The 54,607-nt window shown below is 37.0% G+C and overlaps 3 protein-coding genes and 1 long non-coding RNA gene across 4 annotated transcripts; 1 reads left to right on the top strand and 3 right to left on the bottom strand.

The window, feature by feature from the left end:
- Positions 1 to 451: 451 nt before the first annotated feature.
- LOC136266968 (uncharacterized) lies at positions 452 to 15,108 on the bottom strand. The gene is made up of 7 exons (XM_066062015.1): positions 14,985 to 15,108; positions 14,814 to 14,935; positions 9,095 to 9,362; positions 8,932 to 9,043; positions 6,048 to 6,145; positions 3,603 to 3,790; positions 452 to 1,029 (listed from the first exon to the last, which is right to left on the bottom strand). The coding sequence occupies exons 2-7, from the start codon at positions 14,911 to 14,913 to the stop codon at positions 608 to 610; spliced, it is 1,188 nt and encodes a 395-aa protein (XP_065918087.1). The 5' UTR covers positions 14,914 to 14,935; positions 14,985 to 15,108; the 3' UTR covers positions 452 to 607.
- Positions 15,109 to 18,055: 2,947 nt separating this feature from the next.
- Positions 18,056 to 33,618, bottom strand: LOC136266969 (uncharacterized). The gene is made up of 7 exons (XM_066062016.1): positions 33,504 to 33,618; positions 33,330 to 33,446; positions 25,648 to 25,921; positions 25,482 to 25,593; positions 19,033 to 19,130; positions 18,678 to 18,874; positions 18,056 to 18,571 (listed from the first exon to the last, which is right to left on the bottom strand). The coding sequence occupies exons 2-7, from the start codon at positions 33,427 to 33,429 to the stop codon at positions 18,198 to 18,200; spliced, it is 1,155 nt and encodes a 384-aa protein (XP_065918088.1). The 5' UTR covers positions 33,430 to 33,446; positions 33,504 to 33,618; the 3' UTR covers positions 18,056 to 18,197.
- A 7-nt stretch (positions 33,619 to 33,625) lies between these two features.
- LOC136266967 (uncharacterized) lies at positions 33,626 to 40,640 on the top strand. The gene is made up of 2 exons (XR_010706409.1): positions 33,626 to 33,778; positions 40,393 to 40,640. It is a non-coding gene; the product is annotated as an uncharacterized lncRNA (long non-coding RNA).
- Positions 36,863 to 45,273, bottom strand: LOC136266966 (uncharacterized). Its single transcript, XM_066062014.1, has 4 exons — positions 45,111 to 45,273; positions 44,946 to 45,065; positions 37,175 to 37,433; positions 36,863 to 37,122 (listed from the first exon to the last, which is right to left on the bottom strand). The coding sequence occupies exons 2-4, from the start codon at positions 45,043 to 45,045 to the stop codon at positions 36,969 to 36,971; spliced, it is 513 nt and encodes a 170-aa protein (XP_065918086.1). The 5' UTR covers positions 45,046 to 45,065; positions 45,111 to 45,273; the 3' UTR covers positions 36,863 to 36,968.
- Between the last annotated feature and the right edge of the window lie 9,334 nt (positions 45,274 to 54,607).

Genomic DNA, 54,607 nt, shown 5'->3' with positions numbered 1-54,607 from the left:
CTGCTAATGGCAATTCTGTTATTACAGTTAAAGCAGATCATTCATCTACCACAAATTGCTTTACTGAGAAAAAGACCAGGCCAGTAAAAATGGGCAAAGCAACTCAATACTAAATAATAGACACCAAACTAGTTCTAAGTATCTTCAATTAAAAATTTTAATATTTTATGCATTGTGTGTGACAGCATAGCATTGTGCATAACAGTTAAGGATCAAAGTCTGTGCTCACTCCCCATGTGGAAGTAATGCAATTCGATTACCACTACAAACATCAGGTATATTTCAGCAAATCCCTTGCAGCTACGTGGGTATAACTGTTACATTTACCTTACTATGACAGTGATGTACTCTTAATCTGATGCACTAATCATGTAACCCCTGTCAGAACCACCTCATGATCTCAATCAAAGCATTGAAAGAAATGATGGTGAGAAAAAATACTAAAGCAGTGTTATGTCTTTCATCTTTTTTATTTTTAAAGTAGTCACATATATTACATAATAATTTACCTTTTCATTATGTTGATATAATTACGCTATACAGTAAACCCATGAAGAAAATAAAACGTTCTACATATAAAACTATAACTACCTCTAATGTCTAAGCACTACAAAGTAGTGACAAAATTATCCACACGAAAAGTTTCCTTTGATATGGAAGATTGATTTCTCTTGTCAACATTTCCTGTAGTTTTCACAACACTACATTTAACAGCTGAACAGTAACTTTCTGACCCAACTTCTTTCCTTACATGTCCATTGACTCCATTCAATAACTGTAAGTGTTGTTTTTCATATAAACTATTAGTTCCATTCACTTGATTTCCAGTAACAGTGGAATATAAACTGTTTAGATTGGGCCAGACAAATGGTGGCATCCATATGGGGTTTGTAAATGTTTGTAGCTGAGCCAGTTGAATGGACCGAGCTTGCAAAGCAGCCAATTGTGCTGCAGCAGTGTAGTAGAGTGGAGAAGTGAATAATGGATTTGCAAAAAGTGATGACTGACTACCGTCAGTGGCAGCGTGTTCTAAACAAGGAGACATATTATTATAACATTAAAGCACAACCTGACAATACAAAACACGGTGATTCACATTGAGAACCCATTTTTAAAATAAAAACATTCTCCATACTTTCCCAATAGAGCCCCGGCCATGACACACAGAATACTTAGAAACTTTGAAAAATGTGCAGTCAGATGGAAGGAATTCACTAGTCCCTTACTGGATGCCATTTTAATAGTTTTGTAATGTGTATGTATATTGTCTTGTTTGTAATCATTGAACTTGTTAGCAGTACATATTTGTTGTCATATATTGTAGTTACTGCTGTCAAGTTTTGTACAGTGGGACCTCAGTTATCCGGACCCCACTTATCCGGATTCTTGGTTACCCAAACTACGGAAATGACTGCTCTATTAGGATAGTAAAAAATGCTGGTATTTAAAAAAAAAAATTATTTGTGCTATTTTAAGGTTATTGAACATAGTTTCAGAAATACGGACTTTTCAGACTTATGGACCACCCTGGTCCCAAGGGGTTCAGATAACTGAGGTTCCACTGTATGTTTGTGTGTTGCAATGTCTCTCGCAAGGAAGAACAGCTTTAGCTGATTGTATAGAGTAAAAAAAAAAACCCCAATCAATTAGTGTTTACTTTAAAGTGCATACCTACACAACAATTTTTTGATAGTTGTGTCACCAACTCAAAAGTATTAACCACTTCAAAGTCAGTAACATAACTGAACCACAACTTCACCCTAGGTACTGTTGCATCATCGTGACACCTCCAATTCAGTTGTTTGCCTTTACTTACTTAGGATAGCCACTTGCCTATAGGTATACACCATTGTATTGACAAGTGCATTAGGTGAAACATATTTGCTTGCCACAAAGCATACAAAGATGACTGAGATTCTAAAGTTACTCTCAGTACATGTACAAACTTGTAACTTGAAACATGTAACAGCAGATATCAGGTTACTAGATGACTTCCTAATTCAATTGTACCTTTCCCCCCTTTAAAATGTATAGGGAGTCCTGGAGAAGAAGTACCTTTTTCAGTTTCAAAGCAATGTGCATGCCAAAGTAGCCAATTCCAACCTAACAAACTATATGTTTCTCAGATAGGTAATCAGCACTCTATCATATAAGTAGAGCTGGGCGATATTACAATTACCGACAATATATTGTCACCTGAAACATCACGATATTACTAAATATCACGGTATCTACACTTAGGTGGTACAGCGAAAATAAAGCATTATATTTTTCCAAGAAATGTAAAACCAGCACTTCCTTGGAAAAAATGTGACTACCACTTTCATGAAAGAATTGCATAAATATGTGTACACAATTACACTAAATACAATATGACAATATTGCAATTTGAAGACGATACATAAGCAAATATCACAATATACGATAATATCGTGATAATGCCCAGCAATACATATAAGCAGAAAATATGGCAGGGAATTAAATTTGGCAGTTGGCAAATTTTCACTGAAATTGTCAAAATTAAATCCACCAAATGTCCGGCTAGCTAAAGAGATTGAAAACATGGAGAAATCCAATGGAAGACCATAGCTTATTCTGACGAAGATTTAGTCAACATTGAAAGATATTATTTACCATGTTTTACATCCAATACTGATATTTGATATTTATTGTCTATTTCCGATATAGGTTTTCTAATAAACCAATATCATATACACAGCCGATACTTCAAAGTCGAACCGATATGCATTACAGCATAATAGAGTATGTGTTAAATTCATATCTCGTTAAATTACTACAATTCATACAAATTGATGTAATCCTTTGTACTTACGAGTGGTCATTAACAAACTTGTCTGTTTTTGTCAGTGCAAATCACAGAACAAAAAAAAATCGACCACCAAAAAACCCAAAAAGTGGTACAAAAAACCTTGGGGAAAAATATAAATAATTTACCGACCTGGGATTCGAACCCATGCAGGCCAGCTCTTGCAAGGTAACAACTTTACCATTTGACAACTATGTCACTTAGGCCAGTGTAATATCTGTATTGTAGACTTGCGATACCAATACTGGTAATATTGGTATTGGTACAGACCAAATAAAGAGTCCATTTTATCAAAATTAAAAATCGGGCTTGAGTGCCTACCATATAGTAGGTCATTTTTGGAGCAGAATATTTCACAGAAGGGGCAAAATCTGAATTTTGGAGGCTTTAAGTTCCAAGAGTGCATATTTTGAAGTCCAGGTGGATTTGAAATTCGTGTCACAAATTCTGAAAGATACACGTGCTCCTTGCCAACAGCTGACTTACTTATTGAATTCTTGTGCGATGGAGAGAAGTCTTGAGCGGAGCAAATTCTAATCAGCCACCGCCTATGCCAACAATGGCAGTTCTGGATAAGCTGTTTACTGGCTATTGATGCAGTAATGATACTGTTTAACCATTACTACTGACAGAGCTAAAACACAATGTGTCCACGACAAAAATGTTTGATTGCATGAAGGTAAGTCACTTTCGAAGAGAAAAGTCTCTTTGAAATATCCGAAAATAAAAAAAATGACATGCTATACAGTACTAGAAACATTATGTATATGTATACCTGTGTTATTAGTGCTGCTTATATTGTTATCCTCTACTGACTGGTCTTGTTCAACATATTGCTCACTAGAATCATCTTCTGTAACATCTATCACAGAGTCACACTCCATTGATTGTTGTGGAGAAGTTTCATCATCTTCATAACTATTATCACTGTTGCCTTTTTCTTTTTCTTCTGGTAACTTCACTCTGTAATATACCAAAAGATCTGTTGCCAAAATGGTACAAAGTGATGGATATAAGATGAGGCTACTGAACATTTGTCCCTTCAAGTTTAGCTATAATAGTATCATACAGTACTGTATAGTAGAGATAATGAAGGTTTGAGGTTTCAGAGTAATCCCAAACTCTTTTGACAAATTTTTTTTTTTAATTAACAAAATTTTTGCTGATTAGCTAACTGATGCCTTCAGCCAAGCATAACTCGACTTCAGTTAATGTTATGAACTTGATTTCTTCACTTGTTTCAGCTCAAGACATACTTTTTTTTGTAAACTGCAGTAGCTACAATGCATGCATTATGGATTTACTTTTATCCTCCTTTGTATCTCATTTCTTTCTCCACTACCACATAGATATTGATTTGTGGTAACATTTCATGGCTTCAGTGCTATTAAACTATCACAAGAATTGTCCGTAATTTTCCACAGTGGCTGGATTGATTGCAGAGGTGTTTCTCATACTGTTTTTTTGTTTGTAACACCGTATAACAGGTGAAACATATTAATGAAGTGAGTAATTGATAATAGGGGCGTGCATTTGGTTGTAGTCACTGGATTGATTGCAAAGGTGCTTATTATAGTGTTCTTGCTGTATAATGGGTGGCCATTTCACTTTTCAGTAATTAAAATCAGGGCATGTGTTCAGTCACGCAATTAATTTTATGATATGTGTCCAGTGCCATTATTTCCTTTGATGTAGTATTGCTGAACAATGAAATGAGGGAAGTCATCTACACCTGTGACTATACTAGTGGACATTTAATCCTACTTCAGTCATGGCTATACTGTTTGCCAGGCTGTAGTAGAAATCTCCACTAGTATAACCACAAGTGTAGTGACCTCCCTTGTTTCATTGCTTTTTATTTCTATCATCCCTACCCAAATGTAAAATTTTCGTACACTTGTAGTATTAGAAGCATATCACGGGTCAGTATGCTCAGAAAATTACAGGACAGAACAAGTTTAACAGTTTTGAAATATATATATAAACTAGCACTGGTACCTGCCCTATGTGCAGGACTTTATTGCCCTGATTACACTATATTTCAGTATAGTTATACATGTAATGCTGAACAAAGTCTATAGCTCTGCCCTATAGGTGCAGGACTTTATTACCCTGCATGGAAACACTATATTTTAATACACTTATACATGTATGCATACAGTGTAACTTAATTAGTGCTGCAAAAAAACTAACATTTTCTCATTGGTTTTAAAGTAATATTTGTTGTGCTGGCTCTTTAAGAACACAGCATACTAACCCATGCAAACACACCCAACTGTATGTTACCAAAGTTGTGTAATGTACTGCAAGTACACCTATACTCCAGCTATATTTATCAGTTAATCAGGCCTGCCCTATACGTGCAGGATTTCATTGCCCTATATAACACTACTTCAGTTACTAACAATGGTAAGGATATTCATTCAATATTAAAACAAAGTCTACTCTATAAACATAAAAATAATAGTCTCATGTATTTCCAGCAATAGAATTACAATTATCCTTATTTCTATACAAAAGCATATATTATAAGTTGATGTCAAAGTGTTTCCACTGCACTCTAAAAATGAAGTTTGCTTTGTACACAAAAAGTGTGTCCTGTCACACCAAAGTGTGCCCCATGACATTGTTTTTGTGTGCAAAGCACACTTCATTTTTTTTATAATGTGAGAGTTAAAATAAAATGGCACACATTCAGAAAAGAATGTTGCACCAATAAGGTTCAGAATCAGAGAAAAAAAATTATATGAAAAGTTTCTTTTAACAGAAAAAAAGATTGCACTAAAAAGGTTGCCAGAGTGAAAAAAAAATCTAGCTGGATTCAAACTGGGGAACTTGTATTTATAAAGCGCGTGCCCTAGCTAACCACCAAGCCAATCGTCTAACATTACCAATCAACCTTAACCATATTATAAAGGCATGCATGAGTTGACTGGCATAGGGGTTTACTTGTGGTTTGCATACGGTTTACAGAAAGAATTCAAATTCTACACCCTTGCACTAAACACGCTGTAAACGACAAACAATGGCAGTTAGAAGCTTCATTTAAATGCTAGCTTATTCCTAGATGATGAGCACTTTGTTTGGTGCCAAAACCACTTTGATACATACAGCAACTGGTGATAAGAATGTGTGAACTTAAATGGAATGCAGACAGACAGCTTTTCAGCTTTATATATATATATATTAGTCATGTATTGAATTAAGTTAATATACTTACGATGATTTTAAGATGTCTAATCTTTTTGTAAGTAAGTTTCTTTCTTCTCTTAATGTGGATAAACAGCTTTCATTTTCTTCAGCAACACTTTTCAGTTTCTGAAGTATTATATGAAACTACATCACATTCAAATACACAGCACATAAAGAAATGCAAATAATATTCTGTCAGCCTTTACATTACTTTTCTTTTATTTCACTCAGTAGGATCAAAGGCAACTTGAAGCCATACTATATCCTAAAACTACAAACACAGCAAAAATTGAACCATACACACTTATTGTCTTTGACAAAATTGATAATAAACAAATAAATAAATACAACTTGGTTGTTTATCTAGCCTCATTGTTGATGTTGTTGTTGACCAGCACTGAAGGTCTGACAGCAACATGTGCTGCAGCCTTTGGATGAAGTCAAATGCTTCAAAGTGTGGGATAAAAGGTGTATCATAACATAATTAGTGTTGCTGTCAGACCTTCAGTGCTGGTCACTGTAAAGTGCTAATAATAAATAATAATAAATAATTATATGAAATCATTGTTATCAACACTTCGACTTCAGCAATTGTGAAATGCCAAGTGCTTTAAAGTGTGGGATAGAAGCTATAGCTATTAAACCACATCTGCACTTGTAGGATATCATTGTTATCAACCCGAGGCTGAGGCGAAATCTTTGTTATCAACAACTCGGCTTCGGGTTGATGACAATGATATCCTACTTGTAGTGGGGTACCATACCTCACACAGAACACTATGATGGCATCAGTGTACGTAAATTGTTTGGGTCACTGTTTATCCTAGCAACTGTGGCCTGGTGGTTTTGATTTGGACAGTATAATTAGATAATTATAAAATCTAGGATAATTAATGCTTTATGTAAAGACATAAAGTTGAGGAGTATATTGATATAGTCCCAACCCTTCACAAACTTGCATAATACAGGTCCCATATTATTTCAAAGGAATTCAATTAGACAGCATACATAACTGCTTGTTACGTCAGATGATTGCCCTCCAATTTGAATAAAAGCATTGCATTGCCAAGGCGATTTGTGTGTGAATATCACAATTGGCTAGTGCAGAATTTAGCCAATAGAAATGATATGGGATCTGTACTTCACCGGACCCTTACTCTTTCAAAGGGGTGGGAGATGCCAGACTATGGTATTGATCCATGTGTTCTCAAACTGTCTTATAACATGGCTTATAACATGGCTTGGGAGGGGGGCAGGGAAGTGTGTGCTGTATATTTACTGATCAGTAGGTATGACTCTCTTGAACCCCATAGAGAACATTTAAATTGTAAAGGTAGTATAGCTTGGTGAGTTTTGAGTTGACTCTTCAAGTGATCAATGAACAGTAATAATGAGTTGTATGCACCCAGACATTTATTTCTTATAATTTGTAAACCAGCTGAAAAATATTATTTCTCCTAGCAGCAGCTAAGCCTTGTTCTACAATTTAAGCTTTTGTAATCTTGTACTGTACAAGACTAAGTACAAAACCTTGTATTAAGGTAGCACCCCCTGGCCTTCATTTAGGACCCAGTGTTTATATCAGCCCAGCTTTTATAATATAGATAAATACATACGGTATTTAATGTCCCTTGTGTTTGGTGTACATGTAGTCAATGTGTCTGTCTATAATCAAAGTGCCTGCTAATTCAATCTACACACTGTTTGCACCCAATACAAATCATGATTCAGACTTTCCTGCACAAAATAGCATCCCAAAATCACTCATCAACTATAACTTTGGCTGTATTGCTTCCCTGAACACATAACACAAAGGTATCAACACCCAGCAGTATACAAATACAGTCATTCTGTTCTGTGCTTAATTTAATGAAAATTATAGAGCAGTGTGGTTGCTCCATGAATCACAATTGAGGAAATTTTACTAGGGATCACAGAAAAAAAGCAATGAAACAAGGGAGGTCATCTACACCTGTAGTTATATTTGCTGTCCTAATTCATCCTGTCAATATATAGCTGTAGGGATTAAATGTCAACTAGTATATAGCTGCAGGTGTAGATGACCTCTCTTGTTTCATCGCATTTTTTGTGATCCCTGCTCAAATTTCCTTTCACTTGTTTGTTTACTTTTTTTGCAGGAGCATAATTCATTACCTGCATCAAAGGAAAGAATGGCGCCAGACACATTAATTATGTGACTGAACACGTGCCCCAATTATCAATGACTGAAATGTAAAGTTGCCATTCTGCTTATTTTTCAGCTGTGTTCCACCCAATATATAGTGTTATAAATAAAGAACAGTATGACAAGTGCTTCTGCAATCAATCCAGCCACTACAGAAATTATGGTTGAATGCATGCCCCAACTATAGCGAAGTGGCCATTTTGCTTCAGTTCCAGCTATGTTCCACTGATACAAGAAATGCCTCTGCAATCAATCCAGTCACACTACAGAAATTAAAGTACTGAAGCCATGTCATGAGTTACCGCCCATCAACACCTACTCCAGGTGGTGGTGGAGAAAGAAATGGGACACAAAGGAGGACAAATGATGTGTGTATTGTAGTTGCTGTGGTTGACGAAAAGGTATGTCTCAGGCTGAAGCAATGTCAAACAGTGAAGAAATCAAACCTGTACCTTTATCCATAGTTGAGTTATGCTTGGCTAGAGGCATCAGTCAGGCATGCAAGTCAGTTAGCACAAAATTTATTAAAGACAAAACAACCCAAACCTCCATGATCCCTACTATATGGTACTATCGTACTGTACAATACTACCATTTCGTATGAGTCCATTAAACTTTATAACTAAAGTTTGTGTATCCATCATATCCTATGTATCTGTAGATATACTGCAGATATGTATAAATTAAAAATAACTTCACCCACTTCAATTCTGTGTTGTGGTCTAACCTTTATCTCATCTATTGCAGTACACAAGGTAGTTCTTAGAATTGGCTTTTTGTGTGTGTAGGGTTGGAGCTCCTGGTGAAGTGCTAGCTGTGCTTGTTTTAAACTCCTTCGTCTAATAATATAACAGCCTAACCACAGTTGCATGCAATCATAAATTACTTACCTTTTCTTTTCTTTGGCATTATGTACCATCTTAGCATGGGAAACAGATTTGGTACTGTGAAACTCAAGTTCAGGAAGGTGACCAGAAACATCATCATCTGAGTCTTCATCATCTTTAACAAATGGGTTTTCTACTCTCTTGATATCCACAGCATAAGCATCCACTTCCAATGACTCTACAGTAGTAGGAGCTTGGGCTTTATGTAATTTTCTTTTCTTATTGCCTTTTAACAGATTCAAGCCACTACAACCATTCAATGAGTTAGTACCTACAAAGAACAAACCACATATAATGCTATAGGTATCAGTACTTCCTCATGTGGTGTATTTTCTTATAATCAAATTTAAGCTAATATATACCAGAACTAATTATAATTTGACAGGACATATTATTTAGTTCTGACTTTTGGGAAAGTTTTCTAGTACAAAACTTGTAGTAGTTAATCATAACTGCCATACAATGTAATCAACTGTTAACCTCCATAGCATCGCACTGTAAGTGCTCTGTAACTATACTAATAACATGGGATTGGAAGCTCCGTTTACAGACTCAATATAATGTGTACATTCTGGGTACACTCCTTGTAGTTTTGCAGATTGTCTTTCAGTTGGTGAATCCCATTGATGGCTGAATTCCTGGCAATCACTGGCTGAATTGCTGAATCGTGCCATATTAACCTTACAATACACAGAACTACTTAGTAACCATATATCTAAACACAAAAGGAATTAAACTATGTGTTTATGTTTAATCCTAACTAACTCAGTGTTGCGCATGTGTATAAGTGTGAATGTGTATATTCCTCTGCATGTGTATATCTAAACACATATATAAACTAAGGAATTAAACTATGTTGTTTTTGTTTACATACTAATAACCACAATGAATTTATTAGACAACAAATCTTAACCAGCCTGATGTGGAATATCAGTGTTTCACATTATATGTATATCAGTGGCAAATACAGGGAGGTTGCAATGGTTTCAGCTGAAACCCCCTCTGAAAATAGCTCGCACCCCTAATTTATTGACGATTCATGTGGGTGACGATTCGCAATCGTGTGGGTGATAACATCATGAAGAGTTATACATAGTGTATTATATTAGGACTTTTTCTACTGGCCAAACTTCATACTTTTGCCTTTGAAATCAGCAGTACGTTGCTCAACTTTTTTTTTTTTTTTGTCTTTGACTTAAAGGCTAGGCTGAAATTGCAGTTCTAGAGTGGAGATCTGCCCCTGACAATTATTGAAAAACTTCCTCAACCTGAAACCCCCTTCGAAAATTTCTAGATCCACCACTGTATATGTACTGGTGTCCACCATCTCACATCCACGCTGATCTCCAGCTGTCTCCATCATTGTATAGTAATGTCAGACAAGTTTTAACTTGAGAACAATAATACAACTTTCCAGCTACACTTAATACATGATTACATAATAAACACACACTAGTCGAAATGAGTTGGCATGTCCATTTGAATAATAGCGCATCTTGCTATGAAACACAAAACAATTTAAAGAGAGACAAAAAAATTATTCCATGCGTAAGTTATAATGCCATGCCACTATACAGCCATCAGTGGGTTAATTAATTACATTAAATACCAATCAAAAGAATGTTCTAGCACTGATGACGTCTTAGTACATGGTAAAGTAGTCATAACAGTAATGACGTTGTGTTGTATTATAATAAGGAAAGTCGTCTCAACAGATGAGAGAGAAAACAGTAATATACCATTACTATTATTTAAATGATAGAGTCTCCTTCACCATGAAAAGCAATGGGCTGAGCAGTATAACTGAAACTTCGTAACAATTTAATACTTGTGGATGGATTCTTCAGAGGTTGCATTAAATTTGTTGTCATTGCTAACAGGTCCTCTGTGGGTTGTCATAATAGTGTGGTGCTTGGGTGGCTTAATTCTTAGCTCACTGTAATCCATCTGGTCTCTATTCACCTATATCTCATCGGATAATAGTCCCTGACCTGAAATTATTTATTAGGCTTATAAACACTTTATTAAATGTTAGATTTATTGGAAACTATCACACACCACAGAATATCTTCTGGCCACCACATCTGACACCAGTTATTTCAAAGAATGTGATAATTTCTATTAACACTAGAGCCATCTGGTTTAGTGACCTCTCAGAGGTGTAGGCATAATACAATTAAGTTGTGATGTCATAACAGCTGCAACCTCATAACACTTGATAATTAAAATTTCATGTGCCTTTGCAAGATTCCCATCAATGACACAACTACTAATACCAGTATAATATTTATATGACACATTGAGATTGCCCAGGGCTGTTTCAGTTTCAACTACAACTACAAAACCTCATACTACCCCACCCATTTTGTCTGCTACATTTTCCATCTAAAACAGTTTAACTAAAGCTAAAGTAGTACAGGGGCTTGTAACATTAGAGAGAATGAATACATAAAGCTTCTGATACCACTCAAATGCAATGTCGTCTTGCATGAGTGTGAGCAATTGAAAAACTGACTAATTAAAGGAAGTGGCACATGTTTCACTCACGAGTATTCATCCAATTTTGTTTGGGATGAATGCTCGTGAGCAAAACAGGTGCCACACCCTTTAATTTTAGAGTTTTTTTTAAATTGCTCGCACTAATGCGAGATGACGTTTCATTTGAGTGGTACGTACCGTAATTATTCACTGACAAAATGTTCACTTCTGGAAGTCACAGTTGTCTACTGTTCACACTTGTATTATGTACTATACCAACAACAACATTCAGTGTTCAGCTAAGGAAGCCACATTATGTTTTATAATAATTGTCTTTTGTGTCACAAGATGCAATAAACGTCTAACACTGCTGGGTATACACAGACATAATACTAAGGATCGTCAGGGTTAAAATATTGACCAGAAACCAGCATCACAATACCTTCATGGTGCCTTGGCAGTATTGGTTGGGTATAACCAAGCCCAAAAGTACCTTCAATGTGACCCAAAATGCTCACCAATAAGCTGCTTCAAAATTTAAAATTTTGTTTAGTGACTGACTGACAAACTAACTGATTGCCTTCAGACCAGTGTAATGTAGAGCTGAGCGATAGTGGCGATTAATCGGTTATTGTGATAGCTATTAACAATTGTGATCTTGATGGTATACTATCGTGCTATCGTGATTACTCATCCATATCTGTGCTTGGTCAAATATGGATAACAAAAGCAAAGATGATAATGTTGAAGTTCAGAAAACCAGTAGCTTGAGCACGGACAACAAAGATAACAACTGTAATACTGACACATAACAATTATTAGTGGAGTGTTAGAAAAGCAGATGTGTGGTGTGTACATAATTGGAGTATTCAAGTGTTTATATACGTGAGATTGAGTGTCTTTAATAACTGCTAGTAACTATCGTGATACTATCGTTATCGTGGTATAAAAGTTACTATCAAATCGTGATTATGATAGTTGTACTATTGCTCAGCTCTAGTGTAATGGCTAAAGCCATGGGCAGACGTTGCTTCAGCCCGACATGTAACCAGACTCTATGATATGTTACAAAAAGTTAACAAACAAGTGTAGGAATTTTACAAGCTAGCAGAGATCATCACAATAGAAAGTACTTAAACGAGAGAGAATTACCTGGAGCCAAGCTGGATATGGGCTAAAGTAGTGATTAAACGTGCACTTCAGATGATGACCCCCTTGTTTAAGCACTTTTATTGTAACAGTCCATATTAGCTTGTAAAATTCTTAATTTTTCCTTACACCTTTAAATTTTATTTGCAAGTTAGTGTAAACAACCAATTATCGACTGGTAAGTATTATCAACCTAATAGTTTTCTGCAAAAATAATGAATTCCTCTGCAGATTCATATTTGTTTGTTGGACTATTATAATGGTTTCTGTACTCTTTTAACCTATACATAGGTTTAACCCCCATCAGAGAAGGGTTTTACGATATACTAGACCAACTGCTTCCTGTTGCAACTTTGTGTTATAATACGAAGGCAAGTCGCAACATTTCAGTGGAGATGATAAATCACCCAAAAAGCCCAAGACCAACAGTATACCAGTACTATAGTGCTGTAAGCAATGAAAACATACAGCCTCAAGGTTTATACATCCTTACAACTGTGATGAAGCCTGAAACACGTCTGACTGATAAGCTGGACTGGTTGCTACTGACTGGCTGCTTGCTTAATGCACCCTTGTAAGTGGCAATAGCAGCCAGGTTATTCTTCAACAAGGTTAAAAACAAAGACCAATCTAGCGAAGAGTTGTATTGATATTTATGTGTTATTAAACTGGTTACAGTTATCTCTCACATTCCAATCATGCGATTGATCTGAAACTTGGTGAGAATGTACATTACATACTGAATTCTATCAGATAGGACAGAGTTGCCAGATGCAGTGATATTAGCAACTGGTTGATATGGTACCGCTCAAATGTAACATCATTTTGCAAGAGTGCGAGTGATTAAAAAACAAGCCAATTAAAGGGCGTGGCACCCGTTTTGCTCACAAGTATTCATCCCGGGATGAATACTTGTGAGTGAAATGGGTGCCACGCCCTTTAAATAGCTCATCTTTTAATCACTTGCACTCTTGCGAGATGACGTTGCATTTCAGCGGTACCATAATTTATATGTGGAAAATATGTTTGCATGGTTATAACAAGAACCAGTGGTCAATAATTCCTACATTACATGATCTCAGTCTACCGCACAGAGTATTAAAATGAATGGGTCTACAAAAAATGGGACCACAACAATTTTATAGCTGAATGACAGCCAATTAAAGCAGATGGTGAAAACTGGGAGGTTGTAGGATCTTTGTTCACTAAGTTAAAGGATAAATTAATCGGTTGCTTATGCTATCACTTTTCATGTGTTTTGCAGACAGTTTCATGTCCTTACATTAAACACCAGCGTATTGTATAACATATACACATTTTTCAAATATCACACATGAAACATTACCCATTCCTACATACTTTCTGAATGCAGCGATTTCAGTTATTCGTGTATGTCAAACAATACACAACTTTATAGCGTATACAAACAAGCTCATGTATTATTATTGTGTAGAACTCTAAATCTACACAGATATAACAACAGGGACAGTCATATATACACGCATGCATTACATGTCTGGTTGCATGATGTGAGCATCTAAAGAATATATCCATACACAACCATTGTAGCCTAGCCAAAGTGCCGTCTATGTATCAATGCACAGTATACAATCAGTTTAATCTCCATGTATTGTCTCTTACAACCACTAAGTCCTACAATGGGTAAGTTTATGAATGACGATTATGTACCATTACATCAGCACGCTCGTACATGGTTGCATAATCAGTCATGTCATGCAATTACTACCTCATAACAAGTCCTGTAATAAAATGGCAAAGCAGAACCTCCTAAGATTTTCACCACACCAGTTAATGGGGTCTGTATAGCCACATTCTGGCATGCAAACAATCCATGACACTAATTTCTTGGAACTCAGAACTTGCTGGCTGTGCCTCAAGTAAACAACGCTTACACTCCCATGGCAAGATTACATACCCTCTATTGACAAGTATGTCTGTAGTTCTGGATAACAAAGTCAACTTCACTGAATGACTTAGCTACTGAGTTTATGACAGCCTCAGTTGTAGTTGCTGGCAGTTCATCACGGTGTTTCTGTCTCACATGCACGTGTCTATAACAACATCATAGTCTTACCAGCGTCATTGGGTCTTGTTCTCTTTCCTTCCAAGATGTTTGAAGCTTCAACAATGAGCAACAAATTTCCTTCTTCTCTATTGCATCGACTATTGCTCATATCGTGACCAATTTCGGCTCAGCTGCGCGATGAGTGAAATACAAACGTCTTATATACTAAGTTGCACTTACAATTGTGATAGAAGGTTTTGATGTAGAATCGACGTTCACAGTGCAGATTCACTATAGACTATACAGGTAGCTAGTTCGTACCGCATTAAATATGTGACGCATGGCTATTAAGTAATTAGCATTGGCATGCGGACGTGATGGTGTAATTTACCAAATACGTGGGCGACCCGTACGTGGGCGAAGCAGAACCTGAAGTGGAGTTGAGCCAATTCGTTGAAAATCCATTAGCTAGTAATATCATCCCACCAAATGCAACTGAATTCATTTCTCAAACTCGTCTTCTATTGTTCTAGTCGCGTAGTTACGTGGTGCACCTAGCTATAGTCTATATAGCCATGTCTTTGTCAGACCTTCAGGGGCTAAAAAAAGGGGCTAGTTGTGGCCAAAAAGCTAGTTGTAAATGACTTTTGGCTAGTTGTAAATGATGATTTGGCTAGTTGTAAAAGTCAGACTAAATAGCAAGCTGCAACAGAGTCAAAAATTATGTACATGTGCTGTGCATGTTTACAGGGATTTGACTAAAAGTACCTTAAAGATCCAATCTTGGGATTGCCATGCTCAAAAAATTTTCCACTTGCGGTCCACTAAAATTGCAACTTATAGTTATGGTCATTTTCACAGTCCACTATTGATATAAAATAATTGCCTTAAAATCTTATAAAACAATAGTCTGATCTAAATAATTGGCTTGTTAGCCACATCGCTGTAAGTTTGTTTGCTATTTCCTAGTTCCAGGTCTCAGTCTCTTATCTCAAATTGCTTCCAGATTTAATCTTGCCACTATGTTTCAACTAGGTAAATATGATCCCATACTCCCCTGAAATCTCTTCAATCATTCCCTTCACTGACATTTTGCTACACAACAATCGTCACAATATAGAACACAAAATACAAACACAAAGAAAATTTTGTTTATATGTAGCTACTACCCCCCCCGTCCCAGGTTTGGGCTAGTTGTAAAAAATAGTTTTTTTAGCCACTGATCCGGCTAAGGCTGCAGCACAAGTTGCTGTCAGACCTTCAGTGCTGCTCACTGTAAAGCGCTAATAATAATGTGTTTACTCCACTAAAATCCTCCTATGTCTTTTATCTTGTTGTGGTCAAAAATAAAATTTAATTGTCTGACCCCAAATTATTTTGTAAACAAACTCCACTAATTGTTATGGTTCATATTTGTCAAGGGTGGGTCATCTGGAGATCATATAAGGCTTCAGTTGTTTCAGTGGTGAAAATCTCAAGAGTATTTTAATTGAAAAAAGGTGTATCAGTCCACCCTGAAACAACTTATCAAGTTGACATGACCTAAACAGATAACACAACGTCAGTAATGAAATGTGAATCACCACAGATGTGTGTATGCCAATATGGAATTTACTACTTGACCCATAATAATGGACTAGTGGGTGACAGGTTTTTTCTACATTTTAATGTTAATTGTGAAATGTGTAGTAATAGCTTTAGCACAATGAGTTGCAATACTCTGTATAGTTGATAATAAGGAATGGTTGAAATGTCAACTACACAACTGACCAGTCACCCACTAATGGCTACTATGTAATTGTTACAAAACCAAAACAATCCGGCACACAGAAGATGTGTATGTGTGACTACTAACACTATCAGAACATGCACCTTGTGTGAGTCAAATCTATAGTGCTGCCGATCATATGGGTGTATGGGATGTCTCTCTGTGTTATATGAAATGCTTTGGTGTCATTGCACGAATCATTTTTTGAGGAAATGATTACATAACATGTACATATTTGGTGGTGAGGATATCAAGTCAATAACTGACCACAATTGCTTGTGTCAGTCGCACAACTCCTTGTAGTGACTCTGTTGGGAAAATGACCTGCTTCTTGTAATAATCATTCTACTCCCACAGCAAAGTGTCTGCCAAAGAAGCTGTATTACAATCATAAAATATTTAGAACAATGTAGAGTAGTAGGTAGCTATGCTAGATAGGAGAATTAAAATCAACGTCTGATAATCAATGTTTGATAATCTGGCAGTGCAACAACCAGCTATAGGCCTGACCACCATACATAATATTGTGAAGTAAGCAATCCTCTACACCTGCTAATGGCAATTCTGTTATTATAGTTAAACTGTCATTATGTTATTCATCTACCACAAATTGCTTTACTGAGGAAAAGACCAGGCCTGTCAAAATGAGCAAGACAACTCAATACCAAGAAGCTATATAATGGACAATAACAAACTAGTTCCAAGAATCTTCAGCTTAGAATGAATTTTTATCACTTACCAAACTCCAATATAGAGCTGTGACTTGGACAAAGAGTCCATAACTGATTTTTGACTTGACTCTATAACCGATTGATTAGCTGATAAATTGATTTGACTTCATGCTATTTGCCATACAAGTTTGTATATTGACAGTGTTTTCATGACCAGACATACTGTTTGCAATAAAAAATAAGACTTCGTAATGTATATAATGCCTAGCACTAAAACCAACAATAATCAACTTCCTCTTACACTTTACTGTATCCATTATGATAAAAAATGTAAGCAATCTTGTGGTCTTGTGATCCAACCGATTAATTGGCTATTGCCCGCAAAGCCAATTATTTATCATCCTCAGCAATAACTGATTGATCATCCAATGATTAATCATAATCAATTCACAGCTATACAAGTCTGATACACTCAACCTGACGCACTATTTGTACAATCCTTGGTCAAGATATTCAGAACAACCTCACAATATCAAATCAAAGCACTGAAGGAAACATCTGGTGGCAGGAACAACTAATACATAACCATGCAGTGCTACGTCTTTCATCCTTCCCAAAGTAGTTAGCTACATTTGACCAAACTTTGCTTACCTAGCTACCAGCTAAGTTTTTACATTACCTCATTACAGAACTCAGTGACAATTCATATTTTAATAAAATTTTATCTTTGTTGTTGTGGGGTCCCTCAAGTCATTCTTCAATGTCACATTTCTTATCATGAGTGGTAGGTATAGCCTTTACCTGTTATGTTGACTGTTTATGTGCAAAATTGTCTACCATCAAGCTACTATCTGATAAGCCCAGTTTGCAATAAGAAAATAACGAAGTGTTCTGTACAAATAACTACCTCTAGTATATATATATATATATATATATATATGCACAATTAATACTATAAAGTCTCTACAAGATACCCACACAAAAAGTTGCCTTTGAGTTAAGTGATATTGAGGATTAGTTTCCAGTGTCAACATTTCCTGTAGTTTTCACAACACTACATTTAACAGCTGAACAGTAACTTTCTGACCCAACTTCTTTCCTTACATGTCCATTGACTCCATTCAATACCTGTAAGTGTTGTTTTTCATATAAACTATTAGTTCCATTCACTTGATTTCCAGTAACAGTGGAATATAAATTGTTTAGATTGGGCCAGACAAATGGTGGCAGCCATATAGGGTTTGTAAATGTTTGTAGTTGAGCCAGTTGAATGGACTGAGCCTGTAATGCAGCCAATTGTGTTGTAGTTGTACAGTAGAGTGGAGAAGTTAATAATGGATTTGCAAAATGTGATGACTGATCATGACTACCATCAGTGGAAACATATTCTAAACAAGGAGACATATTAACATAACATTAAGGTACTGAATGGTACAACCAGACATTACAAAATGCTATGAGTAACGTTGAGAACACTAGTACATAAATATTTACCTGTGTTACTTGTGCTGGTCATATTATTCTTATCCTCATATTCTTCTGACTGGTCTTGTTCATCTTTTTGCTCACTAGAATCATCTTCTGTAACATCTATCACAGAGTCACACTCCATTGATTGTTGTAGAGAAGTTTCATCACTTTCATAACTAATATCACTGCTGTCTCTTTCTTTGTCTCCTGGAAACTGCTCTCTGTAGTACATGACAAAATTATGTTACAAAGTGAAAATGAGTAAGACCCTCTTACATTTAAGTTTAAAATATATTATTAGAATATATCAAATGTCAGAGTGCTTGGAAAAATTACATGAGAGAAAACTATTACTACCAAATTCAGTTAATGTACTCACAATGATTTTAAGAACTCTAGTCTTTTTGTAAGCAAGTACTTCTCTTCTCTTAATGCAGCTAAACAGCTTTTATTTTCTTCAGCAACACTTTTCAGTTTCTAAGGAATTATATGCAACATAGCACATACAAGGAAATACCATATTGCTTCAAATTATGGTTGGTTCTGTGCAAACACTAGGCATGAGGCTATTATGCTCCAAAAATTGAGTATTATGCTTTTGAGCAGTGCTCGAAAATCTCCTATTATGCTTTTGAGAATTGCCCATTATTCCCAAAATTATGCCACCATAATTGACTAATAATGCCAGTTTATTGCTGTATCAGACCATTTTCATTGATGTTCAAGCTTCAAATGGTCTTGAATTCCTTATCTGGTTGCTGTATTAGAGTATTTCATTTCAATGTGACTGCTTTATTAGAGTAAATGATATTCACTGACTGTTCTATTAGAGTTTCTGACTGCTCTATTAGAGTATCTCGATCTTTTTAACGGAATTTTCCATTCCCGCAGATTTTCCCACTGTTAAAGCTTTATAATCACCTCAAAATGCTAGCATAATTCCTGATTCCCACACATACCTATTATGCCCAAAATTATGCCGGCATAATCACTGCACCCCTAGCAAACGGTATACGGCCCTGTATATACATAGCATTACAACAGAAATAAATTTCAGGTTTCGAATAAACACTAGGTCTCAAATAAATGCCTAGTGCAGTCATAATTCCATGTGGTATCATAAACGATGAAGTGAAAAATGTTTTACAAACTTTAATTTAAGCTTGAATGTGCTGGGAGGATAGGTTTATAAAACAGAACATCTTAGCATAGAAATTAGTATGGTGGATGGGCAGAATACAAATAATAACAATTGTGATCCCAATTAAAAACATCAAGGAGAGTACAACACTGAGGTATGAAGTTGATTCTAAAGAATGTGAAAGTGTTGTTGGTCTTGTATAAAAATGCCAGCCTCATATTAGTCACCAGTCTCAATTAGTGGCAGGGTTGAAAAGTTGCTCAAAAGAACTATATAAACAACTGTGCTATAATTATGTATAATAAGTGATCGAGGTTTTATCAGCCTTTACACTACATAGCGTATAGCTGGAAAGTTTGGCGAATTTGGCTAGTGAGTGGTGTTTCACCAAACTAAAATCTGCCAAATTGTTTGTCCAATACAAATCTGTATTAGTCCTAACAAATTTGCCAAACTCTTATTCTTGCCAAAATCTTATCATGGCAAATTTGCCAAAGATTCCTTCCACCAAAGTTTCTGGCTATATGGTATACGGTACCTCATACAGAGTACTATGGTAGCATTAGTGTATATTGTTTGGATCACTACCATCAGGCTTTACTCCCTGGTTAACATAGTCAGATATAATATCTTCAGTTACATATTTACAGTATAGGTCCAATGGAGCTTTATTTATAAAGATCTATGCCCACTTTCTGCAAGTATACATGGAGTCATGCCATGCCCTCACATATCAGAAATGTGTGTTGGAGCCACACACATTTGTTGTGATTGTGTGTTGCTGTCCAGAGGAGGTAGGACATGCATTGTACGCTGCTTGATTTAATTCATCATGTGAATCTCAATGTTTGCAGTACAAAACCAACCAACCAACAATGAGGTTCACTGAGGCTTAGTGGATATTTAGTTAGTGCTTGACATAAACTTCAAGGCTATATACTTTGTTTTGTAAGGGTCCCTGGATTTCTTGGTGAAATAGTGTAAAATTATTGCTTCGTGTGCCTAACAGGGGCTCTTTCAAAACAAAGTACATTTTCTTGAAGTTTATGTGAAGCGATATCTAAAGAATCAACTGAGCCCTAGTGAACTACAGTGTTTGCTGGTTTTGTATTACGGCTATTGAGATTCACGTGAAATTCCAAATACTAATTATGCAATTGAAGTTAGCGGCCACCTCCTCTGATTGCTGTCTGTAGGCCTGTTTAGCCACACCCACTTACTGATCACCTGTGTTTAAAATACTGTTTGGTAACTGCTCATTTACTATTTCCTCTTGCATGCAGACAATCCAACCTTTATAACCTATGCTATAAGTACAGGGGTTGACTGTATCTCTCACTAGCAGAGGTTGGGTTTGCATAGCTATAATGTCATCCTCAAAACTATTCTGCTTACTATCTGAAAAAATCTACAGTGTATTGTAGCTCTTAGTGCATGCCTCTGTTGTAACCAATGTCTGGGTCAGGTCTTATATAGTCCCATCCAGATTGCTATTGTCAGGTGGGGCAGCAGTTGTGGACTGCTAGGTGTTAATTGCTTTGTGCTATGTGTTCAATGAAGCAATACAAACAATACTATGGATATTCACAGATGACATGCACCATACATTTAACGACACATTGGTTCACGCAACAATACCCACTACAGAAACTGTATGTCCACAGCTGTTATCCTGATGTACTATGTGTTATGATGCAACATGTGTAATGTGTTGACACAATGATGATGATTCGCACATAAACTTTAGTTGTAATAATATAGCTTAATGGACTCATTATTAGGTCTATGCAATGAGCCTTATCTGCAATTACGTCATAACGCAAAAATGGTGAAAAGAGTGGGGGTACTTTGTACAGACAGCCATTGGAAGGGATAACTTTTCGAGATATTCCCCGTGAAGAAAACTTTGGTGAGACTTATTTATAATTTTCCTATGTAGAGGCATGCATTTTTGCACTTCTCGAAAATTACTAGGTTGGTTTTGTATTCAAAAGCAGACATAGGACTTTTCGAGAAGCGTGAAAATGCATGCCCCTACATAGGAATATAGTTAATAAGTCTTACCAGAGTTTTCACCTGCTTTCTTCACAGAGAACAGCTCAAAACGTTATCCCTTCCAATGGCTCTGTGTACACATAGTACCCCTACTCTTTTCACCATTTTTTGTGCTATGATGTAATTGCGGATAAGGTTCATAATAGCAAAAACTTATATCTTAATGATAAGTGAAAACCATTTTATCTTGATAAGTTGATCTGTTAACAAATAATGTCATAGGGCACTATTTTGTAATCACAGTTTTACATATTAAATTTTGTTGACTTAAAGTCGTGTGCTATTCCTTCCCCTACTAGTTTGATACCTTTACACAAAACTGACTGCTGTTGACACACAGTAAATTACAGAAATTTACTATCTCAATAGTAAAATTCTTATATTTATCTTGATAGGTCATAAAGGTATGATGATAATCTTCTATCTAAATTATCTCCCAGCTAGAGTTGTGCGATAACAAATTTAGACATATCTCAATATTTCCTTTTGAACTTATCTCAATTATCTAACATATCTAGATAATTGAAACAAATACATATTTTAGTTAACTGCCAATAATGTAACCAGTAAAAAGTGAGCAAATTATAATTCGAAGAGTATAAAGAAATGAAATATGTTAATTTTAGCACTGTGCCTAAGCAGTAGGAGACTACACCATCAGGTATACAATTAATTTACAGAAGTTTACTATTGTGTAGATAAATAAATTTGTCATCCTTATCTTGATAAGTTTTATAATTTCTCGATAATCGCATAGCTCTACTTCCAGCCTTTACCCATTACTGTAGTTCAAGTATAGTGGTACTGTATATCTAACACAATTTTATAGTTCAATGGTGAGCCATTGATATCTTTATCAGCAGTACACTTGTGTCACGTATGGTTAAAGATCTGATAACTTTCTTTGAAGCACAGTAATAGACTATTTTATCAAGTAAAGGAATTCGGATGATGAACTTGTGATCAAAAACATTAATTATTACCACTGAGCATAACATTAAAAGCATGGTTTACTTTGACCTAGCTATGACCTGGAAATGAAAATAGCTGTCTTACACATTCACATTAGTTATGATTAGTGCATTAAAAGTGGAAACAGTTCCTAGGCCTTTTACTATTATTCTACTGGGTTTCTGTTACTTCAAGAAGAGTAGGCAAAGGAATTTTAAGCTCAGTACAACATGGCAGCAAGTTCAAACTGTGAGACAGCAACTAGTATGACAACAAACAATGGTAACAGACAGGTGTTCACCTGGCATTGCTTCCTACAGAATGTTGTTTCTGGGCTTATTGCTTCTCAAAGTTACCTCTCTGAACTGTGCTTTGTACTAGTGCAGAAGCTGTTATTTAAGAATTCAAACCAGGTATGATTGCTAATCTGGATGACCTCTGACTCAATGAATGGGATCCAGAGTTAATGACATGGAAGTAAGAAAGTGACAGATTTTTCTGATATGGATAAACTTACTTGACCTGCACCTTGTGTGTGTTTTTAGTTTTGTATTGCTGGGGACCACCTTGTACAGGCACTTAGCCATTTGTGTACCCTGTCATTATTATTATTACCTAGACAAAAGCGATAGTGATCCAGAAAATCTTGGTCATATGTGAGGTTTAATTATAATGTACTCTACCATGTAAGGAAGTCAATTACAATAACAAATGTGTATGTCATATCTTGTTACATTAGGATTCACGGAGGTATGCACTTTCTCAGAAAAAAAGACTGACTAGAAGCCAGTCTCACAATACCTTCATGGCACCTTGAATAAAGCCCAAAAGCATCTTCAGTGCACCCAAAATTTTCTTAAATTAGGTGTGCACCCATGCACAGCCGACCAAAGGTCAGGTGTGGGAACATGCCTGGTTTCCTGAAATTGGCTTGGGAAAACCGTGTGTTTGCATGTCTGTCCACACCCATGTGAGCAAACAAACTTTGAGTTACAGAAAATAAACCTTCATTTCACAAATGAAGGCTGTATTGAAGGTTAATTTCTGTTTTCATCATGTTTACTTGGAGGGGGTGTGGCTGGTTACTGAAACCATATGAAAGTGCATAGTGGGGCTTGCCTATGTTGCTCTAACAGGAGTTTAATGACAGAAAAAAATGTAGCAGGTACCAGGGATGGCATATCCTTTCTTTCGAGTTGAAAAGGGCATGCCCCTATTATACATAACAAAAATTAAAAGCATCCACAAGGTTTTGTCTACAGAATACGCATATGAAAGCATGACAGCCAAACTATAAAACGGTTGAGAAGATACTTCAGTATGTAATTTAAAGTGGTTTTGTTCAAGTTATGCTTCCTTAGCAATGCATAGCAACATAATCGATGAATTATGAAATAATAGGTGAGTTACAAAAATACGTGCAGTTCTAATATACCAAGTAATTTGCACTATATTATTACAAAATCATGCTGTGTGTTATTTTAACTGAGTGCCTGGTTTTTAGAGGTAGCATAGCATCAACTTGTTTATTTGGTGAAATTTTCTGCTGACTGACTGACTGATTGGCTAACTGATATGCCTTCAGACAAACATAACTCTATGATGACTACAGCTACTGGCTTGAATTTTCACTGTTAAGACATCGTCTCAACCCAACAGGTGCCTTTCGGCATAACACAGTACGTATAATGCATGTATCATGGACTTGCCTTGTCCTCCTTTGTGTCATATTTCTTTTCACTGGCAGTGCCAGGTGTCGATTTGCAGTAGCATAAAATGGCTTCCCTGTGGATGACTATCATGTTTATAACAGGAACTATCCTACTTTTCATTGTGATTGGATTACAGAGGTGCTTCTTTTACTGTTCTTTGTTTAGCTGTAGCCATTTTAGCTTTCACAATGTCTCAAAAGTTCACCAATAGTAATTTTATAGGTACAATTTAAGCATTTTAACTAAAACACCAATTTTTAGTCAAAACTATTTAAAACAGCAGCAAAGCTTTTAGCTGTCAACTACAGGGTTAATGAACATATAGCATTTATAAGCAGTACAAAACAGTTTATGGCCACCTGGAAAAACTTGATACAGTGGTAAGACACCAACTCTTAAAGTAAGAGGTACCTGGTTCAATTCCTGCTATAGGCAACTTTCTTTTTTGTTTTTGTTTTTTAAAGCTACTTTTAGGAACACATTTTTATGAAGGCCTTGATTGCTCTATTAGGGTATTTGAGTGTTCTATTAGAGTATATCGATCTTTATCACGATTATCAGCCCCACTCCAAGAAGGATAATTTCGGCATGATATCATTCTGAGGGTGGGATTCAGCCCCCTAGCAAAGTAAACAAATAAGTACAAGGAAAATTAGGAATTTTAAGTCTGATTAGGGACTACAGAAATAAAAGGTAGTGATACAAGGGAGGTCGCCTACACTTGCAAATGTACTAGTGGAGATATTTCAATACCTAATTTAGTCATGGCTAGATACAGACTATAGATTAAATCTTCACTAGTATGTATATCTTCAGGTGTAGGTGACCTCCCTTGTTTCACTGGTTTTCTATTTCTATGATTCCTAATCAAACTTAAGATTCCTTATACTTGTAAGATTACAAAAGTGTGGCTATAAAAACACCAGATCATTGTAATTCGCAAACTCCTATTCTGTGTTGTAATCTAACCTTTATCTCCTCTATTGTAGTACACAGGATAGTTCTTAGAATTGGCTTTTGGTGGGTGTAGGGTTGGAGCTCTTGGTGAAGTGCCAGCTGTGCTTGTTTTAAACTTCTTCGTCTAATAGTATAATAACTTAATCACATTTAGCGTATAACCACAAATTACATCTACCTTTTGTTTTCTTTGGCGTTATGTACCATCTTAGAATAGGAAACAGATTTGGTACTGTGGAACTTAAGTTTAGGAAGGTGACCAGACACATCATTATCATCATCTGGATCTTCATCATCTTTAACAAATGAGTTTTCTACTCTCTTAATATCCACAGCATAAGCATCCACTTCCAATGACTCTACAGTAGTGGGAGCTTGGGCTTTGTGTAATTTTCTTTTCTTATTGCCTTTTAGCAGATTCAAGCCATTATAACCATTCAATGAGTTATTACCTACAAAGAACAAACCACATGTAATGCTATAGGTAATGTGTTCTAATAATAATAATAATAATCATACTCAAGTCAATATATCAGAACTAATTACTATTTGGCAGGCCAATTAGTTTAGTTCTAAAGTTTTCCAGTGACTAAAATGAGAAACTTGTAAGAAAATGGTATGTGAGCAATACTTTGAAGTTCAATTAAAAACTATTTTACAAAGAGACTCCAACAGAGTACTAAGAGACTTGTGGTTAACCACACCAGTTAATTAGTTATCACTATGCCCACAAGAGTTTATTATTAACCACTGAAATGTTTTCAACAATAGCACAACCAACCTAGTAGCTAACTAGTGTTCTTCACTGATCGGTGAGTTAACTGCAGTGCCAAGGCAGGTATTGGTGTCTTACTATCCTAGAAAATGGTTGCATTGCAGTGACGTGACAAGTGGCATTATAATGTTACTAGCTATAGCTATGCAACTCCACTTTCATTTCTACACGAGCAGGGCCAGTGAAGTGATCCATTGAGTCTTGCTTGTGGTAGTTTAAAAATTTCAACTGGGTAGTTGTGGGGGGGTACTCGACTGGTAGCTACACCAACAAAACTTACTTCAGGTGTACTTTTGACGTATTTCTCTTGCTCAAACTGATGCAATACTTGTTGACACCACAGTAAGCAGCATGTATCACCAGTCTACCACACTGGCTCTTCAAAAGGCAGTTAAATTTTCAAGCAAAGTTTGTCGTGCAGCCTTTTGTAAACACTTCAGTGGCAAAGTCTGTGGCAGGAGGCATAGCTACAATGTCCTTTTCACTGTGCTAGTTGACTATTTTCTAAGACAATTGGACACCAATACCAGCGACTTCAAGGCATAAATGCTTTGTAGGAGGTGTTAGAATGATGCAATAGAAACCTCGGCTCTATGTTGTGTCATCCTACTCAGCATTTAGACATGGTATTTGGTGTTTAACTATAACTTAAGTAGCCTTTTATTTATGAAGAAACCTGATAGCAGGTGTCTTATTGGTAAGACACCTGGTCCAGTAAAACATTTGTTTACAACCATAATGAGACCTGCAATAATGTAATTAGCCTCTTGTAGACAATAACACATCAAATAAACACCAAGCAAAGTGATGTGTTTGTCACAAAAAACAATTGCAAGCAAGTAATCGTTTGTGCCTGTTTTCTGTAGCTATTCAAAGATGATTAAACCATCGCCATAACTGGCTAATACTTAAAGAAGATTATATATAAATTCTTTTATAGCATCTGCCATAATGTACATCACTCTGTAAACCTAGACAGCCATGCTGGCATTGGCTCTTTACATTTGCTGCCATTCTCACACATATATTGTCAAGCCTCAAATACAGAGTTTACAAACTGTTATCACATTCCACAGCTTGCTGTGACCTCTCAAATCTTTGGCACACAGTGGCTTGCTGAGGTATTTACGACACAAACTCTCTGCTACCAACTCACAGCTTGTATGCCCTTGTCTAAAACACTTAGACATTCGTAATATATGTCTTTGAGGATTTTAAAATCATCGGTGACGTCAATAATTACCTCGGCTGTGCCTTTGTAATTATTGATGTCACCTCAGGTTTTTAAATTCTTAAAGACACCTATTACAAGTGTCTAACTATTACACAACAGACAATGTAATGTATGAAATTGCACTAAAGAAATGTTAAATTCCACGTAAAGGCTTTAAATTTGTTGACAATATACAACTATGCTGCAGCATAATTGAACTGTTGGTGGATGGAATCTTCAGTAGCTATAGAGAAATCATATAGCTGTACTACTTCAGTATCATTACTGACAGGCCTTCTGTGGGTTGGGACATATTAATAGACAAATATCTCACACCACAGAGTATCTATTGGTCACACTCTTGCATCACTTCTGACATACTGATTTTGTAAAGTCAGTTATTTTACAGAATGTGGTCATGGCAATTTCTTTGACACTAGAACCATAGGCTCTAAACAGTATCCTTCATGATGAGACGGGTAGTTAGAAAAGACGGACATGGTCTTAGACATGGACAGACACAGGTAAATTTTTTTTTAAATTTGCATATCGTACAACATACCTACATTTTTTTGTACTACTGTAGTCTCAACTTACAGACCCAGACATCATCATAGTGACTATTTGTAAACAAGTCTGGAAGGTGGCATGTATATGCTACATAAGACTATACTGTTGTACACGTACTCTAGAAATCTAATGCAGGATTATATGAATTCTAGGGGTTCAGTTGATGGTGTTTAGTGTTTAGTCAGATTCTTACCCAAGCCAGGTTGAAACCCAACCCTGGGCAAGGGGTGCTTATACTAAAAGCCCTAAGGATTTGTAGTCTTCTATAGCATATGCTATTGCCTACTCTCTGCACATGCACTTACATATAAATATACCAGTGCTATGCAATGATGATATCTTGGTCTGGAAGTCAAGACAACATGGGTATAGAAATTAACTGTTATACAAATGTAAAAACATATTGTGAAAACATCCATGTCCATATCCAACCATATCAGCTCTTTCTAACTGCCCTGATGTGACCTCTATCTTCTCTCAGAGGTGTATGTATAATATAATTAAATTAAGTTGTGATGTCATAAAAGCTGCAACTCAATAATTAAAATTTTCTCACATGTCCCTGTACAAGATGCCCATCATGAGTGATATCTGCAATGACGTTTATTGACATTTCAATTACGTTTCTTGATGTCACAAAACAAAATGGCTGCTGTAGTGTGGGGACTTTGTATGGGGAGATATTAGACAAGATAGTGTTCTGCTATGATAACGCTTATAATCAAACAAGCGTAAAGGTGAGACATATAAATACAGATGTGCATATTTATGCAAGCATTAAAAAAAATTGGTTTGCTTTTGCCCATGCAATGAGCCCATTTGTATCGCCAAAATATGCTTAAATATGTTTACTACCTGTTACCTTTATTATGTCTTGGTTCCAACTGTGAGCAATAATTGTCCACACTAATACAACCATTTTCCAATTGTGATATCACGATACGACAGAATTCGTCATTTCAGATTTTGCTCATAATCACTAACTTCAGTGGTATTAGTTAATGTTTACTGATATGACACGCTAGATTGCGTGTAGTAGTTTCAGTTTCAACCACAACTAGCTACAAAACCTCGTACTGCCCCACCCATCTTGTCTGCTATCTACACCTTTTAGCTGTGTATACAAACAATACTAGTTAAAGCGCTGCAGTGTGAATGCAATATGAAAAATATAGCATGAGAGTGTGGTTGAGAGACAAATGTGTAGCACGTGGCATTGCATTTAGCTTGAGACTGCACCCAAGTGCTATATTTTTTTGTAGTGCAAGAGCATATGTGATGTTTTTAATAGTTTAATTTAAGAATCTGAGGTTATAATCAAGAAGTCAGCGAAAATAGTTTATCACATCCTGAAATGCCACAGTGATAGTAAGAAAACTAATAGGTGGCGACTTACAACCAGCAGAAGGGCAGAAAATTAATTTGTAGTGGTCACTGCTGATTATCACACAATTTGCGTTATGGAATTCACTGTTACAGGAAAATGACTGAGGGAGGCTAGCTTATTTGAGTAATGCACAGTTTGCACAGCTATCTAATTGTTGTTCGTGGGTATAGCCTGAAGGTTGGCCAGAATTCGCTGGGCCTGCAATGATAAACAGTTTAGCTAAATATTTAAGACTGAGTCAGTATTATTATTGTACTGGAATTACAAGCATTTGTATGGGTGGCCATTTATTATTTGTTAATTTATTTCTATGGTAACATTGTTGACAGTTTTGTTAGTAGGGGTAATTGTGGTATCCCAGTGTCTCTGTGGGTTGTTTTTATGGTTGTGTTGTGTTCACACACAATCACGTTCATACACAAAGTGTGCTCTATTGTGTCACAATCACACAGAGTGTGCTTATTGCCATACAAAGGAAAATAGTGGAAAATAAAGCACACCTTGGCACACTATGGGAAAAAAAGCACACTACTCCCCTTTAAATTCAGATAGTAGTATCATATACAAATGAGGGTGCCTTTGAGAGATGTCATTTTTAAATGTCCTTACTAATAAGGCTAACAAGTTGATGTTGTGCTACTTCTAAAAACCAGGCGCCATGCAGCTAGCTAACTCATCTGGAATAACTAGACAGTATATACTACTATGAATTAACCAACTATGTATTACAACTTTACAATAGGGTAGTTTGGGTTGTGCAATAATATAATTAGCTATTTCTCGTATTTCATAATTCATGAAATATTCGTAATTCGTTCAATTACGTTGCTATGCACTGCTAAGGAAGCGTTTGTTAAATAAACCGCTTTTACCAACATATTACGCACAAAACTATCTTCTAAACTGTTTTATAGTGTGACTAACATGTTTTTTCCCACAAATTCTCTCGACAAAGCCTCAAAGCTGCTCTTCATTTTCGTTCGCGTAAGTAAGGGATACGCCCCCTTTCAACTCGAAGCGATAGGCTATTCCTGGCAGTGCACAAGGCCTGCACCGTTGTTTTTCAGTTGCTAAATGCCTGAAAACCTCAAGGGGAAGGTAGTCTGAGGAAAGTCACCACACCCGTATTTCAGTCCGCCGAAAAGAAACCACCTCAGAGCAAAGTTCACCTGTGCAGAAGTTTAATACAGACTTCATTTCACTTTTACTTCTTACACAAAAGCTGCTTTTACCGTTATTAAACGATTTTGCTCACGTGGGTGCGTACGGACAAACATAGGTAGATAGGTAGATAGGTAGATAGATAGGTACACACACACACTTTTACGAAAACAATTTCAGTAAACCAGGCGCACGCCCACAGCCGGCTTTCGGCCGGCTGTGGGCGTGCGCCTGGTTTAAAAAGATCATGGATTTTTAAGCATTCAAGTACTCTCTAGCATTAACGGATGAGCACTCTTGAATATTAGTCATACCTATGTAACTTGTTTTATGCTCTATTATATTAAACAGTTAATGAATTTTTCAAGTAACAACATGATACATACTCTGTACTAAAGTACCCATGTAAAGATTCCTGACTATCAAAGTGCATTAATTCCACAAATCAAGCCTTAATAGTGTCACATTTTGATGATCAACAACAAATGCATCATGTAAGCTAATAAACACCGGATCACGTGACCTTAACAAGTACTCAAGTAGTATTATCCAAAGTACTAAACTCCTTAACAGTGGCAAGTATTTGTAATATTTGTTTCATCCCTACTTACCTATTGTTCAAATAGCTATTACACAAAATTACGTACACGCAGAATATAGCATAACACTGCTATCCATACGGTACCACTCAAATGTAACATCATCTTGCAAGAGTGCGAGCAATTAAAAAATTTGCTAATTAAAGGACATGGCACTCATTTTGCTCGTGAATATTCATCCCAAATAAAACAGGATGAATACTCGCAAGCAAAATGGGTGTCACGTCCTTTAATTAGTTAGTTTTTTAATCGCTTGCACTCTTGTGAGACTACGTTACATTTAAGTGGTACTGTATACATGTGCATGACTAATACATACAGATCTGTATACCATAATTGTAGTTCTGATTGTAGCGCAAGTCACCAATTATCAACATCATTTTGTCAAATGATTCATATGACATATGAACTTCTTATTCAATAGAGCAGTCCTTAGTCTCTTAGCACACCAAAGTTTAATTACCTCACATGAGTGAACATTGTGCTATAAGTGAAATCACAAAGCCTATGCTTGCACTAATTATTGGCATGAGATACCTATTATTGGCACCCTGTAATTCAGCAAATGATCAATTATTGACAGACTGTGCGAATTTGTGAGTAATAACCGATAATAACCGTGCCGATAACCTGTCAATAATTGGCGACTTATGCTGTACAACTTTGAGTCAAAACATGTACTGAGACATATAATATTTATGCTAAACCAATTATGGACAGTCATACACATTTACATGTCTTGCTGTGTGCACATGCATGCAGGACTATTTAAAGAATAGAACCTCCCATGCTGTCATTGTAGTCTAGTCAGAGTACTTTCTATGTATCAGTATATTGTATACAACCAGCATAACCATTAAATATGGCTTCCAGCCTATAGGCACAATGTCTAAGATACATGTACCATCACATTTGCAATATAGTTGTTTGGTCTTATGAAGCAATCGGACCCTACGCACCACTGTAGAACAAGTTGATGTTGTGCTACTTCTAAAACCAGGCACCATGCAGCTAGCTAAAACTACATATATTACTATGTATTTATCATGTTGTGCATTAATTTATTGTAATTCTTGGATTTTGTAATTAATGAAATTTTTGTAATTCTTCAATTACGTTGCTATGCACTGCTAAGGGAGCGCATGTTAAACAAACCGCTTTTAACAACATATTACGTACAGAAGTATCTTCTAAACTGTTTTATAGTTTGACTATAGTGTTTTTTCCTACAAGTTCTCTCAACAAAGCTTCAAAACTGCTCCTCATTTTCGTTCGCGTGCGTTGGGGATACGCCCCTTTCCAACCAACCAAAGGGATAGGCTATTCATGGTAATCTACAAGGCCTGCACTGTTGTTTCTCAATTGTTAAATGTCTGTAAAACCTGAAGGGAAGGTAATTCACAAAGTCTGAGGAGAGTTGCCACACCCGTATTTCAGACTGCCGAAAAGAAACAACCTCAGAGCAAAGTTTACCAGTGCATAAGTTAATAAAGACTTCATTTCGCTTTTACTTCTTACATGTAAAAGCTACTTTACCATTTAATGATTTTGCTCGTGTGGGTGCGTACAGACAAACATAGATAGGTAGATAGGTAGGTAGATAGATATAGACACACACACACACACACACACACACACACACACACACACACACACACACACACACACACACACACACACACACACACACACACACACACACACACACACACACACACACACACACACACACACACACACACACACACACACACACACACACACACACACACACACTTTTACAAAAACAATTTCAGTAAACCAGGTGCGCCTGGTTTAAAAAGTCTTGCAATACGGAGTGGCAGGGCCAAATGGCATCAACTTCATGAGAATATTGCAGTTAATTATGGGGAGTTTACATAGCCGGTATTCTGGCAACAAACAATCCACAATCCCATGGCTCTGATTTTTTGGAACTGACTTAAGTCATGCCATCAAGTAACTTCTTAGTCTACTAAACTTGATCAGCACTCCAGTGGCAAGAATACACTCTATTGTCAGTTCTGGGTAATAAAAACTGCTCACCATGAGCCGCCGGGTCACTTTGTCTACTTCATTTGTATTGTTTATTGTGACAGTTGGTTCATTACATGTTCAGTAACAGTCTTATTCTTACCAGGTTCATTGGGTCTTGTTCTCTTTCCTTCCAAAATGTTTGCAGCTTCAACAATGAGCAACAAATTTCCTTCATCTCTACTGCTTCGGTTATTGCTCATATCGTGACCAGTTGCAGCTAATGCAAGTAATGGTAAAGTGTGATAAACGTCTTACTATAAGCTACATTTACAACCTGTGATGACAGAAGCTCTCGGCGTTCACAATGCAGGCTCTACACACGTATTTTGTATGGCTTGAAAATGCATGCTATAAATTAGGCACTGCCATGGCACGTGCACTTGACGACCCCAAATACGTGGGCAAACAAAACTGTGGTTTTCTCTGAAGTGGGATCCATTAGCTACGTAATTAGCTACGTACCACCGAATAGAGTTTAATTCATTTATCAAATTCGCCGGTATTCTACTGAGCCTAGTGTCTACGTCGCACTTTCAGCACCAGCCATTAGTAAGTCATACAGTAAGTCATACAGTACTTGTTGAAACTTACACTTTAGTATGTATACACTATAAAGTGTCTACCATTCAATTCATAAGAGAAGCTACATTTGATATGATATCCTGGGCTTTAGCGGCAAGCTAAGTGCAAACGAATTTCACTATGATGTTGAGGCTAAGTAGCTGTCATTTGGTGTGGTTAATGTGACCCCTCTTGCCACATGACTGTTATGTGTTTCTAGATTATGGGTGGTCTGCATGTAATACAGAGTGGTGAGCAGATTACTATTTCAACACTGGTTGTATGTACATGGTGTACAGAAAGAGAGCTAGCATAGTTAGGTATAAGAACTCTGCCAGGATGACAATCTTAAGATTCTGTGAAAGTAGCTCACTGCATGAGTAGTCATAGATCATGTTCATGTTACAAAATGTTTGAGTCAAGAAGTTTGCGGACTTTTGTTCATGGCAAAAATGCCAGCTGGAACAGGCATATCCAATACATTTCGATTGAAAAACCATTAAATTTTTGTGTACAGCCTATCTCAAGTCTGTTTAGTAACTTCTGGGTGTGATACGTGTAGAGCAACTCTCTCTGCAGAAGGAGTCCAATTTACAGCACATCAAAATGGCCTAAATCGACCTGGTGTAGCAAATTTCCCCATACATTTTGTATTGAGCGTTTCACGGGTATGTAATAAAAGGTGTAATAACCCACAACACGTGATAGATACCTCAGATTCCGGACCAGATTTGGAAAGAGCAGTGAATAGCAATTAAAATGAGCTATAGCAAAAGTAAATCAGGAAATTTAAGTACGTCATTTTTTAAGGTTGAAAATCACTTTTTCTATGGCACATTGAATGGCGGATATACACTCTGAAGCTATTTTGATGTCTTAGCACCCATTAACTTTCACTACATTAGTGTTGCAATGAAACAAAAGCATTGTGAATTAGTTCTGCAGGTAAGTTTGTGAAAATTACAGTGTTATGTTATTAAGCACAATGATGTCCGTCCCACGTAACAAACTTCTTTATATGCATCCATGTAGTTACATCCTCCTATTACTCATGTTTTCGATTTTTCCAGTTAAGTACTGGATGATGGCATCACTCTATAGGGAAGACATTAGATGGTACAGGACTTGTCTAGTATTGCATCAATTTAATTTGTTGAAGTTTCTGCCTTGTGAGTATATCTACTTATGACCTTGATTCCCAAGTGAGCTGGTACATTCAAGCTTTCCAGCCCTGCAGTGCTAGCTAGTGGTCTAACCCAGGGACAAAATGTATAATAACCAGGACATATGTTGTAATGTGTTTTAAGTTTGTTCATAATATCAATCTGAAGAAAGACATACCTACTTTTGAAATGATCTTAAACAATACCCAAATGACCTGCATCCAAATTTAATCCTAGCATGCACACATCCAATTTTTATTCTGCCACACACACTTTAACTATTAAGTGTACCTGTGTCAATTGTGGCTCTGTGTACTACACACAATCTTCAAAACAACCGGATTGTCACTGCTAACAAATGAACTGTGTTTTGTAAACTTTTTGAACCTTCTGCATCTCAAGCTTGTCATGGTCAAAAATAAATCTATTGTCTGGCCCTCCTACTTACTAGCTATATTAACTGTTATGATAATATGGTTAGTTTCATATTCTGTCAACAGTAGGTTGCTGTCTAAATGTCTACACTGAGCCACCACAGGTGTGTATATTCCATTATAGAATTTGTTGGTCACATCCCATTAATAATGGACTAGTGGGTGACAGTAATCAGTAATACAATCACATAGTGGGCGACTGATCAATTGTGTGGTTGTCCTCAAATAACATTAGTCAGTAGAGAGTTGTGTGTAAATGCTATAACTACATATGTGCATACTTTACAGCTATCACTGTATTGCTAGTGTTATATAAGAAAAGTATTATAGAATCAGAAATATGTATAATAGTCGGGCTCAATAATAGACAACTAACACATGCATCTTCCTTGTGTAATAAAGTTTATAATGAACGTGTGGCTATATGAGACGTCTCTTTGTTCTAAACTTAATTACAAAATGCTATGGTTACATTAAATCCACAATATTGTTTTTGAGGAAATGGTCACACATCATGTACGTATTTGGTGGTGAGTACATCTAGTCTATAACTGACCACGATCTCACCACTTCTTGTATTGTAATAACACTAACCCACAGCAAAGTATCGACCTAGGCCAATAGAAGCTCTATTACAATACTTTATTACACAGCACAGTAGGTACATGGGAAGATAATCTAGATCGTATGAAGTTAAAAGTACAGTGAAACCTTATTATAACGGCCACCTCCACTAGGTCCCCAAACACAGCTAAGGTGTACTTCATGCCTTAGTAATGAGGCCACCTCATTTATTGAATATTTTTGATCCCATAGGTGGCCCTATTAATGAGGCTTCACTGCTTGACAATCTGACAGTGTAACTAGGCATAATAATGTTGCCCAGCATACAAAAGTATTGTGAAGACAATCCTCTACATTTTTGACTGGCCTGGTCTGTTTCTTAGTAAAGCAATTTGTGGTAAATGAATGAATAACCTAGTGACACTTTAACTAATGCCATTACTGTATTGGCTGAATACCAAGAAGTTATACTAACAAACTATGAAATAACACCAAATCACTTTATTGTTTTTCTTATTACTTGTGTATACCTTACTCTGACATAATGGTGTATTTCCCTGCTCTAAATACAGAACCACCTCGTGTCAGACCAACCAAATTGGAACATTGAAGGAATTATTGGGGGTGATGGTGGAAGACATAATACAATGTAATGTTGTTTAAATTAGCCATACATTTTTGACCAAATTTTGCCTACCTAAGCTGACGATTTGTAATACACACATACTTCAAATTATCTCATTACATAACTTAGTGGCAATTCTCATTGTAATTGATTATGTTTTGATTTACTTTTGTTGTTGTGGGGTCCCCTCACATCATTCCTCAATGTCACATATCACATAGCATGTGGTAGGTATAGTCTCTACCTTTTATGGCAGCTGTTTATGTGTAATATAATTAAATAAACATCTAGTAAACCCAATTCATAATAAAAATAAAACTAAATATATAAATATATAGCTACCTCTAACATTTAAATCTACACACATTTATAACTATAAGGTCTCTACAATATTATCCACATGCCTTTGAGTTAAGTGGTATGGAGGATTGGTTTCTCTTGTCAACATTTCCAGTACACAGGATAGTTCTTAGAATTGGCTTTTGATGTGTGTAGGGTTGCAGCTCCTGGTGAAGTGCCAGCTGTGCTTGTTTTAAACTTCTTCGTCTAATAGTATAACAGCCTAACCATAGTTAGCATGCAATCATAAATTACTTACCTTTTCTTTTCTTTGGAATTGCATAACATCTTAGCATGGGAAACAGATCTGTGAAACTTTAGTCTAGGAAGGTGACCAGAAACATCATCTGAATCTTCATCATCTTTAACAAATGGGTTTTCTACTCTCTTAATATCCACAGCATAAGCATCCACTTCCAATGACCCTACAGTAGTGGGAGCTTGGGCTTTGTGTAATTTTCTTTTCTTATTGCGTTTTAACAGATCCAAGCCACTACAACCATTCAATGAGTCATAGCCTACAAAGAACAAACCACATGTAATGCTATAGGTATCAGTACTTCCCCATGTAGTTATGTGTTCTTATAATCATATTAAAGCTAATATGTGACCTATAGTCTGGGAAAACTGGTCTTATTGCCTATTTAAATGTATCGAGAAATGCCACCAGTTTTAAATATTTAATGTGTTGTAGCTTACCAATGGTTGAAGCTACGTGTACCAAATTTTTACATGTTTTACACCAATTCTGCCTTGCATTCCAGAGTATCCACTGTACAAGTAGCCAACAGCTAAGTTTCCTGCCAATTTAGATAGTGTTCAACTCAAGGTTGGCTGTATCAGGTGAGCTCCAATAGGGGTTGTGGGAAGGGCAAGTTGTTTACAAAATGAAAGAGGAACGCATAGGGATGAATTAGGCCAAATTATGAAGGGCATTCAGGTATCAAAACTGGCTAAAATGAAAGGAAATTTGCAGTACAGAACTATTCAACACCATAGAACTGTGTAACCATCCACCAGGTTGGCCAGAACTCCATTGAGCCCCCAGACTGCTCATACAGCTTGCCACTGGGCTTGGGAAAATCAGACTACTCAAGCCTCACTGATTTTGATTGTGAAATTTGATAGTACAGTGAAGCACACGGTAGTATTGATAGCTCTTGTGCACATATCATGTATTGTCCCAGTACAGCTATGAGTTAACACCAGTGGTTAAAACAAACAAAACCTGTGCACATACTGCATATTCCTCCCTGATATGTAGGAGATGATAGCTTAGGTTTACTCCATTGAATAAGTAAATGTGAACTATCATCTACTAATCATGTGCTTCAAAAGAAGAAACATTATACCTTAAAGGTTATAGCTACTCCCTGTATGTTTTTCACTACTCGCTATTATATTAAATAGCCAACTTTAAAATTTTACTAATATTGATGCAGTCACATTATGCCAAGGATGATTTGCTGACAATTATAAAAGAATGATAGTAAATTTGACTCAGCTCTAAAGCAGACCCATATAGAACTCCTCTGCCTGGTGGTAGCTGATACTGCTAATTATATTTTAGTTAAATTCATTAATGCATAGTGCTACCAGCTACTGTAAGATGATAGAGTGGGTAGCGTTGGAATCTGATTGACATACAATGCAGGGGTTTATTCATATTGACTCATGGTGACAAAATATGCAAATAATTTGTTAACATAGTAACGAAAGAGATTTATTCATGATTAGCATTATGATTGTGGAATCATTTTAGTTGATATTGCATTGCAGGTCTGAGTGCCATGTATGGTGGGTGGCTATCCACCCCCCCCCCCCCCCCCCCCCCCAGATCAGTGCTTGAGACTGCATATTCCCATGAAACATATTGACCAGAAACCAGCCTCACAAACCTTCACAGGGCCTTGGCAGTATTGTTTAGATACAATCAAGCTCACAAAGTGACCCAAAATGCTTTTAAAAAGCTGCCACAAAATTTAATTTTTTTAAGTTAGTGGAATTTTCTGCTGACTGACTAACTAATGCCTTCAGACAAGCACAGTTCAATCATTGCTAAGGCTATATGGGCTTGATTTTTCACTTTCTGATGTTATTTTAGTCTGATAGATGCCTTAGGCATGTCGCAGTACATGTGAAGCACATATCATGTACTTACTTTTGTCTTTGTGTCCCATTCTTTTCACTAACAGTGCAAGGTGTAATTTGCACATCACGGCTTTGCTTGTTAATGGAAATCATTCATAATTTTTATACCATACCTCCAACAGTTGAAGTAGGTTAGTTGTAGGCTAGCTATGTATCCTTCTCCATGTGTAGGGATGTGTAACAAGCTGAACATAGTTGAAAACAGCTACATTGTTTATTAGTAATTAGAATGAAGGAACGTTTTGTTGCACAATTATAGCCGCATACGTCTTCCTTTGATGTGGTATAGTGCTGTTACCATGTGATATGCTTGACATAATATTTGTTATGGTATGTGTAATATGTTGTCATGACGTGATATGTACTACAACGCGACCTGTGTAATATGCTGTTAAGATTCAACATGTTTGATGTAATTTTTATTATGTGTTGCAACATAATGTGCTATTGTGATGCAATGTGTAAATGCAATTTTACATGAGCACTACACACGTAACACGACATGAGCTAGTACTATAACTTGTAATAAAGCAAAATGTCTCAGTTATGCAGTACCAATGCCTCAACCAGCTGCCTAATTTCTCCCCAAATTGTGTTTTGTGTTAGTTCGAATATATGGTCTGTAAATGTCTATAGTCTGTGGATGTTTTGTTATCAGTGCATGTCATAATGTTATAGAGGAAAGTTTGATGGAAGGGTGGTATGTGTAGATACACATGCTATAACATTTTGTTAAATATTTTGTAAGCAATTGCAAGGAGGTCATTGCACAATACGTTAACAATAATATACCATATACTATCACCTTTCATTTAAATAACAAAACCTCCTTCACCATGAAAAGCAATGGGCTGAGCAGTATAACTGAAACTTTGCAACAATTTAATACTTGTGGATGGATTCTTCAGAGATTGCATTGGCCGTCATTGCTAACAGGTCCTCTGTGGGTTGTCATAGTGCTTGGGTGGCTTAGTTCCTAGTTGGAATTCACTGTAATCCTTCTGGTCTCTATTCACCTATATCTCATTGGATAATAGTCCCTGACCTGAAATTATTTATTAGGCTTATAAATAATTTATTAAATACTGATTTATTGGAAACTATCACACAACCACTCTCTTCCACCACATCTGACACACCAACTATTTCAAAGAATGTGATAATTTCTATAAAAACCAGAGCCATCTGGTTTAGTAACCTCTCAGAGGTATAGCCACAATAAAGCTAGACAAACATTGTGGAGTGAGCCTAAGTGGGTTGAGTTGCTTATAATTTTGTGTGTGGTTCATGATTAGCTGTGTGATGTTGTGTTTTGATATTTTGTAGGTGGAGAAAAGGTGATGAGGTTGTACAAACTGAAACACCAGCTGTTGGTTCAATCATAGAACAGCTGTTTTCATCGTCAACAATTGAAGACAATGCAATTTGTCAACTGTATTGCAAGTTTCTGCCAGTGATTGTTGTGCTAATACATGCACAAGTTTGTCTTGTTGATTGCACGCCTACTATGTAATTGATCAAACAATTACATTTAATTGGTTAATGCCTTATTATACTGTTGATTTAAATGTCAATAGCTGATTAATTATGTTGTTATAATTCAGGAACACAAAATAAATAATGATGTGAATAGCTATAAGAGTATAATTATAGTTATAGCTACAGACATTGCCATGAAATGATGAAAATCGTATCCAAGGATGATGTCAATTCATCAATGCTCTGATCTTTGGCTGGCAGGATGTCGATCCATCCAATCTAACAACATAGCTACAGTAATAATCTGATGATCAGAATAGAAAGATCGCTAACAAGAGCCAAAATCGTATCTATGATGTCAGTTCATCAATGCTCTTGGGTAGGTAGGGTGATAGTGTTGATTGACGTCACCAGTTGGAGTGGCAAAATGATGTTGCTCAATGTTATTGGGTGGCAGGTGATTGACTGTGTTGATTGACTTGATTACTGCAGGGTATAATGTTACTGGGGTGGTAGACCCTATAAGGTGACTCTAACTTGATTGGGAATTCTCTGACAAACTCTTTATTGGACCACCCTCTCAGCCTGCTTGAAGCATGGCATCTCTGCAGCCCATTTAGTCCTGTCCTTTTCTCTTACTTCCCTTTGTTCTGCTGTTTCTGTTGATCTTCTAGATCTATCACGGTCACCTATAAGCTGCTTTTTATTCATGATTGTCACAATCAGAGTGGAGATTGCCAACAAGCCCTTATAAGGATCATCAGTAAATGACACCGATTATTGTTTGTGTTATCAACAACGTACGTACATACCCTTATATGGATCGTCACTGATTTTTATCGTAGTTTTTTTGTGCATGAATCTAAGTCCTGCTAGTGTGGGGCTCACCCAAATTAAGTCATGATGTCATAAGAGCTGCAACCTCATAACACTTGAAAATTAAAATTTAGTGTACCTTTGCAAGATTCCCATCAATGACACAAGTACTAATAACAGTATAATATGTACATGGAATATTAAGATTGCCTGTAGTTTCAACTACAACTACAAAACCTCATATTACCACACCCATTTTGTCTGCTACAAAATATTATAACCACAGTTAAGGTAGCATAGGGGCTTGTAAGTGTGAATACATAAGCATGATATGGCTTCTGACATGGTAATTATTTACTGATAAACCCTTCACCTCTGGAAGTCACTGTTGTTTACTGTTTACATTTGTAATCTGTACTATATCACAACATTCAGTGTTCAGTTAAGGAAGCCATATTATGCTTTTCCATTTTGGGAATTGTCTTTCGCGTCACAAGATGCAATAAACCCTCCAAAAGTGTAACACTGCTGGGCATACACAAAGACATCATGCATAGACTACAGTAGTACTGTATCATGGAGGTTTGCACACACACGCACGCACGCACGCACACACACACACAAAAAAAACTCTTCACTGTTGAGCATGCCTTAAGTTGTCCTCGGGGAGGATTCTTATTTGTCCGCCATAATGAAATTCGTGATTCTATCGCTCATTTGCTAAAGAAGATTTGTCATGATGTTTCTGTTGAGCCTGCATGGCCTTCAGCTATTGACTGGGGAAGCCTGTCTTATCATAGTGTCGTTGTAGATGATGGTGCTCACTTGGGTACTGGTCTTGGGGGTGTTTCACATCAATGTGTTTTCTTTGATGTATGTGTGTTCAATCCCTATACCCCATCTTATCAGTACCAGTTAGACTTGTTATCACTGTAGTGAGCAACAGAAGAGGAGCACTTATGACCAGCAGGTTTGTGATGTGGAGATGGGATGTTTCTCACCACTTGTCTTTTGAGCTGCTGGTGGCTATGGACCAACTGCTGATGTTGTCCTTAAGAGGTTGGCTTCATGCGTTGCCACCCGCCACAGTCACCCGCTTTGCTGGCTTCGATGCCATATAGGATTTTCTTTAATGATTCGGCTGTGTGGTTGCTGCTCTTTCCCTGGATATCTGCCTGATTGATCTGGCTATGCACGAGGGGCATCTCCATCCTTAGTGTGGACATTTTATAGTCATTTTTGTCTTTGTTTGGTATATTTGTATTGATTTCAGAACAGACAACTTAAAAAAAAAATTTAGTACCTATATATACTTTAGCCATGCTGGTTTATTGCTAATTAGCTATATATACTTGTTTTGTTGGACTATTCTAATGGTTTCTGTCCTTTTATAGGTTTTAACCATCAGAGAAGGATTATATACCTACTGCTTCCTCTTGCAAGTTTGTGTTATAACACAAAGGCAAGTCGCAATATTTCAGTGGAAGAGATCACAAATCACCCAAAAAGGCAACAGTATACCAGCCAATGTTACACAATTAAGGGTGCTCTGTACAGTCCGCTTATATGGCTTCCCATGAAATTTAATTGTTCTATAACTTACAAATGGTTTAAACAAATGTTCTGTACTTTTTTAATGGGTATAAGCTAACACTAGTACACAGTTTAGTCCAAACCCAACTGCTAAATTTGCTTTAGAACATGAGTTACAGTTTTTCCCTTTATACTAGAACTAGTCCTACAGTTTATGCACAAGAGCCTTGATACTTTTATGATACACCATGCTAAACAGCAGAAACCATTGTGCGTTTTTATTTTTGTCTTTTAGCTTCTCAATCATCACATATTTATCTTTCGGGTTGACACTCCCAGAAATCCTTTTTTTTACTTCCACGTTATTCATCATCTGGACTTGCTATTTAAAAATGGCAAATGCTCTTCTTTGACAAAATTACTAAAGTAACTTGTATGAAAATTTCATGTCTATTGGATTAAAAATGTCGAAGTAGTTCTAATTTAAGTGAGAGGGTGTAGAATAGCAAGATGCGTATGCTTGTTGCTATGGGATACCTAATTTACAGGTACTAAAATGCATCAACATGTCACAGACTAATTAAGTGACCATAATATTTATTTTAGTGCAAAACAGACTATGTCTTGGGAAGCCTTGTACGAACTGTACAGAGCACCCTTAAAACATACAGCCTCAAGGTTTATAGATCCTTATAACTGTGATGAAGCCTGAAACACATCTGACTGATAAGCTAAACCGTTTGCTCTGAATGTGACCTTGTTCACCCTTGTAATGAAGTGGCTAAAAGCAGCCAGTTAGTCTTCAAGAAAGTTAAAAACAAAGACCAGTCTAAAGACTTGTAGTTTTAGTTGATGTTGTATTGGTTGTGGTTATACCTCACATTCCAATCACATGAATAATCTGAAACTTGGTGGACATGTAAATTATTACACACTGAATTGCATCATCTATGGCAGGATAGGGTAGAGTTTTCAGATGCAGTGATATTAGCAACTGGTTGATACTTTATATATGAAAAATATACGTGTGGTCCAGTCGTGATAATTCCTACTTTGCATGGTATTCTCAATACTATACTGCACACAGTGCTAAAACGAATGGGTCTACAACAATGAGACCAAGACTGCTAAATAGCTGAAAGACAGCCAAAGCAGATGGCTGAAAACTGGGATCTTCCTTCACCGATTAGAAGTTTAAGGAGGCAATCAGTTGCTTATGCTACCACTTTGTAGACAATGCCATGTCCTTACATTAAATGCTAGTGTATCGTATTATTAAAATTATATATACATTTCAATCATCTATAGCTACGTATATACTTACTGAATGCAACCATTCCGGTTATTCAAGCATGTGTATGTGTCAAATACTACACAACTTTATAGTGTATAGCTATGATTATAAACCAATTCATATATACAGATATAACAACACTTTCCAATTATGGACAGTCGTACACACATTACATGTCTAGCAGATGTGCTTATCCAAAGAGTACGTGCAACCATACACAGCCATTGTAGTCTAGTCAGAGTGCTGTTTATATCAATGCATTGTATACAAACCTCCAACTAGTAAACATTACCTCCTACAATCACTAAGTTTATGAATGGTGATTATATGCACCACATAAAGGGTTGATCCGTCATGCCATACAACAACTACTACTACCGTATAACAAGTCCTGTAATAGAGCTGCAAAACAGAACCCCCTAAGAATTTCACCACACCAGTTAATGGGGTCTGTATAGCCACATTCTGGCATGCAAACGATCCATGACACTAATTTCTTGGAACTCAGAACTTGCATTGCTGTGTCACCAGTAAACAACACCAACTAGTCAGCTAAAATGTGCTCAGCACTTCCATGGCAAGACTATATATACTCACTATTGACAAGAAGATCTGTAGTTCTGAATAACAAATCCACTAAACTAAACTACTTATAGCTACTGTACGTTTATAGTCTATGACAGTTGTAATTGCTATCAACCAGTTCATGTGTTTCTACCTCACATGTGTCAGCATGCATTATCTAATTCATTCTTACCAGGCTCATTGGGGATTGTCCTCTTTCCTTCCAAGATGTTCGGTGCAGCTTCAACAATGAGCAACAAATTTCCTTCTCCTCGACTCATAGTATTGCTCATACTAACTGCGGCTACTGGTGCTGCAGGTAACGATAAGTGTTATATACAAACGTTGCACTTACAACCTGTGGTAAAAGCTCTTGATATATCAGTATAGTCTATAATGTCGACGTTCACAATGCAGACTCGCCACAAGACTTACTCCGGCAGTAGCTACGCATAAGTAGTTCGTACCGTAAATTTATATGGCTTCAAAACGCATGGCTTTTAATTAGCATTGGGCATGTGGACGCCGACGCGACAAAGTAATTTTCCCAAATACGTGAGCAAACCGAAACTAAGCCACTGTACTCGCCAAACCTAACCGAATATCAATTAAATTTGGCGGTGAACTAAATTTGGCGAATTGGCGATTCGTCACTAAACCGCCAAATTTAAATTTCGTCAATATTATTTTCAAACATTGGGTCAAGCAGTTGTTGAAGTAGGTTTTCGACAAACCTTCGTGGATACTGCTGAAACTGGTAAATTAGTGTGGTTCCACGCATGCCGAAATGGGTGTGGCTTACTGACTAGACTAGAACTCGTGCTTGATTAGTGGGCGTGGCTCCACGTAAGCTTGTAGACAGCAGACATTAATTCGTGCGCAGCCATTGATAAATGGACGAGTATGCCTACAGACAGCAAATCTGAAAGTAGGTGTGGCCATGAAAGAGATTGGAGCACAGATATTCGAGTACAGTAGGCGTCTATGGAAGCAGGACCAAAATAATCTTTAAAGCGAGTCAGTACAGCATCGTACTTACTCCATTCGCCAATTTTTCAGTGAGAGCATTTCGCCAACTGCAATTTTACAGCAAATCGCCAAATATTAGTTTCGCCAATATTTGATGTCATACTGTATATCAAGAGTTAATAATAGTGGAGGGGAGAGTGTCTAACGCTGTATAGGGCTGCATAAAATGAGCGTGTGGGAGCTAAAGGGCTTCACCACGGATAATCTCGTGTTTAGTCGCATTCTCTACACTTGACAACTAGAACCAATCGTCACTTTTGTCAGGTCACATCAACGATGCTGCACAAGTTCATGAACACTAGAATCGATATTTGGGAAGTGCTGATAGTGGTATTTGGTTCCAACATGGCAGACCAGGTAACACCGCATCGCGTCTTCGAACGACGGTCGAGGTTAAGCAACGTTTCAACTTCCGGTCATGATGCTAGCTCTGAAACGGCTGAAGAATTTTTTGAGCAAGCAGAAGAATTGCTAGCGTCAGGTTCACAAGTCATGTCCAGTAGCGTGCTTCAATTAGACGCTATCTGTAAAACTGGAGAACAGCGTTTTAAAGGATTGGTATTTGCTCTCGGACATACTGGAATGGAAGGAACTAAAACACTTACTATAACACAACGTGAGCTTCACTGTCACCCTCCATTTGGTTACACTTCAAGGGTGCATATTGTACTTATTGGAAATGATTATAAAGTGAATCTACTGGGTACCGAATTTATCTCTGGTACATTATTCACTGAAACAGATGTGTATAAATTGTGTGAGATGTTCTCAGATGAATCTCCGTTATCTCCCTACAAGTTCTGTCCAGGAATCAACTGGGATCATTATGAAGAGCATTATCACAGAGTGATCCGTTTTCATTTGAAGTCAGTCAGGTATTGTTCTGCTCCCTTTCAGCGTGTTAACTCAGTGAACTGTAAACGTTGGTTCACGTTACCAGCTAATGCACCTCTAACAGAGAAATTTTCTAATGAGGTATTGTGTTCTTCCTGCAGAAGGTTGAGTTAAACCTAGAATGGCAGATAAAACGTACCCAGTCTGAAGTCCTTCTAGAAAAGTAAAGAGGCAAGCTCCATCGTCTAAAGCTAGGTTAACTTACATGTCACCTTCAAGTCAGTTGAAACGAAAGCAGAATACTTTAATGGAACGCAACAGTGACAAGAAGAAGTTGTCAAAGTACCAGAGTACAGAAGTAACATTATCGGAGGAGCAACATGAAGAAATGAGTGCTGTTGTAAGTAGAATTGATGAGGTAGGCAAGGATGAGTTGGAGAAGGTGTTTGCTGAAGGAGATGCACATGGTGTTGGAGCCCAGATAAGGGAGATATGGGCAACCGACAGAAGGGAGCAGTTCAGTCAAGACTAAGCCAGAAATAGTATGTTTCATCTGAATTTTGTTAAGTGATCATTCTTTACTTTATAGAAACTGGAGAGTGTCTAAGAGTGTCTGAAGCCCTTTAGCTCACACGCGCTCATTTTATACAGCCTTATAGAGCGTTAGACACTCTTCCCTCCACTATTATTAACTCTTGGTATATCAACTGAATTCCGGCATTTCCGCAACAAACTCGTCTTCTAGCCACGTAGCTAGCTATAGCCTTTGTCTTCAATCAAACTAACCATCAACACTACATCAACTCAGTTCCGTTTCGGCACGGCAGCGTCCGTTTTTATAGTAAGTCATACATGTAGTCAAGTATAGTCTCGCTTAGCTTCCCGCCCCCACACAAGAAAAAAACAACAAAAAACGAAGTGTCTATGTCGGTATGTCTACTGGTATACTGGTGGATGTAAAAGCCACCTATCAGCTATTGACACCGATGTGGTATGCCCCAAGCATTCGACTTTAGGGCACGTGTCTAGTAGTGCCCTGAGCATTCGACTTTAGGGGACGCGTCTAGTAGTTTTCCTGAGCATTCGACTTTAGGGGATTCGAAAAGTAGTGTTAACGTTAGGGTTAGGGTCGGGTTCAGCCTTGGTTCCTTCTTTAATAATATAGTACACCCTTGTGGTTTGCTACTATAGTTGCATTTGTAATGTACAAAACAAAGGACAAAGGAAGCCGGTAGCTGGCAGCGGTGGCTCAGTGGTAGGCCCCGTGATTCAAGTGTGGAGGGTCTGGGGTCGGGGATCCGCTTTTTTTTTTGTTTTACAGTACCCTTTTTTGTCTAAGTTTTTTTTTTTTGGTTCACCGGTGGCAGTAGCAATGGCCAAACAAAAAGCGGTCTGCCGAGTGGCTACACGAGACTAGGTGCATAGGGTACATTTGATCCTCTATGACATCTTAGCCGCCTCTAGCTAGCTGGTGGAACCCGGACACCTCAAAACCAGGACATTTGCATAGGCGTAGCTAGCACCTCGTGGTTGGGGGGGCTAGGCAATGGTAAAGATAAAATGATGGTTGAATATGCAAAACATGTGAGAATGACTGCTAAACTAGGGGGTCTGGGGGCATGCCCCCCCAGAAAAAAATATTTAAAACTAATGCTCTGAAATTGAATTTCAGTGTATTTTTAGCAGTAAAAATCATGCCAGTAGTGTATACTTACTTGTGTAGATACCTTTATGTCCACTACAAACAACACTGTGCTGAACACGAAAGTTACTTTTAGAGGCGCTTATCACGATCGTCACTCTAAAGTGTTGTTGAGGAGTTGGGTCTGCAGGTAGATAGTTTCATAACTACTTTATAGATTGCTGATTGGTTAGAAAGGTGATTATATAGTAATCTGAATTGTTGATGATAGGTAGATTGTTGAGTATTTAAGAGATAACTTGAAGTGGCTAGCCAAATTGCCGACACTGTTCCACCAAACTTATCATCAACATCAAGTAGACCTGATATAGTCTTGATTTCTAGTGATCACATCATCTTAATGGCAGAGACCTCAACCTGGAAAGTGCACTTGGAGTGAGACTTGAGGTTAAAATGCGTGAGATTTGCTTACTTATGCGTGAGGTCTTGTCTTAGTAGGAAAAATTCCTGTTAAAATTGCAAAATTTGCAAGTTCTTTTGGCTATTTTCAGTTATAACTCTCCATTTTTAGCCATTAGAGCACTGTTTAGTGCATTGCCAAGAGGTTTGAAGTGAAATTAAATACATTAGAGCTTAATTTTGCAGGAATTACAATGCGTGAGATGGAAAACCATGCATGGGACAACAATCCGATGAGTGTGTCTCACGTGTAATGCGTGAGAGTTGAGGAGTCTGTATTGGAACTGTCGGTCGTTACCAATACAGAACAACACTTTGTGGTTGCCAGCTCCAGGAAGGAAGCTCGCTATGGTCCTTTACTTTCGGACCTTGAACATATATACTGGCTTATCTGTTACACTAGTTACTATTGAAGTTGGCTGTCTAGGTCACTTCTTACGATCATCTCTATCTAACTTCTGTAAAGTTTGTTATCTTCAGAAATGTCCTGTCAGAGCTATTTTCGAACAAGCTGCTCGAGTTGCTATCTTGTGCTCCTACAGAATTTTCAATGCTCGCGCATCAGGACTGTGGGATGTTACGGAACTTCTAACTGTTTTTTAGCTAATAATTATTGTATGTATATTTTAATGTACAGGTTTTTTTTTGTCTTGCCAGGGATCCAGCTACCTGTGTTTCAGCTAGCTGTGTACCCCTGAGTCTAGGCCTCTTTTCCTTCCCTGTACGTATGTATGTATGTTGCCTTAATAAAACAAGACGTTTTCTCCTTGGGGGCTATGGCCCCCACAGCCCCCCCCCCCCCCCCCGCTTCCTATGCCTATGATTTGTCATCAGTGCAGTTCCAGGGTGTACATACATCTTTGTGGATACCTGAAAAAATGACACTTCACGTAAACGACATGGTCCCAAGGTGTCTAGAATAGAGGGGTTTATTTTAATGGACAAGAAAAATTACAATATTAATTAACTAAGTGAATTGGTCTCTCGTTATGTCCATATCCAATTTCTGCCCAAAACATATCAAGGGGGTGACACACAGGCACTCACTGTAGGTAGATCTGCAACCACGGTCTAAGTCAAAAGTCAAGGCCACCAAATTTGTGCCAAGTCAACAGTCAAGGGTAAAAATTCCAACCCACCATCGAAAAGTATTGAAATATTGTTGCTAAGTCACCGGTCAAAGATTGAAAAGGGCTCTTAGTCACAGGTCAAAGGGAAATTTTGGCGGGTCAAGACTTTGACTGCAGTCTCAGATCTACCTACAGCACGTACTTACGTGACACCCCCTTGTATATCCAGTTTGTTATTATTTATTTGATCCACTGTTAAAGTGAAAAGAAATTCTGTATGAGTGATGTGGTATAATAAAAGTTTAACACGGTAAAGACTTTAAAATGACCTTTATTCTTGCCGTGTGACTGTTATATGTGTCTATAGGAGGTTATGGGTGGTGCACACATGATTCACAACTGGGTGAGAAACTATGGTATGCCCAGATAACTATTTCAAACAGGTCAATTACCGGAAACCTGCCATGTATGTACATAGTTATAACCTTAATGTTGCCTGCACAGCTACTTTGATGTATGTATATGTGGTAAGTGCTGGAGCCAGCTGTATATATTTTGTAGCTAGCGAGATTGAAAGTCACTGAGTAACCATTACAAAATACATATTTTAGAGCCATCCACATGAAGTTCTTGTATATAGTACAGTAACTATACTTGAATTTTCATTTAGGTATAGTGATGGGGTAGTGAGGCATACACACAAGGAAGCACTTATTTAAATAGATGTAATGACTATAGTTCTATATATGCCATCATAACTTCAACCAGATGTGTTTACTAATACTCCTGTGTCTTGGTCTTGTTGTGGTCTAAAATGAAATATAATTGTCTAACCCAAATTATTTTGTAAACCTCCTACTTGTTCCACTAATTGTTATGGTTCTTTTCATATTTGTCATGGGTGGGTTGCTGTTTAAACGTCTATAATGTTTAATACCTGACATCCTTAAAAGCCTGTCTTTCAGTAATAAAATATGAATCATCAGAGATGTGTGTATGTCACTCTGGAATTTACTACTTGGGTTGGTAATATCCCAGTAATAATGGACTAGTGGGTGACAAGTTGTTCTGACATTTCTTTTGTTAATATGAAATGTGTAGTAATAGCTTTAGCACAACTGATCAGTTACCTACTATGTAATTCTATTACTGATTACATTATAGGATCAAAACAATTACACTAGCTAAAAAATGTATATGTGTAACTACTAACACTACTGACCAGAACATGCACCTTGTGTATACTGCTGCTGACCACATGGGTACATGGGATGTTTCTCTTTGTTATGATGTAACTTTTCATTAAATCCACCAACCATTGTTTTTAATAAACTTTGAGGAAATGGTCACATAACATGTACATATTTGGTGGTGAGGACATCTAGTCTCTAACTGACTACAATTGCTCACACAACTCTGGTGAAATGTTGTAGTGACTCTGTTGGGGAAATGACCTGCTTCTTGTAATAATATATACACATCAACAGTCTACTCCCATAGCAAAGTGTCTGCCAAGGAAGATCTACAATTATAAAATATTTTAGAGTATATGCTAGATAGTAGAATTAAAATTAACCTATATGATAATCTGACAGTACAACAACTAGGCCTGGCTACCAAGCAATGATAAATATTGTGAAGTAGCTAGGCAGTTGTCTTACCTGCTAATGGAATTTTGTTATTAGTTAAAGTGTCATTATGTTATTCATCTACCACAAATTGCTTTACTGAGGAAAAGACCAGGCCAGTAAAAATGAGCAAAGCAACTCAATACCAAGAAGCTATATAATGGACAATAACAAACTAGTTCCAAGAATCTTCAGCTTAGAATGAATTTTTATCACTTATCATACTCTGATATAGAGCTGTGACTTGGACAAAGAGTCCATAACTGATTCTTGACTTGACTCTATAACCAATTGATTAACCGATTTGTTGACTTTACATGACTTCATGTTGTTTGCCATACAAGTTTGTATATTGATAATCTCCAGACATACTGTTTGCAATAAAAAAGAAGCTATTTTATAATGTAAAATGCCCTCAATAATGCCTAAGGAACCAATAATCTTGTGATCCAACTGATCAATTGGTTATTGTCCACATAGCCTGACAGTTAATCAACCTCAACAATAACTGACTGATTATCCAACTCTATAAGTCTGATACAGTGAGGTACTCTCAGCCCAGTGCATTATTTGTACAACCCATGATCTAGATTTTCAGAACAACCTCTCAAACCATTGAGGGAGATGTTTATGGAGGCAGGCTACATCTTTCATCCTTTTAAAGTAGATAGCTATACTTTGTCAAAGTTATATTACCTAAGCTAAATTATTAGTGATAAGCACTTCAAATTACTTCATTACAGAACTCAGTGACAATTCTTACTTTGATAATTTTGATTTATCTTTGTTGTTGTGGGCAGGGCCACCCACAGGGGAGGGCAACTGGGGCATTTTGTCCCTGGCCCCAGCCTCAAAGGGGCCCCATCAAGGGCCCCTTCAATACCTGTTTGAAGATCGATGTACTCTAATAGAGCAGTCAGATCCCAATAGAGCAGTCACAATATTCTTCAGAGGAGCGAGGGGTAGCTATTGTCATTGTTAGCATGTAATGACCTTTTCTTTTTTTTTGGTCTTTGACTTACAGCTTGGGTGAAGTTGTGATCCAGAGTGGAAACCTCCTTGCCCCTGGGGCCCCAACTTTAACTCTTTGCCCTGGGCCCCTTAATTTCTCTGGACGGCCCTAGTTGTGGGGTCCCTCAAGTCTTTCTTCAGTGTCACATTTCTTATCATGAGTGGCGGGTATAGTCTTTTGGGGAGGATTTCCCAAGTGGGGGCTAAGCTAGGGGCATCTATAGTGCCAGCTAAAAAATGTGGCAACTGGTTGATACAATTACACTGTAGTAGTAAGCGCACTCAGCATAAGGAGTATGCTTTATGTAGGACATCTAAGAGGATGCCCTCACCAGAAAAGTTTGCAAATTTAGCTTTCTGAGATCAAATTTGGCAATAATATTGACTGAACCTTATTGAATAAGCGTTGTGAGCCACTTTAACTAAGTGAAACCATTATTTTCTAACAGTGGTAACTAACTTTCACATAGACACAGCATAAATGCTGTAGTGTGGTTTGTTGAAATTCAAAGGGTCTACGAGTTGGTCTTTGTTCTTAATAGTTTAATGATGAATGTTCTATTAGAGTTCTATTACAGTATTTCAATGTTCAGCAGCTTTTTAAGCAGTTTTACCCCTTTGATCTCCTATTGTTGATTCCTAGAAGAGATTAGCTCTTCTCTTCTTGCTCTCCATAATTTCATTGCTTGTGTATGCTTTAGGTACAATGCACCTGCACTGTAGCCTCTACTATCTTTCTAGCTAGCACATAGTAAAATTTTGGAGGGGGGTGCTTCAGCCCCCCATGCACCCCCTCCCCCCTAAATCTTCCCTTGCCTTTACCTGTTATGTTGACTGTTTATGTGCAATATCATCTACCATCAAGCTACCATCTAGTAAGCCCAATTTATAATGATAATACAATCCACGCAAAAACAGCCAAGCTATATACATAAAAAGGGTGTGGCTTTCAGGGTGAAAAAGTTGTCAAATCAAAGGTGGTGGCCATGAAATGGCTGCAATGATGTGGATGATAATAAATTTTAAAATGGCTTTGTGCATTGATAAAATTTATTATGATCAACATTATTGCAGCCATTTCATGGCCTCCACCTTTGATTTCACTTTTTTGACCCTGGCTTTTTGACTGCTGCACCCTTTTTATATAGCTTGGCTGTTCTTGCATGGATTTCACTTCTTTTTGCAGATATATTGTCATATTTCCTCATATATTCCAGCTTCTCAATTTGGTTTTATGAAAGGTACCGGTGTTCAGGACTGTGGAATTGCAAAAAGTTGTAATATACGTATATGTAGTCCCTGTATTTATAGTATTTGCAATAGTGTTTTATAGCAAAGTAAATTCCTTCCAAGTTAGGTATACTATTTGTCCATTAAGAGCAGTGACTGTTCTATTAGGCTATCTCGATTTTTCATGCAAAACGTGTTAAGTTGCAGTTGCTCAATTTTTACAAAGCAAATCCTGCATCTTTTATGCTAGAATACAGTTTCAGCCTGTTGTCACAAGTTTTATTAGTATAGCACATATTATGATGATGGTGATTGGCATCAGTAGGTCTTAATAGTAGTGTACTACTGTGCTGATCTGTACCAAAATGGCTATATTATCGGCTTTGATTCAATGGAATATTAGAGAAGTCATAATAGTACTGTTTGTTTGATTACTTTTCTAATGCTTAAATAGAGTGCACATATTTTGAGGATTTCTAATAGAACACACATAGAATGTTTTAGATCGAACAATATAGATTTTCCATTGGTAGATCTATGAAATTATGAACTTTTACTATTGAGTAGATTTTAGCTAGAATTTTCAGTTATAAAGTAAAAATTAAGTGAGGTGATCAGCCGTGATAGCAGTGGCTCAGTGGTTAAGGATTTGGGTGTTCAGTATGGAGGTCCCTGGTTTGAACACTGGTAAGTTTTTTTGACATTTTCTTGCACCTTTTTTACCCCACGGTGACAGTTCTATTAGAGTATTCCGACCCCGCAATTTACAGTTGTTTGGTTTTTCTCTTGCAACTCTAGCATATCGAGTGTCAGAAAATTACATGAGAGAATAAGTATAAAAGTATCAAAGGAAAGCTATAAATCAGTCATTATCAAATTCAGTTAATGTACTTACAATGATTCTAACAGCTCTAGTCTTTTTGTAAGCAAGTGTTTCTTTTCTCTTAATGCA

This window comes from Dysidea avara, chromosome 9 (genome assembly GCF_963678975.1).
Source record: "Dysidea avara chromosome 9, odDysAvar1.4, whole genome shotgun sequence".
In the NCBI taxonomy this organism is placed as follows: Eukaryota; Metazoa; Porifera; class Demospongiae; order Dictyoceratida; family Dysideidae; genus Dysidea; species Dysidea avara.
This window is presented reverse-complemented; position numbering and strand designations above follow the sequence as displayed.

What these genes read in the sequence shown, in the direction of transcription:
- LOC136266969 (XM_066062016.1), bottom strand. Translation starts at nt 33,429, where the DNA reads ATGAGCAATAACCGAAGCAGTAGAGATGAAGGAAATTTGTTGCTCATT. An exon ending in AACGCCAAAGAAAACAAAAG is followed by an intron (nt 25,594 to 25,647) that starts GTAGATGTAATT and finishes TTATACTATTAG; the next exon opens with ACGAAGAAGTTTAAAACAAG. An exon ending in CTAGAGTTCTTAAAATCATT is followed by an intron (nt 18,875 to 19,032) that starts GTGAGTACATTA and finishes CATGTACTACAG; the next exon opens with AGAGCAGTTTCCAGGAGACA.
- LOC136266966 (XM_066062014.1), bottom strand. Translation starts at nt 45,045, where the DNA reads ATGAGCAATACTATGAGTCGAGGAGAAGGAAATTTGTTGCTCATTGTT. An exon ending in GACAATCCCCAATGAGCCTG is followed by an intron (nt 37,434 to 44,945) that starts GTAAGAATGAAT and finishes TGTTCTTTGTAG; the next exon opens with GCTATGACTCATTGAATGGT. An exon ending in AATTCCAAAGAAAAGAAAAG is followed by an intron (nt 37,123 to 37,174) that starts GTAAGTAATTTA and finishes TTATACTATTAG; the next exon opens with ACGAAGAAGTTTAAAACAAG.
- LOC136266968 (XM_066062015.1), bottom strand. Translation starts at nt 14,913, where the DNA reads ATGAGCAATAGTCGATGCAATAGAGAAGAAGGAAATTTGTTGCTCATT. An exon ending in CTGCAATAGATGAGATAAAG is followed by an intron (nt 6,146 to 8,931) that starts GTTAGACCACAA and finishes ATAATACTTCAG; the next exon opens with AAACTGAAAAGTGTTGCTGA. An exon ending in AAGCAGCACTAATAACACAG is followed by an intron (nt 1,030 to 3,602) that starts GTATACATATAC and finishes CTCCTTGTTTAG; the next exon opens with AACACGCTGCCACTGACGGT.